This window comes from Prunus mume, linkage group LG3, assembly GCF_029339155.1.
Source record: "Prunus mume cultivar Tortuosa linkage group LG3, ASM2933915v1, whole genome shotgun sequence".
NCBI lineage: Eukaryota > Viridiplantae > Streptophyta > Magnoliopsida > Rosales > Rosaceae > Prunus > Prunus mume.
Genome location: NC_142700.1, coordinates 10450083 through 10521865, shown reverse-complemented (window position 1 = coordinate 10521865; position 71783 = coordinate 10450083). Strand labels below are relative to the sequence as shown.

The 71783-nt window shown below is 38.3% G+C and overlaps 5 protein-coding genes, 2 long non-coding RNA genes and 9 pseudogenes across 9 annotated transcripts; 1 reads left to right on the top strand and 15 right to left on the bottom strand.

Annotated features, from left to right (window-relative positions):
* LOC103325762 (akuammiline synthase 1-like) overlaps positions 1-1349 on the bottom strand; it is a 3519-nt pseudogene extending 2170 nt beyond the window's left edge.
* Positions 1350-8252: 6903 nt separating this feature from the next.
* Positions 8253-10968, top strand: LOC148918703 (stemmadenine O-acetyltransferase-like; annotated as a pseudogene).
* Positions 10969-11111: 143 nt separating this feature from the next.
* Positions 11112-12670, bottom strand: LOC103325663 (epi-neemfruitin B 7-O-acetyltransferse L7AT-like). Its single transcript, XM_008227842.2, has one exon. The coding sequence runs from the start codon at positions 12513-12515 to the stop codon at positions 11175-11177; it is 1341 nt and encodes a 446-aa protein (XP_008226064.1). The 5' UTR covers positions 12516-12670; the 3' UTR covers positions 11112-11174.
* Positions 12671-13899: 1229 nt separating this feature from the next.
* On the bottom strand, positions 13900-15622 carry LOC148918702 (cocaine synthase pseudogene; annotated as a pseudogene).
* Positions 15623-15740: 118 nt separating this feature from the next.
* LOC148918701 (akuammiline synthase 1 pseudogene) lies at positions 15741-17546 on the bottom strand (annotated as a pseudogene).
* Positions 17547-20085: 2539 nt separating this feature from the next.
* LOC148918700 (akuammiline synthase 1 pseudogene) lies at positions 20086-21558 on the bottom strand (annotated as a pseudogene).
* A 918-nt stretch (positions 21559-22476) lies between these two features.
* On the bottom strand, positions 22477-23857 carry LOC103325768 (akuammiline synthase 1 pseudogene; annotated as a pseudogene).
* A 5617-nt stretch (positions 23858-29474) lies between these two features.
* On the bottom strand, positions 29475-31265 carry LOC103325664 (akuammiline synthase 1-like). Its single transcript, XM_008227843.2, has one exon. The coding sequence runs from the start codon at positions 31166-31168 to the stop codon at positions 29846-29848; it is 1323 nt and encodes a 440-aa protein (XP_008226065.2). The 5' UTR covers positions 31169-31265; the 3' UTR covers positions 29475-29845.
* A 723-nt stretch (positions 31266-31988) lies between these two features.
* LOC103325769 (akuammiline synthase 1-like) lies at positions 31989-33454 on the bottom strand. The gene has a single exon (XM_016792636.2). The coding sequence runs from the start codon at positions 33431-33433 to the stop codon at positions 32069-32071; it is 1365 nt and encodes a 454-aa protein (XP_016648122.2). The 5' UTR covers positions 33434-33454; the 3' UTR covers positions 31989-32068.
* Positions 33455-38806: 5352 nt separating this feature from the next.
* LOC148918699 (uncharacterized) lies at positions 38807-40368 on the bottom strand. 2 transcript variants are annotated; one of them, XR_016125372.1, is made up of 3 exons: positions 40239-40368; positions 39991-40148; positions 38807-39726 (listed from the first exon to the last, which is right to left on the bottom strand). It is a non-coding gene; the product is annotated as an uncharacterized LOC148918699 (long non-coding RNA). The 2 variants fall into 2 exon arrangements; XR_016125373.1 differs by having other exon boundaries at positions 38807-39230; positions 39537-39726; positions 39991-40361.
* Positions 40369-41066: 698 nt separating this feature from the next.
* On the bottom strand, positions 41067-44816 carry LOC148918698 (elongation factor 2-like; annotated as a pseudogene). Its single transcript, XR_016125620.1, has 5 exons — positions 44759-44816; positions 44328-44517; positions 42755-44060; positions 42573-42660; positions 41067-42322 (listed from the first exon to the last, which is right to left on the bottom strand). The product of XR_016125620.1 is annotated as an elongation factor 2-like (transcript).
* A 971-nt stretch (positions 44817-45787) lies between these two features.
* Positions 45788-46282, bottom strand: LOC148918697 (uncharacterized). Its single transcript, XR_016125621.1, has 3 exons — positions 46154-46282; positions 45986-46066; positions 45788-45842 (listed from the first exon to the last, which is right to left on the bottom strand). It is a non-coding gene; the product is annotated as an uncharacterized LOC148918697 (long non-coding RNA).
* A 367-nt stretch (positions 46283-46649) lies between these two features.
* Positions 46650-47781, bottom strand: LOC107880662 (elongation factor 2 pseudogene; annotated as a pseudogene).
* A 2044-nt stretch (positions 47782-49825) lies between these two features.
* On the bottom strand, positions 49826-51566 carry LOC103325749 (BAHD acyltransferase BIA1 pseudogene; annotated as a pseudogene).
* A 1056-nt stretch (positions 51567-52622) lies between these two features.
* LOC103325692 (akuammiline synthase 1-like) lies at positions 52623-54125 on the bottom strand. Its single transcript, XM_008227872.2, has one exon. The coding sequence runs from the start codon at positions 54043-54045 to the stop codon at positions 52738-52740; it is 1308 nt and encodes a 435-aa protein (XP_008226094.2). The 5' UTR covers positions 54046-54125; the 3' UTR covers positions 52623-52737.
* A 4304-nt stretch (positions 54126-58429) lies between these two features.
* On the bottom strand, positions 58430-60008 carry LOC148918696 (cocaine synthase-like). The gene has a single exon (XM_089048548.1). The coding sequence runs from the start codon at positions 59902-59904 to the stop codon at positions 58591-58593; it is 1314 nt and encodes a 437-aa protein (XP_088904674.1). The 5' UTR covers positions 59905-60008; the 3' UTR covers positions 58430-58590.
* Positions 60009-71783: the final 11775 nt, after the last annotated feature.

Below are 71783 nucleotides of genomic sequence, written 5' to 3'. Positions count from 1 at the left end.
TTTAATTTTCTATATTAAAAAAAAAGGTGAGAAGGTAAATTAATAATTAGGTACAAGTTCATGGGGCATTTCGGCAGTTTACCTTAAACAATTGGCATTGAACACTATTTTCAAATTGTGTTTATATATATTTTTATTTTAAGAAATATATACCCTATTGAGCACGATTTTGAAACTGTGCTCACATCTGTCAAATCACTCTATCTAACAATTTAGTCACTTGTCAAAATAAGAGCACAAATGCTTGGCATTCGTGCTCTAAATGTCTACTTGTCACACCTTGGATCGGCTCCGCTGTAGCACGATATTATCGGCTTTAGGCCCCCCATGCCCTCACGGTTTTGTTTATAGAAGCTCATAAGCAAGTTCCTAGTGGGTCACCCATCTTGGGATTGCTCTAACCCAAACTCATTTAACTTCAGAGTTCCCATGACTCCGAAGCTAGTGAGCTCCCAAAAGGACTTGTGCTAGATTGAGGCGGGTATGTACATATAAGGCACATCACTGCCTCTCCGTTGGTCGATGTGGGATGTTACACTGCCATAAAGTAACACATTCATGCTCTATAATCAATGGAAACTGCTATATAGTACACTGACTACTTTAAAGTGGCTGCACCGTGGCCTTCTTCATAAGGCACAATTATCCGTCCTATTTGACATAAAAGAGCACAAATGGATTTTGTTCTTTTAGCCCTGTTTTTTTAGTAGTGCTCCTTGTTATGCACTTTTGTGTGTTGACAAATTTCTTACTTGGTGTCGGCTGTGATGAGGTAGAGAAATCTAGTGGTGGAAAAAGAGATACAGTGCCAAATTCGAAGCGCTAGTACTGATTCTGTCAGCGAGACTAAGGGGTTGTTTGGCCAAACATTTGATGAATGTGCATACTGTGGAGCCATCAGCAATCTTATGTGAAATTCAGAACCCAATTTCCATTCCACCACACTCAAACATGTTGACTTGCACAGGCAACAATGGGCATGCTCCTGCAGCAACAGCTAACTTGGATTCAATTTCAGTTAGAAGGAATTGTTTTAACATCTCGACATCTTGGGGTTGCAAAACCTCTGATAAGGAACAATTGACTTAGGCTTTGACGAATTCAGCTCAGTCATCGTTGCATTCGATTGTGGCATTGCCTTCAGTTAATCTCCTTACTAAACGGTAGAAGTGAGTGAGAGCTTTGGCTACTGTATGAATGAGATGCTGACATCTTTCATTCATGGCCACGGCTTGGTCATGACGGCTAGTATTGACCTTACTAATAGTAGCAGTGGTAATATAGGGATAGAAGAGAAGGAATAGGATGGGAACTACAGAAGCTATCTGATCCAAAACAAAGAGCTTAAAATTTCAGAGCTCCAGATAGTGGTCCTACAAAATTGAGATTGAAAAAACAAGTAGAAAACTTTTCAAATTGCGAATAATGTTAGAGATATCAATCGATCTGAAACACCCTGACCCTAATTTAATTATCCATCTAAATTAATTAATTTTGTTTACACCATAATCAACCGAGCATATCCAGCCTCAAAACAACTAGCATCAAGGAAGACACGCCTTCTCCCTTGCCGAAGGAAGACACTCTTCCGAGGTGCCAAGCACCTGCCGAAACTCCCGACTACTAAACCTAATTTCCATGACACGTGTCACCATCGCAGCGACTTGCACAAAGTCCCACATCGAAAATCTACACCAACCTCCCACTTTCACTTTCCTATAAAAAGGGCACAATACCCTAGTAAAAAGGGTAACTACTTTTCTACCTTTTACTATTACTCTGCAAAAGTTACCATTCTTAGCTGACTTAAGCATCGGAGAGTCTTCGGCCAGCACCACACCGATGTCCGAAGCTTAACGATGCTTCCCTATTTTTGTCTTCTGCAGGCTAGCCTTTATTGAAGGTCCAGACCTTTTCCCTACAAGGCAAATCTCCTTTTTCTCTAAGTTGACCCTCTCCGAAAAAGAGCATCAACAAATTTAATTAATTGTGAAATTCCACTTTTTGTCTTCGGGTGAGGGGTAATTTGGTCACCTTTTAATCCGAAAAGATTTTAGGGAAATGACTGGTACTTTTACGTAGATCGTACCGAGATGAGTCTATAGACACGTAGGGGGCTCGAATTGGAGTTGTAATGAAGAAATTACGATCAAAACAAGCTTCGTGGCAAAATCGTAATCAGAAAACCTCTCATCTCTCTCTCTCTCTCTCTCTCTCTCTCTCTCTCTCTCTCTCGCCCCTCGTCGATTCCCCCTCCGATTGTACAAAGAATGACGGTTTTTCCACCTCCACACGCCACCGCTTGAGGTGGCACCATCCCAAAAGAACCGCTCTCCTCCCTCTTCCAGCCCCACCCCACCCACCGCAACCGCCGATTTTTGCCGAAACGGTTTTGTGAGAAATTTCACCAAACTCGTTCAGACGTTTTCGGCAGCCAGATCTTGTGATCCAAGTATGCTTTTCCATCCTTTCATTGTGATCTAGTTGTTGGCTGTGTTATTTAGGATCAATTTCTGTGTTTTGGTTGTCAAATAAGCGATTGAAGTTTGGCCGACTTTCGGCCCTTGATTCCGACCACTTTTGGCCACTTTTTGAGGTAGGTCCAAGAACAAAAGTTGCTCCAATCAATGTCCTGATCATGTAGGCATAAGTCTTGACTGGCGGTTTGGAGATTTTCCGATCGCTGGAATCGCTTTGGACATCAACGAGCTGCCGGCACGTGGGGCATCGCGTGGGCACTATTTTGGTGTCCCTGTTGGTCCTAAAATAATCTTCATGTTGTCCCAAGCAAGACGGTATGCTCGGATTTGAATTTAGTTATCGTTTGACCATTGATCGGTTATTGCATATTAAGGGTTATTCGGGTTCGACATGTTCAGACTGTTGGATCGACTTCAATTTAATATATGTTGATCTAGGCATTCCTAGAATCGTGTAGGATTTCACGGATCATGAATCGGAGCCCCGGATGTTCCGATTCAATAACTTAAAGTTTGCAATTAAACGATAATCGTCCGATCGTACGATCGCGAGCAATCCGACCATTTGATCCGGACCGAACTTGCAGGATGTGTATTCTAAACCTTGTGGAACCCATAGGAACTTCTGGATTAGAAATCGGAGGTCCTGGGCCCTGTGGGCCTGATCGACCCAATTTGGGAAGTTTGATAACCCGGTTGACCGAGTATCTTCCGAGGTTATCCCATGATCGAAACACGTAGTTGGACTTTAGGAACGTCTCATTCCTCGTACACTTGAAACCTGGTAAACTAGGATTTTAATTGAAAGTTTCCGTTCGAAGCGTTTTATATTAATCTCGTACTTGTATTCTGAATTAGGTACTCTGACCACGCGTACGCAGCAAGTGGGACCCTGTAAGGGTAAATCAACATGGGACTACTTGTGAGTGGACATTGTTTTCAAATAATAAGCATTGATTTTATGATGGAAACTTATGCAGGTTGATTTAATGAGTTTATTATTTTTATTCATTATTGAACTTGATATTTCTATATATTTTTGAAATATATTTGGGTTTTGGCATATTGCAAGTATCTTGAGTTAATATATAATATTTTCGAGAATTGCTATATATGTTTGGTTATGTGTGGGGTACATGGGGTGTTGATGTGAGATGATGGAAAGAAAGTGGGTTTTAGTATGTCAGTTGAAGTGCTCTACGCACTACCCTATGTACCTCCCCGCTTACGGAAATTATGGAATGGAATTGGATTATTGAGATACTTGGATATGTTGGAACCTGGGCACCCTTGACAGGGTGTTTTGTAGACCCTTAGCGAAGTAGTCTGTTCGTGTAGAACTTGTCACAGGCGTACGAGTCTTGAGGATTCGGTTGTGCGTGTTGGTAGACTCAATCCCTCGGTTGGACGACTTGTTCCCTAGCCACATGGTCAATTGAGGATTCTTCCATGTGGACTAGTCAAACAATCCCCGGTTGAATTGTTTCCCTGGTACAAACTATGTGATGTCATATTTATATATATTATACATCTCTTATATTATATATACATATATATATATCTATTCATTCGTTCTTGTTTCTCAGTAAGGATACTTCCTCGCTTGTTGTGCCAGTGGGCACGCGTTTCGAGAGTTTAGTTTGGGATTGTAAGGAAAAGTTTGGATGGGTTGATTTATAAAGTTTAATTATGGGTTTTCGGATTTAGTTATGGTTTTGACCAAACTATATATCTATATATATATGGTTATGACGGTTTTGAATGCATATGATTTTCGGCATCATTTTTCTAAACGGTGGGGTTATATTATGTTGATTTCAACTGAACTAAACTTTGTTTTTGTCCACTCACACTTTTTTGTTTTGCACCCCCTAGCCAGTAGTTGATTGAACTGAGCAGCAGAGCAGTTGAGCTTCCCAATCCCGAGCCGTAGGACTTTTTTATTCTTTTCTCTCTGTTGAACTTCCTTTTCATTTGTAAACTAAATTCTTAGATTTGTTATCGCCCATACTAGGGTTTGATTTGTGAGGCTAGAGGCCTTTGTTGTAAACTATTTAATCGTTTTCTGAAGCATGCTGCCTGTTGGGATATTAAACTTTGTTTTTAACAGGTTGATGGATTTAGGAAATGTCTGTTTTTCAGGGGAGACTCTGCCGAATTTTCAGCAGAAAGTCTCGTGCCCCTTTTTCTTATTTGGGAAAATAGGCTATAGTTTTATTAGTAAGTGGACCCCGACATTGGTGTGATGTCGGAATTTCCACAGAATTTGTCTTGAGGTCCGAGGAATCTAAGACGGATCCTGTCACGATCCATTAGTTTTTTGGAATTCATTAGTTAATTAAAAATTACATCTTTCAAGGTCAGGTTCAATGAAAACATACAAAAGTACTACAACTAGCACATAATATATATATTTTTATAAATAAAATTTTAAAATTGGCAAAAAGTGAAGTTTATTAAGGAAATTATCCCCACGCAACGCATGGGCTCTATTTAAAATTCTCAAAGTTGTATTCTATTATTAGGCATGCAACCCCATTGTGCGCACTTTTTTTATAAATAAAATTTTAAAATTGGCAAAAAGTGAAGTTTATTGATGAAATTATCCCCACGCAATGCATTGGCTCTATTTAAAATTTTCAAAGTTGTATTCTATTATTAGGCATGCAACCCCATTGTGCGCACATATATGGATTGAGTATGTCCCATGTGGGCTAAATTTATCTTATGTACAAAGATGAGAAAATTTGAATCACAATGTGTATATAAGGATTATTTAAAATCCTCACGCAACATATGTGTAGATATTTAATTCTTAATTACTGCCCAATAATTTGAACTGTCTACACACTTATCTATTAGCCTATTGTTTGTGTGAATATATTATAGGGCTTGTCCAATATAGGTCCCTACAATTTCTATTTCCTAGATATATACCCATCATTCTATAAATCTATGTGTAAAACCCAATTTCAAACTTAAATGACAAGTAGGATATAAGAGGTCGTAGTATTCCTTTGTTTTAACATCCTTACCATCAGATTTCATATTTTATTTATAATTTATTCTATGCATTTCATTAACGGCCATAATTGTTATAAAACTCCCTATTAATAGCATATCAATCACTCCATTTCTTTTGGTTGCCATTCCCTCTAACATATGGCCCCTTAAAATTGCAATATATATATATATATGTAAATTACATATCCAGTAATGTACATATGAAAAATATAAACATAAATATATACTTATAAAAATATAGGTATATTATTTACCAAAAAAATTAACAAAAATAGGTCAGTTACTTTGTAATTGAAATCTTTGTACATTTTTCATAAATTAAAAATAGGTACATAATAATTTATAGAAAAATAGGCACGTTGTATAATGAAATTTATGCACATTTTTATAAATTAAAAATAGGTACATTATTTTGAGAGAAAAAACTAGGTAAATTATTTTGAGAGAAAAAACTAGGTAAATTAAAACTAGGTACATTATTTTGAAAGAAAAAACTAGGTAAATTTTTTTTAAAAAAAATTGTTTTCATAAAACAAACAATAAAAAGATGATCAAATTATTTTTCATAAAACAAGAAATTAAGAAAAGAAAAAAATAGGTACAATATTTGGAGAAAAAATAGGTTCATTAAAAAAAAAGTTTTAAAAACAAAAAAAATGAATAGATTATCGAATTATTTTTCAACGTAATTAGAATGTACACTATTATTCATAAAACTATAATAAAAAAGAATATTGGTCATATAATTCATAAAAAGAAAACAACATTAATTCCTAAATTTAATATTGAATTTAAATTACTAATACTTTAAATAGATTACTAGTCATAATTCATAAAAGGAAAACACCATTAATTCAAAAATAGATTACTAGTCATAAAATAGATTACTAATACTTTAATGTGGAATTTAATATTTAATTTCAAATAAGTTTCTAAGTTAGTTCCTACATCCATTATAATTATTCGGAGATCTTTCCAAATTCAACGGGTATCATTAGTTACACCCCCCATAACACATTAACTTATAAATAGGGGTAGTTTTGGAATCCGAAAAATACAATAAATCAGATTTTAAGTTATATTAGGTAACTTGTTTAGTTGAATCCTAGTCATCGGGTATTATTTGAAAAAATGGAGTTTCACTAAAACACCCAAAATGGGGGTTGAAATTATAAAAGAACCCAAGCACTATTTAAACATATAAACACACTCAAAACCCATCATTACACACACTCAAAACCCATTTATAAACACACCCAAAAAGTTGACTTTGGGGTTGATTTTGGGTGTGTTTCTATGTTTAAATAGTACTTGGGTTTTTTTATAAATACATGTCTAGGATTGGGTTTATTTATAAATTTGTATTGAAAAAATTGGGTATTTTAAATAGAAAACTAAAAGAAAGGGTTGTAGGTGATTTAAAATGAATTTTATGGGTCTAAGCTCAATTTACTATATATTTATTATATATATACCCACCACCACACAGAAGTGAGAACCAAACTATCAACAAATATTTAGAGAAAATAGTAAATTTGGCTTACACCCTTTAAATTCAATTTGCCATACCTAAAACCCTTCACTTTTTGTTCCTATAAATAATACCCAATTTGTATAAGTAAAAACCCATGACTAGGATCCAACTCAGCAAGTTACCTAATTAAGCATAAAATCTGATTTATTGTACTTTTCAGATTCCAAAAATACCCCCAACTAAGCCATTATTGCATTTTGTATATTAATGTAGGAATCAATATGGAAACAGTTTTTAATTGGATCGTATATAATGACAGATGTTGAATTTGGAAATATCTCCAAATGGTTGTAATAGATGTAGGAATTAATTTTGGAACATTTTAAAAAAAATTAACAATAAATTCAAATTTGGGTAATTGGTTTGTTTAATAAAATGTTTATGTTATTTTCTTTTTATGAATTATACATGACTAATAATCCACTTTATAATTGTTTATGAATAAAACTGTACATACTAATTATGTTGAAAAAATAATGTACCTATTTGTTTTATGAAAAATATAATTTACCTAGTATGAAAAGTGTACATAATTATCTATTCCAATATACCTACATTAATTTTAATGTACTTACAATTAGGATTTAGGTATTATATGTCATCCAATGTACCTACCATTTGAATAATATACCTACTACGAATAAAGTACCTATTATTTATCTAAATAATGTACCTATTTTCTACTATAAATAATATAGCCTTTTTTCTCTGAATAAAGTACCTATTATTTGTTTTATCAAACGTAATTTTTTTAAATGAACCTATTTTCTCTCTCCAAATAACTTACCAATTTTTTTCCTCTAATAATGTACCTATCTTTCCTCTTCAAATAATGTACCTATATTTTATATAAATTATTGTGTACCTATTTTTAATTATGAAAAATATACGCAATTACAAAGTAACTGACTTTTTTTTTGGGTAAATAATATACCTATATTTTATATGTATATATTTATATTATATTTTTCATAGGTACATTATTGGATATGTAATTTACAGATTTTTTTGTTTGTTTGCAATTTTAGGGGGCGAGATGTGAGAGGGAATGACAACTAAAAGAAATGGGGTGATTGATATGCTATTAATAGGGAGTATATTAATTACAATTATGGCAGTTAATGAAATGCTTGAAATAAATTATAAATAAAATATGAAGTTTAGTGGCAAAGATGTAAAAACATAGAAATACTACGACCTCTTATATCCTACTGGTCATTTAAATTTGAATTTGGGTTTTCAACGTAGTTATATAGATAGATGGGTTTGTGTCTAGGGAATATCAGTTGTATGGGCTTATATTGGAGTCTCTCTAAAAAAATGAATGTTCGAGTTGAAGTTATCTCCAAGCAGATCATCAAACCCTCTTCTCCAACCCCAAACCATCTTCGCCATTACAAATTGTCTTTTCTTGATCAAATATCTCCCCCATTATATACGTCTGTTCTTTTCTATGAATTCAACAGAGAGACCCAACCGGTCATTACTGAAACATCAAAACACCTTAAGAAGTCCTTAGCCGAGGTCTTAACGCTTTTCTACCCACTAGCCGGGCGGGTAAAAATCCACAACCATTTTGTAGAATGCAACGATGAGGGCATCCCCTACCTTGAAGCTCAAGTAACCAACTACCGACTTCATGATGTTCTCAACAATCTGGTCCCTGATGAACTCAATAAATTTATCCCATTTTCACTGGACGAGCATATTGCAAATGAATTTTCCCTCGGTCTCCAGCTCAATATGTTTGATTGTGGAGGCTTTGCCATTGGTCTATGCATTTCTCACAAGCTTGCAGATGGACTGTCCATGCTCCTGTTCACCAAAACTTGGGCTGCTATTGCCCGTGGAGAGACCAACGAGGCCAAAATAGGGCGTCCCCAATTTGTTTCGGCCACACTCTTCCCACCGAAGGAGACCGGTATCACAAAGAATAAAGTAACAAAGAGGTTTGTTTTCGATGCCTCTACGATAGAGGACCTCAGAGCAAAATATACAGACTTGCAAAAGAATGAGAAACACCCATCACGTGTTGAGACCTTGTTAGCTTTCGTGTGGAGGCGAATTGTGGGAGCTACCAGGGCTGATCATGATGATGATAATAAGATGCACAGAGTGATCTATACTGTGAACTTACGTCCACGGATTGAACCACCGTTGCCTCTATACTCTTTTGGAAATATTTGTCGTATTTCCTTGACTGCTCCCTTATCACGTAAACGTTCTAGTGGGGATGATGAGGATCAAGAATCTTGTTGTTAGTTCTAGGGAGAAGAGAGGCTTAGGATAATAGCTTGATGATGAATAGAAAGCTTTTGAAAAAGTAACAAGATAATTTTATTTTATTGATTGGAATAAGAAGGGTACAAGAGCTTTAGAGATAGTTGGATACAAGAGGTGGCTGATGGGGGTTTAGACAGCTGGTAGTTTTTCAGCTTTCTTAACTTGAATACATAATTGGGCTGCTATAGCTATATATAGAGTAGCTAAACCGACTCAAAGGATGGTAAATATCTAGTGAAGTCGGTTATTGCATAGTAACCGACTTCCAAAGTGTTTTCCAGCCATTAGTTATAATATAAGTCTAGAATTTTCTAGTTACAATACATTATATAATTAATTGGATGTTTCTAGTGTAGAGCTCAAATTTGACTTGTCATCTTTTCTCAATTTTTCTAGATTTTTCTATATTATTCTAGTACAAGTGTGCATTATTTTTTAACACTTGTTATGGCATGGTAAGGCGCGGGTACGAGAAGCACTAAGCAAGGTTGACAAGGACGTGAAAACACTAGAACACGGTGGTGAGCACTTGAGGGTCATGGACCGGTTTGCTCAAAGTTCTAGCACAGGGGAGGTGGTTACTTCTTCCTACACTAGTTTGTGCCAATTTCCTGTCTATGATATTGATTTTGGTTGGGGAAGACCTACATGGGTGGGCTTACCACCACTGCCCATAAATGACCTAATACTTTTCCTGGACACCAAAGAGGCTGGTGGAATAGAGGCGTACGTTACCCTGTCGGAGGAAGTCATGACTAAATTCGAAAGTGACCCCTTCCTTCAAGGACGGGTGAGCACGGGCGGGTTTGGTTCTGCTACTGATTCAAGCTTGCTTCGTCAACCGGCCCTGCTCAATCATGCTACAAAATTCATACCCAAAATCAGCCGTTTGTAATTAAGAAACGAAACCAAAAGAAACTAATGAAGCTTTTCAAAAAATAGTTGGCATTAAAAGGCTTCGCAATACAGGCCCAATTCTTGATGAAAATGTTGGGTATAACCCAAGTATTTGAATTGATGAATCGCGACCCATTGACTCGGATTATGATCAGTTTTCATTCTCCCAGAGATAGTTAAGAAAATTACAACCACTGCCATCGGGAGAAACGCACATTCAATTCGTCGACGTTGCTGCTGAAATCAAGCTGCGTTGGTTACGTATTCAATTGAATGGCAGCATACAAACGCTACATAATAATAATTATTCCCTACAGATTACGCAAAACATATGAGAGCAGGTTGCCGTCGGCCGGAGTCGGGGCAGATTCTGGTTTTGTTGTTGTTGCCGATTTCTTGTCATTCAGGCAACTTCCTTTTGTACCTGGATAGGATTCGATTTCTTTTGTGTTGTACCTGTACAACTTAATAACCACACAAGAATGTTTTGGCTTGTACATCAGCATGATGGAGCCCTTATAAATACCCAGCCATTACAAACAGTAGGGTAAATCCCTATTTACACGTAAGAGTTATCAACAATTTAAAACCCGCCTAAACAATCTTAGCTAGAATCCGAAAAACACAATCAGATAATATCAAGAGTTGGAATTTGAATGTAGAGATTTGTTCTGTCTAACATGCCCCCGCAAGTGAACAGGTTGAGAAAGAACCAAAAGCTTGGAAAATTGAAGGTGAAATGTGTCGCATTGGAAAGTTGAGAAACCTATCAAAGGCTTATAAAGAGTTTAGGGTGGAATCTTGTGCGGTGAAAGTCAAATTCCACTCAAATTCGATCCCGAATTATTGATCTTAAGCTTACAGAACAAAAAATTCAACCCCAGATCAGCAGAGAGACCCAAATACTAAGCTCTAATATTGGATAATTCAACAAGCAAACAACAGCACGTGAAAATTTACAGAGCAGACTTCCTTGTAATGGGTTCTACTTCTAAGACACTAGGATTCATGAAAGCAAAAGCAAGAAGTTCCTGATCCTGTTCAAAAGCAGCCATGTCTTCCTCACTCAAAGTCACCCAAGCCTCTATGCCACCATCCTCTCTTGTGCTCACCAAAGAGGCAACATTATTGTTTGAAGCAGCAGGGACATTACTAAGCCAGATTGGATTTCCCCACCCAAAACTTACCCCGTACAATAACTTATAATTACATAAATCTGTGCCCACATAAAAGTTAATAATGTCATCTCTTTTGATAAACTCATCTGCCTCTTTGAAAGACTTACAAACCACCTGCAATGCCTGATCTTTTTGAAGTCTTTTGGTATAACTGTTGCTCAATTCTTTTATTCCTTTCCTCAGTTTTACAACCAAGCCTTGCAGCTCCAACTTAGTCTCATCTGTATGTGCAGCAAAGTATCCCACAAGGTTCCCAATTGAGTCATCTGACAACGGCGGCACGACCCTTTTGCGGATGTCCACAGATTGGGACAAGACAGATAGCTTAGGAGACTGCAGTGAGCTTGATGATCTTGATGCAGCAGCCACTACACATCTCCAGATGAGGGCTGTCACAGCTTCGGCACGCGTAGGCTGATCCACGATTGCACTGGCCGCTTTAGTCCTAAGACCTGCAATCTTGGATGCATAAAAAACAAACCTCTTTGTCACACAATTCACTCTCTTCACATCCACTGAAGACTGCTGGAATGAGGAGGCGTGATCAGTTGGTGGAAATCGGAACGATGCAGAGAAATCTGGAAGTAGAGCTTGACTAAATCCAAGGGCAGTGGCTGACCAGGCCAGAATGAATGTGCTCAATGAGGCTGCATCGGCCAACTTATGTGACATACAAACCCCAATTGCCAATCCACCACAATCAAAGACATTGGCCTGAACAAGAAGCAGAGGTCCCCTGCCTGCTTCAGGGGACTCTGCGTCTACAGGAAGGAGCTTTCTCAGTGTCTGAGCATCAGGTTTTGAGAGAAAGGTAGACAGAAGGCCATTGACTCTAGCTTCCACATAGTCAACCCCATGGTCATTGCAATCAATGGAGATGTTACCTTTGATTCTTCCGGCAAGCGGGTAGAAGCGAGTTAAGGTTTCGGACAGTGATTTCTTGATGATCCAGATGGATTTTTGGGGGGTTGCAATGCCATTTTTGGGGTAGAAGAGGACCAGGGGTTCATAAGCAACAGGACCAAGTTGATCCAAAAGTGAAAGCTTGAAGTTTCTAAGATAATGGGGAGTTGGAGAGGATGGTTTTATGGTTTCTCTCTTGATTATTTCAAACTCCATGATCCGCTTCAACTTCTCTTTGGTGAATCACAATTCACAAGACTGACAACACACAGAACAATTGAACAATTGGGTTGCATGAATGTTGCTTGCTCATAAGAACAATCTGGCCTGACAGATGTGTGAATGTTATGTAATATGATCTAGCAACTGGGTTGAAAAGCTTCAAAAGTTAACAAAAGATGCCGGCCAGATGTAATGCAGGTTGAAAAGAATCAAAATGCTTTTCCAAAGTGAACAAAAAGTGTCCGTAAAAAAAGCCCTTCACAGAATTGAGATAAACACAAAATAGAAAGAAATTTAGTTTGAGATTACATCTTTCTAAATTCTATAACAATTTTAAAAAAATCATATCTCACGAACGACAATTATTAAAATAAAAAAAGAAAAATTCGACGAATAGTCGGCTAAGGCCAGCAGCATCTAAGAGCTATTGAATTTGAAGCATATAATTTGTATGTATCTTTTGGAGTTATGAATACTATTCATCATATAAATAAAATATGTGAAGCTTAGGCGAAGTCGTGCTTCCAATAATGATATATGTACAAGGTCCTATTAGCTTTATGAATAAAAAAGATTATCCCTTAAGCATTCTATTTAGAAAAATTTAATAAGCATTGTATCCTTAAGCAACTACCTTGACTTTTAATACGAAGACAAATAGAGTGGGTGGGAACTTGGGACGATGAAGCAAGCAATGGCGTCAAAAATTAAAAATGTATAAACTAACTAGAGGACATTAGTTTGTAAATAAAAAAATAAAATAAAAAACCTTGTAAATTATAAAATTTAACCGAAGCACAATTCCAAAGGATAATTGGATTCTCGGTACAAGAACTTACATACTGTCATGTCGTGTTACCAACTAACAATTTATAAGTGTACATGTATTTATTTATTTATTAATTAATATACTCTCGGTCTTTGAAATATCAATTATGTCACTCGTTCATATTTATTTAACTCACACACCTAGCCTAGTATCAACGATTTTCAAATGGGACTGTGGGATGTTTTTTAAATTTTTTGGATCAATAGGAATGGGAGATTCGAATTTGAAAATCTTCCAGCATTGAGGGAAGGTTAAAATCATTATCCAAGATTACGGCAACCAAATGGGCAGGAGTTGATTGGTTATTTGAATGTTTCCCATTTCTTGGGAGTGTCGTTAAGCTATTGTCTTTAGCTATAAATCATATTATATATCATGAGTTAACCATAGTATAAGTTCTATATAAATGTAAATATTAAAACATATGCATTTGTAGTTTAAATGGTTAAGAGCATTTATCTGTGTATTTGAGGTCCTAGATTCGATTCCCCATTTCTCAATATCAATTGTATAAATAAATAATATATCAACAAAACTTGACCTTTAATATGAAGACAAATGGAATGGTTGGGTACATGATAAGGAAAGAAATGGTGTCAATTTATTTATAAATGAAAAATTGGAAACTTGTTCATAAACTATGTCATTCAACTGATGAACAGGGTGGGAAAGCATCGTGCCAATGATTGAGTATATAGAACATGATTCAAATGGGGACTGGATGTATTTGGCCAATTGTACTTCCACAGTACATAGACAAGATCATATGCTTGAAGACAGTAGATAAGCTATCAATGTTGTTCCTTCCCTTTTTTTTTTTCAATTTATTTAAGGACACAATTAAGTGGTGATCAAACTTGGATTTACAGAAGCATATCGGAGCAGTTCCACATTACTTTCAAATAAGGCCATGCTTTCTTGGCTCATAGTCAACCAAGCTTCAATTCCATTGCAATCTCCTTTATCCATCAAAACAATTATATTCTTAATTGCAATGCTAATTACACTCACCCATGATGGCTTTCCCCATCCGAAATCGGCTTCATAGAAAGGAAACCTACACCAACTTGTGCAGCTATAAATCTCCATTTCATCATCATTTTTCAGCTTACTGTGCTTATCTTTGATCCCTTGCCATGCCTCATTTGAATCAAAGACAAGTTTTTTAGCATACTTTTCTTTCAGTTCTTCAATCCCTTCCCTCAATTTAGCAACCAAGCCTTTTAGATCTATGGTACCCTCTTCAGCCGTTGATGTAAAAGAGCCCACAACATTCCCAACCAAGTTTTCTGGCAAGGGTGGCACAACCCTTTTGCGCAAGTTCACATCTTGACAGAACCCAGATCGTCTTTGAGTCCCCAACTTTGATCTTGATGACGCTTCCATTGCACATTTCCAAATGAGTGCTGAAACCGCTTCTACACGTGTAGGTTTGGGCACGACTGAACTGGTTGATTCAGATTGGAGAGCAGCGATCTTTGATGCATCAAACACAAACCTCTTTGTTATGCAGTTTTCTACTTTTATAACTTCCCTGGCTGGTGGTTGTGTGCAGTTAGAGAAATCTATTGGTGGAAACACAGGTGCAGCACCAAATTTTGGAAGCACTAGTAGTACCTGATCACTGTCTCTGGACCCAAAGGCTATTGTGGCCCAACACTTGATGAAAGTGGATAGTGTGGATGCATCAGCAATCCTATGTGAAATGCTCAACCCAATTGCCATTCCACCACACTCAAAACAGTTGATTTGTACAAGAAGCAACCGGCCTGTGCTTGCCTCTTTGGATTCATATTCAATTGGAAGGAATTCTTTCAACATCTGAGCATCTGGGTGTTCCAAAATCTCCAATAAGGAACAGTTGATTCGTGCTTTGACAAATTCAGCTCCTGCATCATTGCATTCGACCATGGCTTTACCTTCAATAATCCTTCCTGCTAAAGGGTAGAAGTGAGTGAGAGTTTTGCTTAATGATTCAATTAGATGCTGACATCTTTCATTGATGGCCACGACATGGTCATGGTGACCAGTTCTGACCTTACTAGTAGAGCCAGTATTGGGATAGTAGAGTAGGATTGGGATGTAAATTACAATTGCTGTCTGATCGAAAAAAGAGAGCTTAAAACTTCTCAAGTGAGGAGGAGTTGCGGAGGATGGTTTAATTGTTTGCCTCTCGATAATTTGTACCTTGGTTTCTGTGGCCATCTTACTTTGCTCCAGCTGATGCCTTCCTGGTTCATGTAAACACATGTGGGTTAATCATATATAGACCCTCCCTGGTATACATATTTTTTTAACAGCAACTCTATGCGAAGTACCAAAGTCTAGTATTGTTAGCTTGACCCCATATCGTCCAAAAATAATATTCTGTGCTAAATAGTTCTAAGGTATGCATAATATACATAGAATAATGAGCTAGTAATTGAAAATTAAATCTGTTTAGTTGAAAGCAATACATTGTCCATCGTTTCCACATCGAGAACAACATCAGACCAACAATTCAAAGTGAAAAGAGAGATCATCAATTTTCTAACATAGCATAGGTGTGAATTCTAAAAGCAAGAGGAGGACTTTTTGGTACAAATTAATAACAGATGGCACTCTGACTCAGATACAGAGAAGCATGTGCAAGCTTCGAGGATCATGACGATATTTCCTTTATTAAACAAGTTCGTCACTTTAGAAATGGTACTTGAGATGCAGAAGACGCAGATTAATTTTTGTGTACTAATTAATTACACGACACTCGGATTCAGAGAAGCATATGCAAGCATCTCCTGGTTGCTTTTGATTATGGCCATATCTTCGTCTTTCAAAGTCAAGCGCACTTCTATGCCAATCCCATCACTTACATCCACCAATGAAATCATGTTCTTGATTTCTACAGTACTAGGGATACTCATCCATGATGGCTTTCCCCATCCAAAATCGGCTTCATAGAAGGGAAACCTGCACCAACTGGTGGAACAATAGGTGTCTATATCAACCTTTCCAACGAGCTTCGATAACTCAATGCACCGTTGGAACACATCCTCTCTACTAATACCATTACCATATTTTACCTTAAATTCTTCCAAGCCCTTCCTCAATTTAGAAACCAAGCTTTTAACATCATGTTCTACTTCCCTCTCCTCTGTCTTTGCTACAGAGTAGCCCAGAAGATTTCCCAATAAGTTTTCTGCCGGGGCCTGCGGCAATATCTTCCTCATGTTCACAAATTGACACCACACAGATGGCCTTACAAAATCTGAGTTTGATCTTGATGCTTCCATTACGCATTTCCAAATGAGCGCTGACACTACTTCAACACGAGTTGGGTTTGGCACAGCAGCACTGACAGCTTTTGACTTAAGAGCAGCTATCTTGGAGGCATCAAACACATATCTCCTTGTTATGCAATTTTCCTTGACAAAGTCAATGGAAGGTTGTGGTGAATTGAGGAAATCCAGAGGTGGGAAAAGAGATGCTGCAGCACCAAATTCTACAGGAGGCACAACATGGTCAGTATTGGCTGAGCCAAGGGCAATTGCAGCCCAGCTATTAATGAATTTGCAGAGTGTATAAGCATCAATGATCTTATGTGAAATGTTGAGTCCAATTGCCACCCCACCACATTCAAAGAAGTTGGCTTGGACTAGTAGAAGATGGCATGTGCCTGATTGTGCCATGAATTCTAATTCATTTGGATGCAACTGTTTTTGTATCCCAAGATCTGGCTTCTCCAATATCTTTGACATCAGACAGTTGACTCTGGCTTCAACAAATGTAGCCCCATGGTCATTGCAACAGATTGAAACATCATTAGATTGAATTGTTCCTGCGAAGGGATAGAAGTGACTGAGGGTTTCGGATAATGACCTTTTTAGAAGCTTGGATCTTTCAGCAGCCGAAGCCGGAGAATGGTGATCACTATTATTGCTGGGATAAAAGAGAACTAGTGGGACATAAACTTGAGGAGTAAGCTGATCAAAAACAGAAAGGTTAGAACTTCTGAGGTGGTGAGGAGTTGGAGAGGATGGTCTAATTGTTTCCTCCCGACTGACATCAACCTTGATTTCTGAAGTCATACTTTTCTCCGCACTTTCAAAGTTTCATAACACAGACCGTCCATATAAAGACATCACAGCTGCAGCTCGGCTGGGATGAAATTCAACTTCTTTGTTTTATTCAGCTTATTGGACCATCTCCAACCATGTTGAGATTAGACTCAAATTTTCACCCACTAAAATACAACTATTCATGTATTTTTAGGACTCAAATTGTTTTTTCCTCCAACCTTGCAGACTCATAATTTGAGTATGCAATTTATTAAATTGTTTAAGAATGGTTAATCACTATTTTTTTTATTGTTAATTTTTCTTGACATTATTTTTGTTTCAACATTCATGATTTAATTTTCTGAATGTTTTGATCTAAAAAAATCCAAAAATAATTTCACTTAAAGAATAAAAGCAAGTACAATGAAAAGATGGGTATTTATAGAGTTTGGGATGAGTTTTGAGATTAGATCTAATTTAGATTAATTATAAAAATTATTTGACCATTGAATTTAAATTTCAGCAGTTAGATGTGAATTTTTCCCGTCGAGATTGCCTAAAAATAATTGTGTCCATTGATTATATATAGATGTTGGAATTAAAAATAAAATAAAATGGGAAACATCAACTTCTTTGGAATAGCTGTTGGTATTTAAACAAACAAAAATGGATCAAGAGCTTTCAAAATGGAGCTGTTGGATTTCAATGCCTCCTTCATGTGCCATGATGTCACATGGAAAGGAGGGAAGTGGTCGACATCAGTCTGCAGCACAGGGTCCTCTTTTTTTTTTTTTTTGGCCTTTTACATGGGCTGCACTTTTTTTTGCCTTTTACATGGGCTGCACAGCTGGTTATTGGGCTCCACAAAAATTACCGATCCATGCAATATCTAGACTGGTATTCAGCCAATATTCCGCTTGGACTCAAATTCCACCTGCCCAAATACATGGGTTGGAGATGAATTTTGGGCTCAAAACCCAAATTTTGTCATTTCACCCCTTGAGTTGGAGATGGTCTTATATTATCCAAATAGTATACACATCATAACAATTTAACAACTAGAAGGGGATTAAAGAAATATAATGGCCGTCTGATTGAAAAAAGAGAGCTTTTAACTTCTCAATTCATCAAGTTGGGGGGATGGTAAATTTTTTTGCCACCTCTCAACAATTTCTTCCTCTGTTTTAGTAGCCATCTAACTTTGCTCCTGCTGAGGCCCTCTAGATCATTTGTTTGGTTGCAGATCATGCAAAAATTTGTGAATTCTTCATATTTGTATAAACAAAAATTCTGGTAGCAGGTATGTTCTGATAATCACAATTATAATCTTCCTAATCAACGGCTATCAGAAGACTTAGGCTAAGACTGTTAGTTAGGCTAAGACTGTCAGCTGGCAGCTCTTAGATGGTGAAGGGCACTCGTATTAATATTAAGAGCACTAATTAAATTATTAATAATAATGAGAAAATTAGTCCTTTATTCTTCTACTCTCTTTAAATTCAATGCAAAGTTCCAAAGTCTACGATGGTTTGGTTGGATTTTATCCTGTCAGATACAAGTCATCATCAAATGGAAGGTTTACTTGACTCCATATCGTCCAAGAATATATTCTACAACTAATTTTTGTCAAGCAAAGTAGGGCAAATATTCAATTATGCTTCTATTTTTTAGATATATATTCTTCTCCAATATGGAGGTATTTATAAAGAAGTACAAAGATGTGTTAACCTTAAACACAATAGGAAATAAATCTCAATTACAATAGGACTAAATAAATGGGTAAGTAACCAAAATCCTAACTAAGTAAGTATTCGCCAACACTCCCCCTCAAGTTGGGGCAAAGATGTTTTGCATGCCCAACTTGACAGTCATAGAACACCATACTTGACATTGACCAATCGAAGAACTGTAGAGAAGGTCTTTTCGTAAACAATGAGTGAAACAATTGACAAACCAAAGTAAAGATCGCAGCAGAAACATAAGAGCAAACCCTAAAAAATAAGACACATAGTAGAACACAGAAACCCTGTGAACATGGCAAAGGCAAAGCAAAGAACACAAAAACCCTAATAACACGACAAAGAACACAGAAACCTTGAACATGGCAAAGACAAAGCAAAAAACACAGAAACCATGCGAACAAAACAAAGGACATAGAAACCTTGTGAACATGGCAAAGGCAAGGTAAAACCAAACCCTAAAAATAAGGTAAAGCAAAGGCAAGACAAGGCAAAGCAAGGTAAGGCAATGCAAATAAAGGCAAAGGTCATGGCCACAACAATGGTAATGGCAATGACCACAACAATATGAAGCAAACAAAGGCAACATCAACGATGGCAGTAGAGGCAACAACAACAACAATGGAAACGGCAACGACAAATTCTTCTATATCAACTTTAGCTAATTCATGCAGAAATAATTGCTCTTTACTCCCCCTCTCCCCCCCTGAAGAGAAGGGGTTGTCAGAGTCAAGGAATAGACAATATCTTCATGGCAAAGAGAAACAACTCCTTTTTATAATAGGACTAAATAAATGGGTAAGTAACCAAAATTCTAACATAGTAAGGAACTAAAATCCTAACTAGGTAAGGACTAGCCAACAATTTTAAGACCAATAATCAAAGCAATGAGTGATATCATCAAAGGTAACAACATAACATTCATATTAATTTTGTTACTAATTAGTTACACATGGTCGACTAGCTCTTCGTCTAGTGAGATTTCTCTTTTATTGGAAGAGGTTCCAATAAGTTTGAATCTCTCTTTTGCTCGAGTACAAAGAAAAAAAGGAGGAGAAAAATTACAGGTCGAGACTCGGATTCAGAGAAGCGTATGCAAGCAGCTCCTGGTTACTTTCAACTAAGGCCATGTTTGCCTCTTTCAAACTCAATCTTACTTCTATACCATTCCCATCTCTTTCATCCATCAATGAAATTATGTTCTTGATTTCTACAGCACCGGCTGGGATACTCATCCAGGATGGCTTTCCCCATCCGAAATTGGCTTTGTAGAAGGGAAACCTGCACCAACTGGTGGAACAATAGTTGTTGTCCGTATCCACCTTTCCAATGAGCTCCCCTAACTCTTTGCACAGCTGCAACACATCCTCCCCACTAATTCCATTAGCAAAAATTGCCTTAAATTCCTCAAAGCCCTTCCTCATTTCAGCAACCAAGCTTTGAACGTCATGATCTACTTCACTTTCTTCTGTCCTTGCTACAAAGTACCCGAAGAAATTTCCCAATAAGTCGACTGTCAAGGGCAGAACCATTATTTTCCGCATGTTCACAACTTGACACCATGCGGATGGCCTCGCCGAACCCAAGTTTGATCTTGATGCTTCCATTACGCATTTCCAAATGAGCGCTGACACTACTTCAACGTGTGTTGGGTTTGGCACGGTGGTGCTGGCAGCTTTGGACTTTAGAGCAGCAATCTTTGAGGCATCAAACACTAATCTCCTTGTTACACAATTTTCGTGGACAAATTCCAAGGGAGGTTGTGGCGAGTTGAGGAACTCCAGAGGTGGTAAAAGAGAAGCTGCAGCACCAAATTGTGCAGGAGGCACTACATCAGTAGTCGTAGTGGAGCCAAGGGCAATTGCAGCCCAGCTATTAATGAACTTACTGAGTGTATAAGCATCACCGGCCTTATGCGAAATGGCGAATCCAATTGCCACTCCACCACATTCAAAGAAGTTGGCTTGGACTAGTAGAAGATAGCATTTGCCTGATTGTGTCCTGCATTCTATATGATTTGGAACCAATTGTTTCTGCATCCCGAGATCTGGTTGGCCCAAAATCTGTGATATGGGACAGTTGACTCTGGCTTCAACAAATGCAGCCCCATGGTCATTGCAGCTTATTGAAGAATTATATTTGAATTCTCCTGCCAAGGGGTAAAAGTAAGTGAGGGTTTCAGATAATGATGTTTTTAGAAGGATGGATCTATCAGCAAACAAAGAATGGCGGTGATCAATATTATTGACCTCATCACTACTGCTGGGATAGAAGAGAAGTAATTGGACATAAACTTCAGATGTGACCTGATCAAAAACAGAGAGATTGGAAATTCGCAGGTGGTGAGGAGTTGGAGAGGATGGTTTAATTGTTTCCTTGCAAATGACTTCAACCTTCATCTCTGTAACCATCTTTTGCTTCTAACTTGACTTTCATAACAAAGATCCTCCATATATAAAGACACATATTTAATCAACAATAATTCTAGGCTCACCTAATTTTTCTCCAAATGGTTTATTAGATAGGATTTTTTTGTAAGTATTTTGTGCTTATCTTATAAATGAATGGATATTTATATAGTCCCATAAAAAAATGTAAATTGAACCATAGTTATTAATTTGCTTAAATTTTGTCATATGCCGAAAGGAATCTATTTGCTTTTATTCCTCAAGTGTGTATAATTAATTCATGTTAATTCGATATCGGACAGTTGACTTTTGCTTCAAGATGAAGCTTCATGGTCATTGCATGTCATTGAAACATTATATTTGAATTTTCATGCGAAGGGTTACAAGTGAGTGAGGGCTTCAGATAATAATTGTTTGCCTCTCGATAATTTGTACCTTGGTTTCTGTGGCCATCTTACTTTGCTCCAGCTGATGACTTCCTGGTTCATGTAAGCACCTGTGGGTTAATCATATATAGACCCTCCCCAGTGTACATATTTGTTTAACAGCAACTCTATGCAAAGTACCAAAGTCTACTATTGTTAGCTTGACCACATATCGTCCAAAAATAATATTCCATGCTAACTAGTTCTAAGGTGTGCATAATATACATAGAATAATGAGCTAGTAATTGAAAATTAAATCTGTTCAGTTGAAAGCAATACATTGTCCATCCTTCTGCATCGAGAACGACATCAGACCAACAATTCAAAGTAACAAGAGAGATCAAGAGGAGGACTTTTTGGTACTAATTAATAACAGATGACACTCTGACTCAGATACGGAGAAGCATGTGCAAGCTTTAAGGATCATGACGATATTTCCTTTATTAAACAAGTTTGTCACTTTAGAAATGGTACTTGAGATGCAGAAGACGCAGATTGATTTTTGTATACTAGTTAATTACACGACACTCGGATTCAGAGAAGCATATGCAAGCATCTACTGGTTGCTTTCGATTATGGCCATATCTTCATCTTTCAAAGTCAAGCGCACTTCTATGCCAATCCCATCACTTACATCCACCAATGAAATCATGTTCTTGATTTCTACAGTACTAGGGTTACTCATCCATGATGGCTTTCCCCATCCAAAATCGGCTTCATAGAAGGGAAACCTACACCAACTGGTAGAACAATAGGTGTCTATATCAACCTTTCCAACGAGCTTCAATAACTCAATGCACTGTTGGAACACATCCTCCCTACTAATTCCATTACCATATTTTACCTTCAATTCTTCCAAGCCCTTCCTTAATTTAGAAACCAAGCTTTTAACATCATGTACTACTTCCCTCTCCTCTGTCTTTGCTACAGAGTACCCTACAAGATTTCCCAATAAGTTTTTCGCCGGGGCCTGCGGCAATATCTTCCTCATGTTCACAAATTGACACCACACAGATGGCCTTGCAAAATCTGAGTTTGATCTTGATGCTTCCATTACGCATTTCCAAATGAGCGCTGACACTACTTCAACACGAGTTGGGTTTGGCACAGCAGCACTGGCAGCTTTTGACTTAAGAGCAGCTATCTTGGAGGCATCAAACACATATCTCCTTGTTATGCAATTTTCCTTGACAAAGTCAATGGAAGGTTGTGGTGAATTGAGGAAATCCAGAGGTGGGAAAAGAGATGCTGCAGCACCAAATTCTACAGGAGGCACAACATGGTCAGTATTGGCTGAGCCAAGGGCAATTGCAGCCCAGCTATTAATGAATTTGCAGAGCGTATAAGCATCAATGATCTTATGTGAAATGTTGAGTCCAATTGCCACCCCACCACATTCAAAGAAGTTGGCTTGGACTAGTAGAAGATGGCCTGTGCCTTATTGTGCCATGAATTCTAATTCATTTGGATGCAACTGTTTTTGTATCCCAAGATCTGGCTTCTCCAATATCTTTGACGTCGGACAGTTGACTCTGGCTTCAACAAATGTAGCCCCATGGTCATTGCAACAGATTGAAACATCATTAGATTGGATTGTTCCTGCAAAGGGATAGAAGTGAGTGAGGGTTTCAGATAATGACCTTTTTAGAAACTTGGATCTTTCAGCAGCCGAAGCCGAAGAATGGTGATCACTATTATTGCTGGGATAAAAGAGAAGTAGTGGGACATAAACTTGAGGAGTAAGCTGATCAAAAACAGAAAGGTTAGAACTTCTGAGGTGGTGAGGAGTTGGAGAGGATGGTCTAATTGTTTCCTCCCGACTGACTTCAACCTTGATTTCTGAAGTCATATTTTTCTCCGCACTTTCAAATTTTCATAACATAGACTGTCCTTATAAAGACATCACAGCTACATCTCCTCCGGGACGAAATTCATCTTCTTTGTTTTATTCAGCTTATTCTATTATCCAAATAGTATACACATCACAACAATTTAATTACTAGAAGGGGATTAAAGAAATATAATGGCCGTCTGATTGAAAAAGAGAGCTTTTAACTTCTCAACACTTCAAGTTGTGGGGATGGTCTCAACATTTCTTCCTCTGTTTTGGTAGCCATCTAACTTTGCTCCTGCTGAGGCCCTCTAGATCATTTGTTTGGTTGTCCTACCCTAAGGGCAGGGTACGCAGCAGCCTACTCCATATTTTGCCAAACCAAAACTTACCCAATACCCAATACAATCAAATTTCTTCTGCCTACTCAAACCCAACCCAGCCGCCTACTCCACTTTTTGCCAAACCAAAAATTACCCAATACCCAATACAATTAAATTTCTTCTGCCTACTCAAACCTAACCCACTCAAAATTTTCCCTTTAACAAAAATAATAGCTCAGCCCACTCAAACTTTCTCATTTAACAAAAACAATAAAAAGCAATGAAAGATGGGAAAGTTGTATGGAGAATTTTTTCAACGTTGATTAACATTGTGAATTTTGTTAGTGTTTCTGTTAAGCGCCGTAAAGAATTAAATTTAATTCGAAAAGCTGAACTCAAAGAGTTATTGGATTCTAGGGAACTTGAGACAGGTAGAGGACTTAATTAAGGTCGTAGTTTGAAACGAGCTGAAGCCACTCGTTGGGGATCTCACTTTGCCTCTATTACAAGTTTGATGAGTTTATTTAAAGAGACTAAAATACTTCACCAGGAAATCAGTGATTATGGACCTAACCAACAATTTCGTGGCGATGCAGAGAGTAACTATATTGCTATGATGTCTTTTGAGTTTGTGTTTTCATTGCTTTTGATGGATAAAATTATGGGATTAACCAATTTTCTTTGTCAAGTGTTTCAAACAAAAACTCAAGATATTGTAAGTGCTTTAAACTTTGTTGAAAACACAAAATCACAGTTCCGAGATATGAGGGCACATGGTCGGGATGATTTATTCATGAGTGTGGTATTATTTTGTGAACAACATGGTATTAATGTTCCTGATATGAGTTCTTGTTATATGATGGGCACACGTCATTTTTGTCAACAAAAAGATTTCATTATAGTTGAACATTACTATTGCATTAATGTATTTAATGATGTGATAGATTGCATGTTGAAGGAGTTAAATGACAGATTTCCAAAGCAAACAGTTGAACTTCTTATTCTTAGCTCAGCATTGGATCATCGTAATTCCTTCAAATCATTCAATATTGGGCATCTATGTAAACTTGCTGAGTGTAACGACCCGGTCCTAAATAACTTGGTAAATATTAATTTATTCAGATAAAAGACCATTTTGCCCCTAGAATATTTTATGGGTTTTAAAGTTGACCTTTTGACCAGGAAGAAATTTGGGAATTTCGACTGTACCATTATGTAGAGCATGGCGAGATGAGTTAATAGACACGTGGTGGGCTTGAATTGGAGTTGTATCGAGAGAGATACGATCAAAATACCCTTAGTGGCATAATCATACATATTGCGAAAAGGGTTTGATAAAAGTCAGAAAAGCCCTCATCTCTCTCTCTTCTCTCGCGACGGCTGTAATAGTTTGCCACGCTTTGGCCTACCGTGCTCTCGTCCGCCACCAAAGCTGACGGGCCGGTACCAAAATGACTTGGCCGCCGTCCTCTTCCAACCCCAGCCAAGCCCCACCGTGTTCCGCCGTGATTTCGCCGGAAAATCGAAGAGAAACGGCCGGATTTCTCCGACTTCGTTCTCCGTCATCCGCCACCAATTTCCGGCAAATGAGGTATGGTTTCTCACCTATTTTCCGAGCTTTAGCTGATGGTTGGGTAGGATTGCATCAATTTTTAGCTTAGATTGTTTGATTTTCGAATTGGATTTCAGCCGAATTTCGGGATGAGATTCAGGCCACTTCCGGTCAGTTTTTGGAGTATGTCCAAGAACAAAAGTGGTTCCAAATAGGGTGTTATACCTAGGATAGGAGTCTTGAGTCGTGATTTTGAGTTTTTCAGGCAAAAGATTATCGTTTTGGATGCCCAAGAGTTGCCGACACGTGTGGCAGTGCATGGGCACTGTAGAAAAGGAGCACTATGTCCCGAGGTGATCTCCTGGTCCTCACGAGTGCATAGGTGTGCTCGGATGTCAATTTGGATACCGTTTGAGTCTCGAATGGATATCGCATATTGCGCGTTATCTAGGTTCGATAGGTTTGAACCGTTGGATGGTCTTGAATTATTATATTTAATCTGGACATCCTTAGGATCGTGTAGGATTCGACGGATCAAACGAAGTCCCTGATACTCCGGAAAATGCCAACCCTAGGCTAGGATTACAGAACCTTCGATCGTGCGATCGTGAGCGATCCGACCGTCCGATCTGGACAAAACTTGCAGGAAGTGTGTCCTAAGCTTTATAAAACACATAGGAACTTTCAAATCGGAATTTGGAAGTCTTGAGCCCCGTGGGCCCCTTTGACCAAGTTTGGGTAGTTTGACCCTTAGTTGACCGTGAGTCTTCCGAGGTAGTTTTACCTTCCTAGGAGGATTACAATGACCCTAGTGATAGGCCTTGAGCATTGTTGAGTTATGATGATTATGTGGATTAGGATATTAATTTATTGTTTTAAATTGGGGGATTATCGGATGCTATATTGTGGTTGAGGTTTATGCAATATTGGAAATTAATATATATATATACATATATTATAAAGATATAAAGATGTTTGATTACACTGTGTAAGTACTAGGGGTGGTTGCGGTTCGGTAACCGCAATTTTTGCCCAAACCGCAAACCGACCGACTATTTGCGGTATGGTGATTTTTGAAACCGCAAAAAGCAGTCGGTTACCATGAATTAGCGGTTTAAAACCGCAAGTTCTTTTTGTGTCATAAAAATCCAATCTTCCACATTTTAGGCCTAATTTTGATGCTTCTTTTGAAACCTTTTGATTTCAAGCATACTTTAACCCAAAAGTATAAATTCAAAACCTAAATAAATAAATTCACAACCTCAACTTCTCAAGCATATATAAATTCACAACCTCCTCAACTTCTCAAGCATTCAGAACCTCAACTTCTCAAGTATTCCAATTCTAAATCCTTTAAATTTACAAACCAAAAGGAAAATGCAATGCAAAATGAATTAAAGTTACAACCCAAAGGAAAAATCCAATTCAAAGTTAATTAAAGTTACAAACTAAAAGGAAAATGCAATGCACCAATGTTACAAATTAAAGTTACAAACTCAAGTGTTGGTGGTGGTGAGTGGATTTGAAGGACCCCGTTGTGTTGTTTGAGCACTAATGCTATCTACAAAATGCAATTTTCTTTTTCTTTTTAAAAATATAATCGCGGTTTGCGGTAACTGCAAGTTTTGAAAATCAAATACCGCAACCGCAACCGCAAATGCAGTTCGGTTCTTCATACCGGAAATGAGGTTCGGTTTCCCGCGATTGCGTTCTATTGCGGTAAATTGTCGATTGGTTTTTGCAGTTTTTCGGTCTAAAATGCCACCCCTAGTACAACCCTGTCATTGTTAGGTCTCACGTGGCGTAAGATTTTCCGGCGTTAAGATAGACCCCATATGTGGCGTTGGATGTTTCGGCGTATGGGGAGATTATGTGACATAAGATGAGAGGTCGCACGTGGCGTTGGATTTTCTGGTGTGTTGACAGACCCCATACGTGACGTTGGATGTTCAGGCGTATGGGGAGATTATGTGACATGAGATGAGAGGTCACACGTGGGGTTAGATTTTCGGGCGTATGGGGAGATTATGTGATTATGTTGAGGTCTCACGTGGCGTAGGATTTTTCGGCGTGAGGACAGACTCCATACGTGGCATTGGATTTTCCGGCGTATGGGGAGGTTATGTGATTATGTTAAGGTTCCACGTGGCGTAGGATTTTCCAGAGTGAGGACAGACCCCATACGTGGGGTTGAATTTTCCGGCGTATAGAGAGATTATGTGATATTATGTTGAGGTCGCACGTGGTGTAGGATTTTCCGGCTTGTTGACAGGCCCCATACGTGGCGTTGGATGTTCCGGCGTATGAGGAGATTATGTGATTATTATAGGGAGATAAATTAAAGATTATATTTGGTGAGTTGTGACTTAAAGTAAAGGGTTTTAGGAAAGAACTACGTATGGTTTGATCCCTCAGTAAAGGTATGTAGCTGTGGGCTAAACTTTACTTAGGTTGTTTTATTGAGGAAACTCGGCTGAAAACAAGGCTTCTCATTTGGACTAAGTGAATATGGTTGTTGTGCGATTTGGGCTGAGGCCTTAAGTTACTTGCGATTGTGTTAGGAGGTTAAAACCTCTCTTGTGAGGAGTATTTGAGGAGTTGTTGTATATTGATATATTGGGTGTTCATAAAGTGTCCGAAGTCATTTGGTATTGCTTTGAATTATCGGAAGGCCGAAGGTCATTTATGTGAATTGCATATTATTACATTGTGCGTGCTGCCTATTAGGATATTAAATTGTGTTTTATGCCGGTTGAAATTTTGGGAAATATTCCATTTACAGGGGAGACTTTGCCGAATTTTCAGCAGAAAGTCTCGTGCTCTTATCCCTTTTTGGAAAAGGAGGTTACAGTTTTAGTAAGTGGGCCCGACATAGGTATGATGTCGGGAATTCCATAGGATTCGTTCCGGGTTTCGAGGAAATTCGGGGCGGGTCCTGTCATGTATTTTCAAAATGATATGCATCGTCTTTCCTGCTTTAAGGACTTCACCACTCTTCCTCAGTTATGTCAACAATTGATGGAAACAACTTTGGTAGAAAACTACCATTTGCTTTTCAGGTTGATTCAGTTGGTGTTGACTCTTCTTGTTTCTACAGCAACAATAGAACGAGCTTTTTCATGTATGAGAATTATTAAGAATAGACTTCGGAGCACCATAGCTGATGAATTCCTTGCTGGTTGCATGATTCTCCACATTGAAAGATAGTCTGCTAATAATATCGATAATGAAGAGATAATTGAGGAATTATGTCCCCCCTGACCAGGTGTATCTTTTTATTTTTATGAATAAAATTCACTCGTACCGTCGAGTTTTTAATGTAAGTTTCACCTACTTGTCTTTTGAATCCTGGATCCGCCACTTGCAGATCATGTAAACATTTGTGAATTGTTCATATTTGTATAAATAAAAATTCTGTAAGCAGGTTATGTTCTGATCATCACAATTATAATCTTCCTAATCAACGGCTATCACAAGACTCAGGCTAACTGTTAGTTGGTCATGATCATAGTTATTATTGCTAGATTTCTCACAACAGTTTAGCTTCAGCTGGCAGCTCTGGCTGTCGTATTAATATTAAGAGCACTGATTAAATTATTAATAATAATGAGAAAATTAGTCCTTTATTCTTCCACTCTCTTTAAATTCTATGCAAAGTTCCAAAGTCTACGATGGTCAGGTTGGATTTTATCCTGTCGGATACAAGTCATCATCAAGTGGAAGGTTTACTTGACCCCATATCGTCCAAGAATAATATTCTACAACTAATTTTAAGACCAATAATCAAAGAAATGAGTGAGATCATCAAAGGTACCAACATAAAATTCATATTAATTTTGGTACTAATTAGTTACACATGGCCGACTAGCTCTTCATCTAGTGATATTTCTCTTTTATTGGAAGAGGTTCCATGCTGGGATAGAAGAGAAGTAGTTGGACATAAACTTCAGATGTGACTTGATCAAAAACAGAGAGGTTGGAAATTCGAAGGTGGTGAGGAGTTGGAGAGGATGGTTTAATTGTTTCCTTGCAACTCCAACATAGCAAGGAAACAATAACTGAAAGATCCTCCATATATAAAGACACATATTTAATCAACAATAATTCCAGGCTTACCTAATTTTTATTGGAAGAGGTTCCATGCTGGGATAGAAGAGGTAGATCTTTCTGTACTAATTAATTACACGACACACGGATTCAGAGAAGCATATGCAAGCAGCTCCTCGTTGCTTTCAATCACCGCCATGTCTTCTTCTTTCAAAGTCAATCGAGCTTCTATGCCAATGCCATCACTTACATCCACCAATGAAATCATGTTCTTGAGTTCGGCTGTGCTAGGGATATTACTCAACCATGATGGCTTTCCCCATCCGAAATCAGCTTCATAAAAGGGAAACCTGCACCAACTGGTTAAACAATAGTTGTCTATATCAACCTTTCCAATGAGCTTCCCTAACTCATTGAACTGTTGGAACACATCCTCACTACTCATTCCGTTACCATATTTTACCTTAAGTTCTTCAAAGCCCCTCCTCAATTTAAAAACCAAGCTTCCAAGATCATGTTCTACTTCGCTTTCCTCTGTCTTTGCTACAGAGTACCCCACAAGATTTCCCAATAAGTTTTCTGCTGGCAACTGCGGCAATATCTTCCTCATGTTCACAAATTGACACCATACGGATGGCCTTATGACACCCGAGTTTGATCTTGATGCTTCCATGGCACATTTCCAGATGAGCGCTGACACTACTTCAATACGTGTTGGATTTGGCACCGTGGCACTGGCAGCTTTAAGCTTGAGAGTAGCAATCTTGGAGGCATCAAACACAAATCTTTTTGTTATGCAATTGTACTTGACAAAGCCAACGGAAGCTCGGGTTGAACTGAGGAAATCAAGAGGTGGGAAAAGAGCTGCTGCAGCACCAAATTCTACAAGAGGCACTACATGATCGGTACTGGCCAAGGAAAGGGAAATTGCAGACCATCTATTAATGAATTTGCAGAGTGTATAAGCATCAATGAGCTTATGTGAAATGTTGACTACAACTGCCATCCCTCCACATTCAAAGAAGTTAGCTTGGACTAGAAGAAGATGGCCTGCGCCTGCCATGGATTCTATTGCATTTGGATGCAATTGTTTTAGCATCCCAAGATCTGGCTTATCGAAAACCTGTGACATGGGACAGTTGACTCTGGCTTCAAAAAATTTAGCCCCATGGTCATTGCAACAGATTGAAACATCCTTAGATTGGATTGTTCCTGCAAAGGGATAGAAGTGAGTGAGGACTTCGGATAATGACCTTTTCAGAATCTTGGACCTTTCAGCAGCCAAAGAATGGCTATCGCCGTTATTGCTGGGGTAGAAGAGAAGTACGGAGACATAAACTTGAGGAGTAAGCTGATCAAAAACAGAAAGGTTAGAACTTCTGAGGTGGTGAGGAGTTGGAGAGGATGGTCTGATTATTTCCTCCTGAGTGACTTCAACCTTGATCTCTGAAGTCATATTTTTCTCCACACTTGAAAATTTCACAACACAGACCGTCCATATAAAGACATCACAACTGCAGCTCCTCCAGGACGAAATTCAACTTCTTTGTTTATTCAGCTTATTATATTATCCAAATAGTATATACACCATAACAATTTAATTACTAATGGCCTTCTGATTGTAAGAAGTTCTTAATCTATTTTGGTGGGCCTCTTAGATAGTGAAAGGCTCTTGTGTTTACATTAAGAGCACTGATGACATTATTAATAAGAAAGAGAAAAAGTATTCATTTATTCTTCCACACACTATAAATTCTATGCAAAGTGCCAAAGTCTACTATGGTTAGGTTCGATTTTGTCCAATTGATGCAAGTCATCATACCCCATATTGTCCAAAAATAATATTATACAACTAATTTTGAGACCAATAATTAAAAGTAAAGAGTGAGATCATCAAAGGTAAAAACATCGCATCCATTTTAATTCTAGAAGCACAAGAGTTGTTTACACGATGACAATGCCCACTAGCTCTTGGTCTAGTGAAATTTATTTATGTTGGAAAAGGTTCGAAGTTCGAATCTTCCTTCCTCCATAGTAAAAAGAAAAAAAGAAGAAAGAAAAATTATCCAGGATTTGAAAGCCAACTAGGCGAAACTTACCTACTAAACTCAACGATACAAAGCGAATTCAAATTTGATTAATAAACATTAAAAATACACATAGGGGAAACCATAGATAGATCTGAGAATCAGACTATGAAAAGTGAAAAATTAAAAAGAAAATTCATAAATTGTGGATAAAAAAAAGGGGACGCACATTTGCCACATCAGAATTTAACAGACCAACTAATGGTCTGGTTAATGGAGGGTCTTATTTGTAGGATTTCCATAAGTTTGGGTACCAGATTGTTGGGTCTTCAAAGCTTAGGTATGAGTTTGTGACGAACCTCATAGTTCAAAGAAGCATACGTTAGCAGCTCCCGGTTACTTTCAACTATGGCCATGTCTTCCGCTTTCAAACTCAAGCGTGCTTGTATACCATTCCCATCTCTTACATCCATCAATGAGATTATGTTCTTGATTTCTACAGCACCAGCTGGCATACTCATCCATGATGGCTTTCCCCATCCGAAATTGGCTTTGTAGAAGGGAAACCTGCACAAACTGGTGGAACAATAGTTGTTTACATCCACCTTTCCAATGAGCTCCCCTAACTCTTTGCAGAGCTGCAACACATCCTCCCCACTAATTCCATTAGCAAAATTTACCTTCAATTCCTCAAAGCTCTTCCTCATTTTAGCAACCAAGCTTTGAACATCATGATCTACTTCACTTTCCTCTGTCTTTGCTACAAAGTGCCCGAAGAAATTTCCCAATAAGTCGTCTGCCGAGTGCTGAACCAAAACTTTCCTCATGTTCACAAATTGACACCACGAGGATGGCCTTACAAAACCCAAGTTTGATCGTGATGCTTCCATTACGCATTTCCAAATGAGTGCTGACACTACTTCAACGCGCGTTGGGTTTGGCACGGCCGCACTGGCAGCTTTGGACTTGAGAGCAGCAATATTTGAGGCATCAAACACTAATGTCCTTGTTACACAATTTTCGTGGACAAATTCCACAGGAGGTTGAGGTGAATTGAGGAAATCCAGAGGTGGTAAAAGAGATGCTGCAGCACCAAATTGTGCAGGAGGCAGTACATCAGTAGTAGCAGTGGAGTCAAGGGCAATTGCAGCCCAACTATTAATGAATTTGCTTAGTGAATAAGCATCACCGATCTTATGTGAAATGCTGACTCCAATTGCCACTCCACCACATTCAAAGAAGTTGGCTTGAACTAGTAGAAGATAGCCTTTGCCTGATTTTGTCCTGCATTCTATATCATTTGGAACCAATTGTTTCTGTATCCCAAGATCTGGTTGGCCCAAAATCTGTGATATGGTACAATTGACTCTGGCTTCAACAAATGCAGCTCCCTGGTCATTGCAGCTGATGGAAGAATTATATACGAATTCTCCGGCCCAGGGGTAGAAGTGAGTTAGGATTTCAGATAATGATATTTTTAGAAGGTTGAGTTTTTCAGCAAACAAAGAATGGTGATCAATATTATTGACCTCATCACTACTGATGATGGGATAGAAGAGAAGTACTGGGACATAAACTTCAGATGTGATCTGATCAAAAACAGAGAGGCTGGTGTTTTTAAGGTGGTGAGGAGTTGGAGAGGATGGTTTAATTATTTCCTTGTGAATGACTTCAACCTTGATCTCTGAAGCCATCTTTTGCTCCAAGCCTGAGTTTCGTAACAAAGACCCTCTATATATAAAGAATACAAAAAGAGAAGGATAGGGTTGTGGAATCCATTGACATTGACTTGTTAACACAGAAGACTTAATCTAATGAACAATAATGCTAGTCTGTTATCCAATTGTTTATTAGATCAGTTTTTATGTATTGTGTGCTTATCTTATAAATGTATATTTATATTGTCCCAAGAACAAAAAGTGAATTGTATATTGGTTGAGCCGATTGCATGTACCACTATACATTATTCTTTTCATTGCATTCATCGATGTGATTTCAGTATTTAAATCTCTTTAGTTCCTGTTGGGTGAGTTGCCGGCATGGAATAATTTGTTAATTTGCTAAAACATGTGGTAAGATTCCAAACGGAATCTATACCGTTGTTATTGAGAGGACGATAGCATACTAAACTTACACACACTACATAGATGTTAGAACTTAAACCCAAAACCTTTCCCGAGAAAGCATTTGCTTCAAACTACTACATTAGCAGGTCATTGCGTTAAACAAGTTCCTTATACTAGTGTGAGTAGTTGAGAATCTTGATTTTTTTATTTTTTTATTTGGATAGGATGAGAATCTTGATATGCACAAAAGGAGAATCTAGGATTCTATAGCAGTTGTTGGCATTATTGATCAGCTAAAGTACACTTTTTATTGTACAAATTTATAAATAAACCTAATCCTAGACATGTATTTATAAAAAAAAAAAATCCAAGCACTATTTAAACATAGAAACATACCCAAAATCAACCTCAAAATCAACAATTGTATATTTTTTGGGTGTGTTTATAAATGGATTTTGAGTGTGCGTAATGATGGGTTTTGAGTGTGTTTATAAAATGTTTTGGGTGTTGGGTTTTTTTATAATTTCAGCCCCAATTTTGGGTGTTTTAGTAAAACTCCCTTTTTATTGTTATGGTTTGGCCCCTTTTTTCCTTTTAGTCCATATCATTTTAATTTTTGTAATTTTAGTCCGTCTAATTTGGTTTGAATTACAATGAAATTTTTTTTTTTGGTCAAAGATTTATGATGAAAATTAAAATTGTAAACTTTACATGAAAATACGCAAAAAAACCCACCACATGTGACAACATTTTTTTAAGGTAATATTGCACTGGTCCGGATAAATTTAGTATATCAGTTGTATTCATGTAGTTATTTGTTTCACACCTCACATAATAACTCACATCCGAGTTCCAAACAAATAGTATAAATCCCAATACTAACAATAAAAAAAATCCAGACATTAAACAAAAAAAAATTTGTCATTTTCCCCACTGAACTATATGTGTCTGAGAATTAAGCCCCCAAACTATTTGTCCAGAAAATTAAGGATATGAAATGTTTAAAAATAGTCAATTTATCCCCTTCCGTTAAATACAAAAGAATTCCATCCAATATGCCGTCAACTAGCAGCACGTGACACGCATGTGAACAAATTTCAAGGGCAAATTAGACATTTCATCGCTCATTTTCTTTTGAGTCCCAAGATTCATTCGATGTATCTCAAAAGTGTGTTTAGATTGAAAATTGGGAGTAATTATGATTTAGGGATTCTCGATTCGAATTGCTTGAATTTATTTATTTATTTATTTCTTTTTTGGGTGAGGAAAGGAGCCAAAGCCCAAACAAGAAGAAACTACAAAGAGATCATCCTCAGCCTAGCCAAACATCTAGCATGAGCATAGATTATCAATAACCCAGGCAGCGCCAGATCAAAAAATTGCTTGGTTTTGGGAACGGTGAAAGAATTGATTCGCACGAAGGGCAGTTTGTCTCTGACATTGACGAATCTTGTACCACACTAGATCGAAAAAATGTATTTCCATCTCAGAGACACTGGAGAGTCTAATTTATGGTTAGTGTTAGGTGCATTTTTTTTCTATCTCTTTGTTTGATGAATATTCTACAAATTGATTTGTGTGTATCAATTATAAAAAAAAAAAGGGGGTAATTGCATATTTGGTCACTGGGGTTAGGATCAAATTTAAATATGGTCATCAAAATGTCAATTTTCTCAATTTCATCATCATCCTTCTCGTCGTCAGTAAATCAAGTCTAATTGACTAATTTCGTCAGTTAATACGCACGTGATGCGTGTGTGCAGCCCTGCCCTGTATACCATGACCGCCTCATCCACTCCCACCAAGTAAATGTCTTTGTCCTTTTACTTTTATTTATTTTTATATTACTCCATTTACTTAAGTTTACAATGTAAATAAGGAAGTACCCCCCATTTGGATTCAAATAAAAATACTAGAAAATCAAATTCCCACCAAATCAAAATATGAAAAATCGGTTTTAGTGCAAAATACGATTTAGGCTAAAAATGATGGCTCATTAAGTGAATATATACTTCATATTAAAATCCCATAAAATCAAGTTTTCTTATTTGATGTGTAAGGAATAAAAGCCGCCAAAAATTATCTTGAGAAAATAATTATTCCGAAAAACCATTTTTCATACTTAGTCAATATTGCACCTCCGCTAAAAATCTTGAGAAAATGATTTTTCATATGTAGGAACCCAAAAATCTTATCCGAAAATATTATCCTAAATTAATTGTTTAAGTAAACAAAGTTGTGAAAAAAAAACAAAAAATGAATAATATTTGCCATGGCAAGCCTAAACTGCTGCAAACACACTTTGCTAAGTAGGGCAGCCACTATTTACATGAATAGTAGCTGCCCTAGGGCTCCCCTTGCCATGGCAAGGGGCTAACTGGTGGAAGTGCTTAGGGAAGAATGGGAGGTTTATGTTATGGCTTATGCGGGGAATTCCTTCCTGCGTTGGTATGATTTGGGCATGGGTGTCGGGTTGGGAATCTGTGGGTGGTCCGGTAATCTTTGTATGCATTGGCAGTGGGGATCAATTAGGAATCGATTGGACTTGATTTGTTGATGATGCGAATTGTGATGAGGAAATTGAGAAAATTAATATTTAGGTGGTCAAATTTAAATTCTAGCCTAACTCTAGTTACTAAAAATGTAACTACCCCTGAAAAAAAAGACATTTTATGTAGTCAGTGGTCACGTAGTATCGTTCTAGGGCTTCGATTGATTCCTTTGTTATACACACCACACAATCTCATAAAACCCACAAAAAAATAGAGAATTTGTTTCTTTTGTTTTTTTGTTGGAGCAGATGATTCTATTTATAGAAGCAACCTAAAAGACAAAAGATAACAAAACCATCAGAAACCCAAATGTGAGAGGCGGAGGCAATAGCGTAATCTTTAAAAAAGATTTGAGGTCTGAACCAAACACATGGAAACAAAAGAAGAAGAAAAAAAACAGAGGAATCTTGGACGCCTCTTCAATCGGCTCAGCTAAATAGCATTGTCAATAACCGAAATCAGCAACCTACAAGAGAAAAAGAAAATCAGAAAAAACAGGACGAAAAAAACTGCAACTAAATTAGAAAAAGAAAAAGTGGTTGAAGAAACTTAAAAGAACGATGAAAAGAAAACCTAGTGAAAACCAACTGGATATTTAAACAAGAAGGTAAAAGGTTAAAGTAAACAAACAAAAAAGGACAAAAGGACAAACCAAAGAGAACACTAGAAAACGAATCCTGAAGCACTTACCTAGGCATCTGCAAGTTAAAAACTTGCAAAATAGATGGCAAAACAAGGAAATAGGAGTTAGGTATGTGGACCAAGGGAAACAAGCAAAAAGAATAGAAACGAAGACAAAAAAACAAAAGAAGCAGGCTGAGAAAATAGCAAAAGCCTCAATAGAATTATAAAAGTTACACAAAAAAATTTAGGGGGCGTTTGATATCCTATTTAAGTAGGTAACTCACAAACTTTGATTTTTTTTAAAAACAAGGAGTTCTTAAATCATTTAGGGCCTTTTGATATCCTATTCAAATAGGGAACTCCAAAACTTTGATTTTTCTTAAAAACAAGGAGTTCTTAAATCTATTTTAAAGATTCAAAAACCTGTTTGGTATTCAACTTGAAAATTGTTTTCAAATCTTAAAAATTTGAGCTTGTGTGTTGTTAGGAAAAAACTTAAAAAATAGATATTTTTTTGTTTTTAATAATTGGGGTGTTTTTTAGTTGTTCTTGAGTTTGAGTTTTTAAACATAGGGCTACCAAACAGGTTTTCTTTGTTTTGGACTCAAATTCTATTTTTGAGTTTAAAAAGTTGAATTTAAGTTGAATTCCAAACATGCCCTTAATTATCAAAAGGTCGGGATGTACTTAGGTGGAACTGTGGATTCGGAAGACAATTGTAACATGGATTTTGTCTCTATGTTGGACTTAAAAGATTCGGCTGCTATACTTGCTTTCACATGTGGGCGCCTAGGAGCTAGGCTGGGCCTTTGTTATAATTTATAAATAGTATCGCCGCGCGGCTATACTCAAGTATTTTTTATTTATTTTTTTCAAAATTGTATAGCCGCGCGGCTATACACGGGTTTTTTTATTTTATATTTATTTCGAAATAGTATAGCCTCACGGCTATACTTTTTTGACACATGGGTCCCTTTTTTATATTTTATTAATCATTTTTTGAATTAAACCGGATTAGTTAATTATTTATTTATTTATTTGAATTATTTTTAAAATTCAAATATCATATAATGTTTTTGTCTGATTGGGTTTGCCCTTATTTGATACATGTATGCACTCTCTTTAAACACAAGCCTTGGGTCTGTATAATTACATCAAATTCGCAAAGAACATTCATATCATCATTCATATATAGCCTCAGAGATAAACACATAAATTTCGCCAGAAATCAAAACCCTACTTCCAGGACTTTGATTTAGATAGTTGTATCCTGGTGGAGCAAACACCTGCAGAACTACAAACACTGAGTAGGGGTGAACTTCAGTTTCAAGGACATTGCAATTCTGCAAGCCTCATCTGCAAGAACAGTCAATTTTTAGTTTACTGCAATATGTAATTTTATTATATTATTTTTTGTTTAATTAAATTATTAGAATAATATTGATTGTTGTTCCTCCAACAAATTTCACTCAAGAGAACAAATTAGATAAAAGGCAAACATTCCCACACACAAAAAAAAAAAAAAATTGAACTCTCACATTGATTTATTGTGAAATTTCTCTATTTTCAATATCCACTTTTGATATGTTGAAATAAGCCAATTAATATCAATAAAGTATAAACTAATGCAACTAGGAGGGTACCTTTTTTATAATAAAAAATAAAAAATAAAAGGTATAGCTGTGTGGCTATACTACCGTGTTCATTTATTTATTTTTAAATAGTATACCCGTATGGCTATACGTAGTAGAGCCGCGCGGCTATATTTAAAAAAGAGAAAAAAAGAAAGAAAGAATAGTATAGGCTATTTAGAGCTCAATTTAGCCTTTTCTATTCAAAGGCAATTTAGATTCCCCTTCTTTACACCTTTTTCTTTGAGTAATATTAGAAGCATGATAATTGTTAAAATGCTGATAAACTAATGCTGCGTGGCTAAAATGTGGTTAAAAACCTTTTGAATTGATGTTCCCGAGAGTATAGCCCAAAATGCAGAAAGCGAGCGGAATTTACTTCATGAGCAGTATGTTTGTGGGACAGTGTGATCGTGATTTGTCATGTAAAATCAAGGCAGATATTCATTTGCTTAATTCCCTTTAAGCCTTTGGTTCAGATAAACCTGGATGTTCCAAATATAACTGCACAGATAGAGGTTCGCTCCTTATCGATTTAATAGGAGTTATTAATGGAGGCTGTTGCCATTGCTGTGTGTCCGTTGGAATCCATAACTCTGCATCCTTACTTGTACTTGCCTGAGGCAGGGATCGAAAGTACGCGGTTATCTCCACCTGCAATCTGTTATAAAGGAAAGGACTACACACCTAGCAGCAACATCTAAAGGAAAGCAGACATGAAAAAAAATCCAAACCATGTTCATGCGCTCAACAACCACCCAAGCATATGGTCAATACTCAACCAAATAAACCAAAGCATTTGATAGAAAGTAGCAATTTTAAAACGAAAACCAAACGGAACTACAGCATTGAAAAAGAATTATATCAAATAGTATTCTAAGAAAAAACTACAACGCTGAAGGAAAAAAATAACATAAAACTTACCCTGGGGAAGAACCCGTGTAAGGGATTCTGCGAAAGGAAGCTTGATAAAAAAGGACCTTAGTGAGAACTCCAGGTCAGCTTCTTCCACCCTTGAGCCATAAGACTGATTCACAGTGAGCTTAAACATAAATCTTTCCACAGGGATGCTATCACTGTTAAAGAAAATAACTGCTACTCTTTCCACCAGACCCTAGTTTGTAAAATTTACGTCCGTTTTAGTGAAAATGGTACATCACCGGAATAAATACATTAAACGAATAAGAAAGACTGCATCTTTCTTTAAAAAAATCAAAAAGAAAAAAAAAAAAATAATCCAACCCGCCCAGCCGCCCAGACCCGCCTAGGCGGAATTTTCGAACACATGAGATATATGAGAAATTTTTGAAGAAACAAGAAAGAAAAAAGTAAACAAGAAAGAAAAAAGTAGAAGGAAATAAATGAGTAAAGGGTCAACCTTTTGGATGAAAGGATGAAGTCCCGAGACAGCAGAATGGATATAATCTCTGAGTTCAGGATGACGAGCGCTATGAACCACCAAATTCGTAGATTTCCTTCTTTCAAAAGCACCTTTGTTCTAAGCTCATATGCAATTTGAAAACTGGGTTTTGCTTTCTGGGTTCCCCCGATAACGAAGAAAAACAGAACTCAAAACCACAACCTTTTTTCTCAGCAACCAAAACGAGAAATGGGTTTAGAACAAACCTGGAGGGTAAATTCATTTGAGGAAAACGATTGAAGTGATTGCCACCTCTAGGAATTCAACCAGAATTCGAGCTGTCTCACCTAATAACCAAAAACTGAAGACGAAAACATACCAGAAGTAAAGAGGTTTTGAAACCTTGAGGAGAGTGATTATCTTTGAAAACTCTGTTGAATAATATTAAGGGGTATAGCCGAACGGCTATAGATTAAAAACATTTCTATTTGTACAATATAGCCGCGCGACTATACGTTTGGAATATACAGAGTATAGCCGGACGGCTATACCTTTTTACACACCCTAAATGGTATAGCCGAACGGCTGTACTCCGGATTTTTTTAAAATAAAAACCGTATAGCCTTTCGGCTTTACTGGGGTCCTTTTTTAAATTCTTTTTTATAAATAGTATAGCCGGGCGGCCATACGCAGGATTTTTTTTAATTAAAAAAAGTATCACCTCACGGCTGGAATGGGATCCTTATTTTACTGGTTTTCATGAATAGTATAGCAGCGTGACTATAGGATTTACATATACAATGATCTTTTTTTTTTTTTTTGGTAATTGTTTGTTCCCCCATTTTTGTACTCCACCGATGTGGGATTCCAACATCTATTAAATAGAATTACCACACTCTAATTGTTTGATCCCTTTTTTTTTTTTTTTTGGTGAGCATCGTTAGCTTGTACGGGACTTGGCTCTAATACCATGTTGAAAATTTGGATCTGCCCGTTGGGTCCCATTCTAACAACACCGATACTGTCCCCACTTTACCATCCGCCCAATCCGTCAGGTGTGGGGTTTTTATCACAAAAGGCCTCAATATTAGTTAGAGTGTGGTAATTCTATTTAAACCATTTGTTTTCTTTCACTCCACCGATGTGGGATTCCAACAGTTCTTAACATACAAATCCTTCTTCTCCCTAGGAACATAATTTGGACCCATGATTCTAACCTTCAAACATGTCTGGACTTTACCAGCAAAGACACGACCAAACACAAAGAATCAACCCTTGTCAGATGGGGGAATCATCCTAGATACATAAAGCATAAGGGGCCCTTCAAGATCACAGTTCTGGATAGCATTTGCATATTGATCATCAAGGGGACCCTCGTACAAGTTCTCAACACGGTATCTCTGGGCAGTTGAAGTAGAGGGAAGGTGAAAAATGATAATTTGCAATAGGGCTGGTAGCCAGGTCTGCATGACACGCTTCATCAACGCCTTCCCCATCAGCTCCTTTTCATCACTCTTCATCGTGACACCAAGCTTTGTCAACATGGGCCACAACTTGTCCTTATGATCATTCATACAGGTGTTGATAATCTGCTTGATGGGTTCATAACAGAACTGAACGAAACCACACTTGCAGGTAGCAGAACCAGTGTTCTTGCTGGTCCATTTCTTGGTAGCTGGGTCAAAGTAGTTCGCACCCCAGAGCCTTTCCATCATCTTTGATTCATCAACTCCAAACTTGGATGCATACATCTTGGCAAAGTTGGTCAGAGTAAAAGCCCATCTGTGCAAACCAGCTGAAAAGGCGACTGTTCCTTTCTCTGGATAGACCTGGACATCACCAAGAAGGGGGTCTTCGTATGTAGCCATTATGACATTAGCATTCTCAATAACCCTTTGGAATGCTCGGTAAGCCTCCTCTCATTCGACCTGGAGCTCAAGGAAGCACCTGTCCATCTTGTTTACAGTCAAAACAGGCCTGGTCTTTTCTCCAAAGGCTTGACGAAGCAGAGTCTCTGTTTGGACACAAACACCCTCAATGCAATCAACCACCACAAGTGCACCATCAGTAATACGAAGAGCAGCTGTGACTTCAGATGAAAAGTCAACGTGTCCAGGGGAATCAATGAGATTGATGAGGTACTCATTTCGGTTTCTCTCCCCCTTGTAGCTCTTCAAAGCTTCATCAGTCATCTCACAGTAGAGAGAGATACCAGTAGATTTGATTGTGACACCACGCTCTGCCTCATCTGCCTCATCTGCACGGGTATCTGTCATGCGGACATCACCAGCAATTTCTTGTGCAATGATACCAGCAGCAGCAACAAGAGAGTTGGTAATGGTTGACTTCCCTGCATATTAAAATTCAGTACCATTATAGCTATGAACAAGCACACAGGACATTGAAACATGAACAAGAATGTAATGCAAATTTGAAAGCAAAAGGACAATTATACATTTGAGCAGGGCATAATCAACCAGATACAAGAAAGCAGCTCAAATTAACTCAAACAGAACACTATTAAGCACTCCATTATGAGCAGGTGAGTGAAAATAATGTTACAAATATAAGAATTATCAAGTGAAAAAAGTTATCGATACCATGATCAACATGTGCAATAACGGACGTATTGCGAATGTTATGCTTGTAGTCCGTAATCCTACGGAGTTCCTCTGCTGTAAACCTCACCTGCACATATCAATAATATCTCTCCATTAAGAATTACGAAATTAACAGAGTAGCCCAACAACCAGTAAGCTTAGATTTGATAGATTACACTTACACTTACCATCTTGACTAGTATTAAAGAGAAACCACCAATTTGTAATTATAAGGAGGTGAACCACCTGAAAATTAAAACCATAAAGATAATGAACCGAGGGCTCAATTGAACATTCAAGCAAGAAATTCAAGTAAATATCTATGAATACCCTCTACTTTGATAACTGTTACTGTATCAAATATAAGGAGGAGGAGGTGGAAGAGAGGTTTTTTTTTTTTTTTCTTTAGATTTTTAGTTTTTAATTTATTTAGTATTTTATTTAATTGGACTGTTTTACCCCTATGTAACGGTAGGACCAATGCGACGATTAATAAAAGTTGGCGGACCATTTGAATGAATAATTTAGTTAAGAGACCAAAATGCAACTTAGGTATAAGTTTGAGGACCATTTTGGGAGGAGAAGACGTGCTTATGGCACATAACCAAATTATTTAGAGCTCAATAATCAACACTAAAGGCGTTTGTTCTTTTCTATTCAAGGGCAAATTAGATTTCCCCTTCTTTACACTTTTTTCTTTGAGTAATATTGGAGGTATCCACTCATTGCACCAACTAATGTGATAGTGCTTTAGTTGTTGTCCAAATGGGGAAGACATTTCAACAACTAGAACGACTTAAACCCACACAAGCTGTGCAAATACATTTTGAACTCATATTCCAACATAAAGGAACATTCATTTCTTTCACAAAGCATGATAAACTAATGCTGAGTAGCTCAAATGTGGTAAAAACCCTTTTGACTTGATGTTTCCCTGGACTTGGGAGATTACAAACAACAATCCCTTCGAGTAAAAGGAAAAGAGATTTAGCTATCAGAAAAGTAATTTTGTTATCTCATAATATACTGTAAATTGTAATATGTTAATCACCCCCAGCTTTCTCCAAAGTGTTGTGCTTATGCTTTACCCTTCATCTTGAACAAAATTTCTACCTTTGTACCCTGTAATCTCATTCTAATTGGATAACAACTTTACAATACTAAGCACTGAATTATTGTGGTTTATACACCAAAATGCAGAAAGCGAGGAATTTACTTCATGAGCAGTATGTTTATGGGACAGTGTGGTCATGATTTGTCATGTAAAATCAAGGCAGATATTCATTTACTTAATTCCCTTTAAGCCTTTGGTTCAGATAAACCTGGATGTTCCAAATATAACTGCACAGATAGAGGTTCGCTACTCATCGATTTAATAGGAGTTATTAATGGAGGCTGTTGCCATTGCTGTGTGTCTGTTGGAATCCATAACTCTGCATCCTTGTACTTGCCTGACGTAGGGATCGAAAGTACGCGGTTATCTCCCACCTGCAATCAGTTATAAAGGAAAAGCTTACACACCTAGCAGCAATATCGAAAGGAAAGCGGACATGAAAATCCAAACCATGTTCATGAGCTCAACAACCACCCAAGCATATGGTCAATACTCAACCAATTAAACCAAAGCATTTGATTGAAAGTAGCAATTTTAAAGCGAAAACTAAACGGAACTACAGCATTGAAAAATAATTATATCAAATAGTATTCTAAGAAAAAACTACAACACTGAAGGACAAAAATGAACATAAAACTTACCCTGGGGAAGAACCCGTGTAAGGGATTCTGAGAAGGGAAGCTTGATAAAAAAGGACCTTAGTGAGAACTCCAGGTCAGCTTCTTCCACCCTTGAGCCATAAGACTGATTCACAGTGAGCTTAAATATAAATCTTTCCACAGGGATGCTATCACTGTTAAAGAAAATAACTGCTACTCTCTCCACCAGACCCTAGTTTGTAAAATGTACGTCTGTTTTAGTGAAAATGGGACATCACCGGAATAAATACATTGAACGAATAAGAAAGACTGCATCTTTCTTAAAAAAATAAAAATAAAAAATAAAAAAAATCCAACCCTTGCCTTGCCCAGACCCGCCTAGGCCGAATTTTCGAACACATGAGATATATGAGAAATTTTTGAAGAAACAAGAAAGAAAAAAGTAGAAGGAAATAAATGAGTAAAGGATCAACCTTTTGGATGAAAGGATGAAGTCCCGAGATAGCAGAATGGATATAATCAGGGGCGGCCCTGGGGTGGTGCAAGTGGCGCCACCGCACAGGGCCCCCGATTCTTAAGGGCCCCCGGAAAAAAAATTCTTTATATTATATATATTAATATTGCAGGAATTGTATATATACTATAGCGTGCTAGATATTTGCAAAAAGGCGTCTCTGCCAGAGTTCAAATCTTGTTGAAGGCGGTCTATTTCCTGTTTTTATATTATTTTTGCATTATAACTAAAAGCTTTACATAATTATTAAATAAATTATAAAAACAATTATAAAAAAAAAACAGAAAGCCTTGAAATAAAAGGAAACATCGAAGCTAACCACATGAGGCCTGAAAAAAATAATAATTAAAAAAAAAAGCTAACCACAGGAGGAGTGCATATATCTCCCAAACACTTTCTACTCCTTACGTATCAATCGTTCTTAAAATATAAAAAAAATATAAAAAAAAACTTTGTGGCTTCTTCTTTCTCTTAAACTCTAATTTTCTGGTAAGTAATCATCATCATTCATCAATCTCTCTTTTGTTCTTTTTCCAATCCTTTGACAATTTTTGTTATTATTTCAATTTCAGGAATTTCAACACCAAAAAGAGAAAACCCTAATTCCTAAATTCATAAAGACCACTCAAAATCAAATAGTCAGATTCAAATTTCAGGAATTTGTGTGCAACTACTCTTTAATTTGTGATTGCCAATTGTTTCTCCTATTAAACACAGATTGCTTATTGGAAGCAGCAAGGGACCTTGTAGGGGCACAATGAGCTTATTTTTGTACCAAACATTTAATTTTGTCAAATAGAAACATTTAAATTTTTATGAATTTGATTTCTAATTGTCATTACATATTTATTCATGGTGACTTTTAGTTATAAAAAAATTGTTTATGACATTAAGTTATGGCAAATTTTTATTTATTTTATTTTCATACTAGATGTGAGGCCCCAATTTAAGTTTCACACAGGGCCCTGAAAATCTCAAGGACAGCCCTGGATGACGAGCGCTATGAACCACCAAATTCATATATTTCCTTCTTTCAAAAGCACCTTTGCCCAAAACCAACCATCAGTGAAAGCAGTTGAGAACTGGGTTTTGCTTTCTGGGTTCCCCAGATAATGAAGAAAAACAGAACTCAAAACCACAACTTTTTTTCTCAGCAACCAAAACGAGAAGTGGGTTTAGAACAAACCTGGAGGGTAAATTCCTTTGAGGAGAACGATTGAAGTGATTGCCACCTCCAGGAATTCAACCAGAATCCGAGCCGTTTCACCTGCACCATTTTCAATTTTAATTATACTCATCTAATAGCCCAAAAATGAAGACGAAAACATATCGGAAGTAAGGAGGTCATTGAAACCTTGGGGAGATTGATTATCTTTGCGGTCCATCTCTACAGTATGGAAGTGCGGTAACTTGGAGTTTTGGTTTGGGAATTTGAATGGTTTCGTACCTTGGAACTTGCAAACTGTGTTGAATAATATTTGGCGGGCCTGACAGAGAGCCCATGGAGACCCGCCTCCTCTTTATTTATTTATTTATTTTAAATTTAAATTTAAATTAATTAATTAATTTAAATTAATTAATTATTTATTTATTTAAAACAAATATTAATGGGAGGAGGGAGGCAGTCCAAATTGCTCTCTCTTGGGATACTTGGAAGAGAAATGGAAGTACAACTAGATCAATAGTTTGTTAAATTGATGACTTCAGTATTTTCTTTTAATATAAGCGATACTCTAAATTATACACGATAGTTAATTGTTAGTCTAGCATAGTATAGTAGAGTCTGAATTATAAATCCTTCAGAAAATGGATAAAAGAAATCTATAAGAGGATAATTGTAATTTATAGGCTTAAATTTTTGAGTCTTTATGGTGAGGAGTAAAATGAGAGGTAAAAAGCTGGTTTAGGAAAACCAAACATATTAAAATAGCTAAAGACCGAAAATATTGTAGCGCAATCTCCTCAAACTCGGATAGCGGGGTCATTTGCTCCTTCAAGCCCTTCCTCTTGCGGATATCTGTAACAAGCTGTGCAGCCTGGTCAGACGACATCATCTCCCAATGATCAAACACACATTGTGGGAAAGCCTGGCCTGAAGTCGCAGCCCTCAACTGACCGGAGAATCTGAAAGACTCAATGACAGGGAGGTAGGCCTTGATGTTGTAGAATGGGGTACCAGGCCTCTGCATTTCCTCAAACACATGCCCACGTTTCTGGTTAACAACACAGTAGATGCCACCAAGAGCCTGCTCCGGAGCTTGGATTTCGACGAGATATACTGGTTCAAGGAGCCTTGGCTTGGCAGTGAGCTGGGAAGCATAGATGACCCTCCTAGAAGTGGGAATGACCTGACCACCTCCTCTGTGGATTGCATCAGCATGAAGAACCACATCACAAACTTCAAAGCAAATACCCCTCATGTTTTCTTCCGCCGATGCACCTTCCTTTGAAGCCCACTGGAAACCAGCAACAACAGAGTTCTTAATTTCATTAAGGTACTGAACTCCCTCACACATATCCACTACCATGTTAGGACCGGTGGTCTCAGGGCCAAAACACCAGATTTTCTTAGCAAGATCCTTGTCCCAACCGAACTCCTCGGCCAAGATTTTGGAACGAAATTTGGGATCATCTTTGGGCCAATACGACCATCATCAATGGCCTGAGGAAGACCTTCCTCCAAGGGTTGAGCTTCCATATACAGACTGTTATGCTTGTTGGGTGACTTGCTCATCACAGTACGACTAGACTTTTCCAGGACAGTCTCACGGAAAGAACAACGGGGTCAGATTTTATAATCTAAGCTCCACCCATGAAATCATCCTGTAGATCCTTCAAACAAATCTCAAGATGGAGTTCACCAGCACCAGCAATAATGTGCTCTCCAGATTCCTCAATGGAACAGACAACCACAGGATCAGACTTGACCAGACGTTTGAGATCTTCAAAAAGTTTGGGAAGGTCAGAAGCGACCTTGCATTGAACAGAAGCGCGCACAACAGGTGAAACAAAGAACTTCATAGCACGAATGGGGTGAGCATAGCCGAGCGGCCTTACTTTAAAAAAATCGTATAGCCGATCGGCTTTACTACGGCAATTGTTTTTAAAAAAATAGTATCGCCGCAAGGCTATACTTATTTTGACACGTGGGCGCCTAGATCAGGGCGGGTTACCCCCCCCCACCCAATATTATAGCCGCATGGCTATACTCTGGAATTTTAAAAACTTTTAAATAGTATAGCCGTGCGGCTGTCAGAAGACAAAAGAAAATAGTATAGCCGATCGGCTATACTGGTTTCCACACGAAGGCGCCGGGGCTTTTAATTATCATATAGCCGTGCGGCGATACTCGGGTATTTTTCATTTATTTATTTTTCAAAATAGTATAGCCGGACGGCTATACTAGGGCATCTCTTTTATTTATTTATTTTATTTAAAAAAAGTATAGATGCAGTGTTACCGGGTTTTTTTTAAAAAATAAATTGTATAGCTAACTCTTTATATATATATATACTAGGAGTAGTTTAGATCATTATCTAGTAGTATTAGGCCATTACTGAAATCTCTATTGTCCCCTTTTAATTTTTTTTTTCTTTCCCAGAGTTATTATGCGTATAAAGAATTTAGCATTTTTTATGTTTAATACTCGTATTATACACGTACATAAGTATTTTTCAATAATACATCTGTTTTCTGTACATGTCTTAAAGACAAGGTAAAATACATGTTTTTAAAAAAGCAAATGTACAATACTCATGTTGTACACATACGTACGTAGTTTTCATGTTTAATACACATGTTTTTTAAAAAAAATTTAATAATACACACAAAATTCACGTATTATAGATAGATACCGGCTGGTTTAAGACTTGATGGGATACAAAGTGTGGAGTGTATGTATGATTAACAATGATTTGTTTATTAATCATATACGATTAAACATAGACTGTTGAGATATTCAAGTAAGAAGAGACTAACTAAATCACAGTCGAGTTCAGGGGTTGCATATGCAAGCAACTCCTTACTACTCTCAATCATGGGATGTCATCTTTCATCAAAGTAAATGACGCTTCTATGCCCACGCCGTCACTCATATCCATCAATGTGACCCTGTTCTTCATTTCGATGCTACTGATGCTCACCCATGACGGCTTTCCCCAACCAAAATTGTTTTTTTAGAAGGGAAACCGGCACCAACTGGTACACATATAGTCAATGGAAGGTTGGGGTGAATTGAGGAAATCTAGAGGTGGGAAAAGATATATCTCCTACAAATAGTATAGCCGGCTATACTCGGGATTTTTTTTATTTTTTAATTTTTAATTTTTAATTTTTTTTAAAATAGTATAGCTAGTTGGCAGTACTACGGTTTTAAAAAAAAAAATAATAATAGCATAGCCGCTCGGCTATACCTGTGTTCACGCGTATGCGCCAGCGCTTGGCTGAGGCTTTTAATTATTGTTATAAGTAGACGCGGGTATTTTTATTTATTTATTTTCTAGAATAGTATAACCGTCCGGCTATACTCAGGTATTTCTTTTATTTATTTATTTTTTAAAAAAAGTATAGACGTGGTGTTACCAGGTTTTCTTTTTAATAAACAATATAGCCAATTCTTTATATATATACTAGGATCCTTTTTTTATTTATTTATTTTTTCCTGATTTTCTTTTATCGATAAGAGTAGTTTAGATCATTATCCATCACTATTAGGCCATTACCGGAGTTTCTATTGTCCCCTTTTGATTTTTTTACTTTCCCAGAGTTATTATGCGTATAAAGAATTTAGCATTTTTTATGTTTAATACTCATATTATACACGTACATATGTATTTTTCAATAGTACATCCGTTTTCTGTACATGTCTTAAAGAGTCGGTAAAATACATGTTTTTTAAAAAGCAAATGTACAATACTCATATTGTAAACATATGTACGTATTATTCATGTTTAATACACGTGTATGATTAACAATGATTTGTTATTAATCATATACGATTAAACATACACGTTGGGATATTCAAGTAAGAAAAGACTAACTATATATCACAGTCGGGTTCAGGGTTGCATATGCAAGCAACTCCTCACTACTTTCAATCATGGCCATGTCGTCTTTCTTCAAAGTCAATGACGCTTCTATGCCCATGCCGTCACTCATATCCATCAATGTGACCATGTTCTTGATTTCGATGCTACGGATGCTCACCCATGACGGCTTTCCCCAACCAAAATTGGTTTCGTAGAAGGGAAACCGGCACCAACTGGTACACATATACGTTTCGACATCATCCCTTGCCAGGTTACCAGACTCTTCGATGGTTTGCAATACAACATCACCACTAACTCCGTTGGGATACTTTTCTCTATATTCCTCGAGGCTTTTTCTGAGTTTAGCAACCAAACTTTCGAAGTCAAATTCACTCTCTAAGGCCATTGCCGTGAAGCACCACACAAAATTCCCCAATATATTTTCTGCAAAGGCCTGCCCTGATGATCTTTTCCTCATGTCCACTGCTTGACAACACACTGATGGCTTCTTAAAACCCAAATTCGATCTTGAAGCTTCCATTGCACATTTCCAAATGAGCTCCGACACTGCTTCAACTCGTGTAGGATTTGGCACTGTGGCACTGGCCGCTTTGGCCTTGAGAGCAGCAATATTTGAGGCATCAAACACAAACCTCCGTGTTATACATTTCTCTTTAGAAAAATGCACGGTGGGTTGGGGTGAGTTGAAGAAATCTTGGGGTGGGAATAGAGAAGCCGTAACACCAAATTCTGCAGGAAGCACGACATGATCGGTAGTGCTGGTTGAGCCAAGGGTAATTTGAGCCCAGCTTTTGATGAATGTGCTGAATGTTGAGGCATCAGCGACCTTATGTGAAATGCTGACCCCAATTGCCAATCCACCACATTCAAAGAAGTTGGCCTGAACTAGTAGAAGATAGCCTACTTCTGCTTGTTTGGCTCCTATAGCAGTTGGAAGCAATTGATTTATGTTCGAAAATTCAGGTTTGTCCAAAATCTTTGATATGGGACAGTTCACTTGCGCTTCAAGAAAGGCAGCTCCATGATCATTGCAGCTGATGGAAACATTATATTCGAATTTTCCTGCAAAGGGGTAGAATCGAGCGAGGGCTTCAGATAATGATTTCTTTAGAAGCTTGGATTTTCAGCAAACAAAGAATGACGATCAAAATTATCAATCTCATCACTACTGCTGAGATAGAAGAGAATTAGTGGGATATGAATATCAGGTTGAAACTGATCAAAACCAGAGAGGCCCAAACTTCTAAGGTGGTGAGGAGTTGGAGATGATGGCTTAACTGTGTGCTTGTGAATTACTTCAACCTTGATCTCTGAAGCCATCTCTTGTTACGGGCTTGAGTTTCATAAGAACTTAAGACCCTCCATATAAAGAGGCAGAGTCAGCAGAACACCCCAATGGCAGCTCATCTGCAAAAAGTAAGCTTCATCGTTTTGTATCTGTCTCATTTGAACATAGGATCAATCTGTAAGTTATTTTTGGATTATCTAAAGGCACATTAAGTGTTTTGGCCTTCAAGGGCCGGCCTTGACATATGCATGAAGAGAACGGATAAAGATAAACTATCATTTTCCCATTTCTATTTTTATTTTTTAAATTCTTCTAGCAAGAAAAACAAGCTATCAATTGTTGAGAAAATTTAGAGTACACGACTCTAATGTAGACTTGTTGGAGACAAAACAAGTAAACAATTTACTTGTATTAGATTCACAAAATATTACAACAAACAACTCTCAAAGGAAAGACCAACTCTTACAAACACTCTAATTTCTCACTTCACTCACACTTCTCACAAGGACTATTTAACTCTATAGCTTTTTTCTCACTCTACTTATTCACTCTCTTCACTTCTTGATTCTACAATGCATGGCTTCATGCCTATTTATAGTTGTTCTAGCCGACATAGCTCACTGCCTTGGCTATATAATATTAGCTACATAATTGTTTTACCTTCTAGACTATTCTCCAAACTTCAATCTGCCAACTTGCTTAGCCACTCCACCGACTTGGGCTTTTATACTTCAGCTATTGTTTTCTCCTAGATTGATCTAAATGTATGTATATATATATATATATATATATATTATTCTAGATATTTCTAGTGGTATTATCACCTTCCTGTTTACACTTCTGGTGCTTCTAGAACATTATAGAGATTGCCTCTCAAAATGGGCTGAGCTGGGGTTGATACTTTAACATCAATTATTTTAATCAACACAAATCATCAAATAAAGTCCAAAGTGGGCCTAGAATGAAAACAAATGAAACAATGCCACATGAGTTTGGTGTCCAAAAGTTTGTGTAATCATCATAATTCATCTACTTCTCTATATCCAATGAATCGATACTATATATATACTAGCTAGAGTAGCACTTATGCATCCACACTTTGTCTATACATTGCAAACATTATATATAAACTCAAGCAGAATCTTGTAAGAATGGGAGACCATGATTTTGGACCCATGATTTTTTTCAACAAAATTGAGACTACCGGCGACACTATGAAGGAGGCAGATTCAAACTGTGTATGCCCGGATCAAAAGGTGGACTTATCCCACCAAGTCATCTGAAAGAGTGTTTTGCTCTGTGTACAAAATGGGAAATCCTGCAATACCAAACTTCTACGCATTAACACTTTGCAACTGTATCACCAAGCTCTAAAGGGGAAAGGGGAGCAGAAGATGAATCCTCTTTACAAATTACTTGTTCACGTTCATTTCAATACTCAAATTTTATATCCGAAAGCACTATGAGTAATATATGTAACTGCAGTGTTTAAGTGAGAAAGCACAAGTTTATTTTTTTAATTGATTGCGTAGAAGAAATGAAAGGCTACAACACAACTAACCAAGGAAACTAAATTGCAGGCATATTTTTAGCTACTAATAATTAAATGACAGTTGGATTTAGAGAAGCGTATGCAAGCAGCTTCTCATTGCTTTCAATTATGGTCATGTCTTCTTCTTTCAATGTCACCGACGCTTCTATGCCTTCCCCATCGCTCAAATCCATCAACATAATTGTATTCTTGACTGTACTACGAGTACTCACCCACGATGGCCTTCCCCATCCAAATTCGGTTTCGTACAAGGGAAGCCTGCACCAGCTGCTGCAACTATTGGTTTCTAAATCATCCCTTTCCGCGAGGTTGCCAGACCCTTTAATGGCTTGAAATATATCCTCACCAGTAACACCATTCGGATACTTTTCCTTGTACTGCTCAATGCCTTTCCTGAGTTTAACAACCAAGCTTTCAAATTTTACCTCACTTTCCATTGCCATTGCTGCAAACACCCACACAAAATTCCCCAATATGTTTTCTGCCAAGCCCTGCAGCGATCTCTTGCGCATATTCACAACCGGACACCACATAGATGGCTTTATAGCACCCAACTTTGATCTGGATGCTTGTATTATGCATTTCCAAATGAGCGCAGACACTACTTCAACCCGTGTGGGGTTTGGCACTGTGGTGGCAGCTTTGGACTTGAGAGCAGCAATCTTTGAGGCATCAAATACAAATCTCTTTGTTATACAGTTTTTGTTAGAAAGTATCATTGAAAACTGGGGTGAGCTGAAGAAATCCAGGGGAGGGAAAAGAGAAGATGCAACACCAAATTCTACATGATCAGTAGTATTTGCCGAGCCAAGTGCAATTGCAGCCCATCTTTTGATGAATGCGCTGAGGGTAGAGGCATCGGCGACCTTATGTAGAATGCTGACTCCAATTGCCAATCCACCACATTCAAACAAGCTGGCCTGAACTAGTAGAATATAGCCTGCTTCGGCTTGTTTGGATTCTATAGCGGTTGGAAGAAATTGATTTAGGACCTGAAAATCGGGTTTCTCCAAAATCTTCGAAATGGGACAGTTGACTTGCGCTTCCAGAAATGCAGCCCCGTTGTCATTGCAGGTGATCGAGGCATTATATACGAATTCCCCTGCAAAGGGGTAAAAATGAGTGAGGGCTTCAGATAATGATCTCTTTAGAAGCTTGGATTTTTCAGCAAACAAAGATTTGTGATCAATATTGCCCTCATCACTAGTACTGGGATAGAAGAGAAGTAGTGGGGTATAAATTTCGGGTTGAAACTGATCAAAAACAGAGAGGTTGATTTTTTTAAGGTGGTGAGGAGTTGGAGAGGATGGTTCAATTGTTTCCTTGTGAATGACTTCAACCTTGATCTCTGAAACCATCTTTTGCTCCACAGTCTAAACTTGAGTTTCCCTAGGCCTCCATTTAAAAAGACTCAGATTCATCATGCAATGGAAGTCAATACATTTCTTGTACCCATTGTTTAGTATACCATATGTCACTCGTGGAAAGGAAAAATATTAGAGGACTTTTGAAAGTTGGATCCATCTGTATTTTTTGAATTATATAAAGAGACTTTTGATCTTAAAAATATATATTCTAATTTCCTTGCGTGACAATTATTATATTGCCACCGACAATTATCATTTTAAGTTGAAATTGTAAAATTACCTAATTTCCTCTTGTAAAAAGCAACTATAGAATACTAATATAATAACAATATTTAGACAAACAAAAATTCACAAATGTAGTCTTATCTCACTCTTTTTTAGTCCCAATCCCTGCATACTAGGTCGTATTATGTTTTTGGCCCCTATAGTTTGGGCAAAGTTCCACTTTAGTCTTATAGCTTACTATTTGCAATCCAATTTGTCTTAAATTTGCCTGCTGGATTGGAGGTTTTAGGTTTTTTGGACATGCGTAATTCTCTCCAGATCAAATAAATTTGTTTTTTTATTTGGTCACTAGAGATGTTGTACTCATATTTGACTTTGCGGCTATTCTGTACTTTTTATTGTGTTATCAATAAAATTACTATCTCTTATAAAAAAATTAGAACGTTTGGGACGCATATGAGAGTAGAGACATTAATCACAATTAATTATTATAATGGATGCAATCTGAGCCATTGAATGTGCTTTAATCTAACAGCCTAAAATGTGTATGACAATGTGTATCAAAAATGTGTGTCCCCTGATCCTTACCCTATATATATTACTTCTAATTAAATGACAGTAATTCCGAGAAACATTGCAAGAAGCTTCTCATTGCTTTTAATTATTGCCATGTCTTCTTCTTTCAAAGTCATGGACGCTGCCTTCATTAAAAAAATATAAATAAAAATAAATAAAAAAAAGGTCACGGGCGATTCTACGCCATCCCCATCTCTCAAATCCATCAACAGAACTGTATTCTTCACTGCATTACGAGTCTATGAGTACTCCCCAATCCACATTCGGTTCATCACTTTCCATGAGGTTACTAGACTCTTTAGCGGTTTGAAGTACATCCTCACCAGCAACACCGTTCGGACTTTCCTCATATTCCTCAATGCCTTGCTGTTGATTTTTTTGGCCAAATTGGTACCCATAATATGGTGGGCTTTAAGTGAGTCATGTGAGCCCATGTTATGGGCTTTCACCCACAATTTGGTGGCTTATTAAACACACCACTTTACTAGCTATATATACTAGAGGTGGTGTAATTTTTGTATGTTTTGGGTACACTAGCTGTCTGGTGCACCGTCCAATACACATGAAACATGTGAAAATATACTCCAATACATATAGGATATAAAAATAAAATATTTTCAAATGAGTGTTGACACTACTTCAATGCGAGTTGGTTTGGCACCGTGGCACTAGCAGCTTTCTACTTGAGAGCAGTAATCTTTGAGGCGTCAAACACAAATCTTGGGGTGGGAAAAGAGAAGATGCACCACCAATTTCTACATGATCACTAGTACTTGCTGAGCCAAGTACAATTGCAGCCCAGCTTCTGATGAATGTACCAAGGGTAGAGGCATCGGTGACCTTATGTAGAAGTGTCTGATAGTGTGGATCCTATATCAGTTGGAAGCAATTGTTCTAGCAACCCAACATCTGGTTTGTCCAAAATCTTCGAGATGGACAGTTGACATGGGCTTCAAGAAACGCAGCCCCATGATCATTGCAGGTGATCGAAACATTATATACGAATTCCAATGCAAAGAGGTAGAAATGAGTGAGAGCTTCAGATAATGATTTATTTAGAAGCTCGGAATTTTTCAACAAACAAAAAAATTAGGGGTGAGCATTATTACCGAAAACCCGACCGAACCGCCTGAACGGACCGCCTAAGGTGGTTTGGTTGTTTTTACACTGGAAAATTGAAGAACCGGTAAAAAAGGGCCGAACCAGCCATGAATCGGGTTGGACCGATTTTAATTGGCTACAAACAGCCAAAAATCGGACCGGACCGAGTATTTTAATTATATTATTAAAAAATAAGTAATACACGTGTCAAGTGATGATTCGTCGAGATTAAGCCATTTCCTACGCTACGTTACACCAATCGAGCGAAACCCTAAAACATTGCTTCGATTTTTTTCCCATTTCGCCTCTTCTCCTCTCGACTCACTCCACGCCTCTCTCAATCACTCTTGGCTCTGCCTCTCTTAATCACTCTTGGCTCTGTCTTCTCTTCCTTCTCACCCGCTCTCTCTCTCTCTCTCTCTGATTTTTCTCACCCGATATCTCAATCACTCTCTCTCTCACCCGCTCTGACTCTCGTCTCTCTCAACCACACACACACACACACTCTCTCTCTCTCTCTCTCTCTCTCTCTCTCTCTCTCTCACACACACACACAGAGTTTGAGGGTTTGAGCTATTAATTAATATGTGTAAACCATAATTAAAATGTTAGGGATTTGCCAATTTTTGTTAATTCTATTTATCTAATTTGACTCTGTTGTGATTTTTGGTGGACAGAATTGACTTTGGGATCATAGAAAACGATTGGCTTGCTCTAGGTAATTTCTCTTATCTGACTCTGTTGTTGTTTGATTTATTTCTGGTGTTGTTGTGATTTCTAGTAATATCTAGGATCAGAGAATTGATTTTGGGATAGAAGTGATTTTTTGTTGCTGTTTGATTTATTTGTGTTTTTCAGTTGTTGTTTTATTTGTTATTTTTGGTGGTAGTTTTATTTGTTATTTGTGATTTCATTTCGGATTTTGGAAAATTGCATAATTCAATAATGTGATTTGGCTGATATTGAGTAATAATTTAAGTTCTATGATTATTGTAATGTCACACTAAATTTGGCACCAATTCACATAGGCTAAAGGCATAAATAAGAGGTTAGAAAAGTGGAATTATTAAATAATGTGATATTTGTATTTTGGTTGCTGCTTTGGCAGATATGCAATATTGATTACATGCTTATTGTTTTTGGTTATTGAAGCACCAAATATTTGTATTTTTGTAGGGGATTAATTTATACGTTTACTAACTGTTTTTTCTTTCTTTGTGCAGAGGTGCAAATTTGATTTGAATATGAAACAACTCATGGAATTGTATGTGTATATGTAATGGAAATTTATTTGTTTTTATTTGGATTTTATTTTGAACTTTGCAAATATGCAAATTGTGATTGAGATTACTCTCACAATTTGCTATGGACTGTAATAATAATTTCTATATTTGGACATGTGTGGTGGATGATGATTTGCTATGGTTTTAAGGTTTTTTGAAGTATTTGAATGATGAAAACTTTAGATATGCAGAGTTGGAGAAACTGGAAAAACTATACAGGAACTGTCAAAACTTGAATTGTTGAAATCTGACCAAAAAACAGAATGGGCCTGAAAAACTTAAAATTAAAATTAAAAAAACCCAATTGTTGCTTTTGTTGGGCCTCGGCAAATACCCGAACCGAACCAACTCGGCCCTCCTCATTCGGGTTTCGACCTAACTCGAAAATGGGCCTAAAAAAGAGGTCCACGGTTTAGCATTTGGGCCTTCCGACAAGGCCCGGTTTGGTGTGCGGTTTGGGCCCATAACCGACTCGACCCAACCCGTGTGCAGCCCTACAAAAAATGGGTGATCAATGTTGAAACATATAAAACACTATCCAAAATAATAATAAAAAAAAAAGTGGCAACATTTACCATTATTTAGTGACATTTGATGACTGTTGTGGGTTAGTCACCAAAAAATGAAAAAAATGTGACTAAATGCCTTCTTATTCACCAAAAAAGTGAAAAAAGGTGATTAATGTCTTTCGTCAAGGCCACAAATGTCACCAAGTAATGGTGACTGTTGCCACTATTTTTACTAGCAAAAAAACATAGATGTTGGCATTTCTAAGGTGGTGAGGAGTAGGAGAGGATGGTTGGATTGTTTTTTTTTGTTTGTTTTTTTTGTGAATCACTTCAACCTTGAGAAACCATCTCTTCCTGAACAGTCCAAACTTGAGTTTCATAAAAAAGACCCTCCCTATTATAAAAAGACCCAGATGTTGATTTCTGGAAGTCAACTTCATTAATTTATTGTATTGTCCATATCTAGTACTATTGTATTATTTTTCTCAAAGCTTATTGTATGCGGTTAGAGCATTAAAGAAGTATGTGATTGGGATCTGGCTAACCTCTTGCAATTCAATCAAAATGTAATGCCAACCAGAATTAAAGCGTACCTAGCTAATAATAATTTATTAGTCACAAATGAGGTTTTTAGGATTTGGTTGACGAGTTCGGTACGTTATGATTAATTCACGCTCAAGGGGTGAAACAAATCTCAACATTCATATTTTTTTGAAGTACATAATTGAAAGGGGAAAAGTGCAGTGAAAGCACAAACAATACAAGCATACAAACTATTATAAGTGATTATCGTCAGAGATCCGCCTTAGCATTCATCTAAGAAGCACAAGAGGAGAGACTAATTAAACCAGAGAAGCATAGGCAAGCAGGTCCTCATTGCTTTCAATTAGGGCCATGTCTTCTTCTTTGAAAGCCAAGTAGACTTCTATGCCTACGCCATCACTCATGTCCATTAACATAATTGTGTTCTTGAATTTGATACCATGGATACTCACCCATGACGGCTTTCCCCAACCAAAATTGGCTTCGTAGAAGGGAAACCTGCACCAACTGCTGCAACTGTAGGTTTCTACATGATCCTTCAGCAAGAGGTTCCCAGACTCTTTGATGAATTGAAATGCATCATCCCCAGTAACTCCATTAGGATACTTTTCTTTATATTCCTCAATGCCCTTCCTGAACTTAGCAACCAAGCTTTTAATGTCTAATTCACTCTCTACGGTCGTTGCAGCGAAGTACCACACAAAATTCCCCAACATGTTTTCTGTCGAGGACAGTCCTGATCTTGTCCTCATGTTCACCACTTGAGACCACACCGATGGTTTTATATAACCCAAGTTTGATCTTGATGCTTGCATTGCGCTTTTCCAAATGAGTGCCGACACTGCTTCAACTCGCGTGGGATTTGGCACGGTGTCACTGGTAGCTTTGGATTTGAGAGCAGCAATCTTTGGGGCATCCAACACAAATCTCTTTGTTACACAATTTTCTATAACGAATTCCACAGTTGGTTGGCGTGAGTTGAAAAAATCTTGTGGTGGGAAGAGAGTAGATGCAACACCGAACTCTGTAGGAAGCAGAACATGATCAGTAGTACTGGCTGAGCCAAGGGCAATTGCAGCCCAGCTTTTGATGAATGTGCTCAGTGTAGAGGCATCGGCGACCTTATGTGAAATGCTGATCCCAATTGTCATTCCGCCACATTCAAACAAGTTGACTTGGACTAGAAGAAGATGGCCAGCCTCAGCTTGTTTGGATTCTGTTGCAGTTGGAATCAACTGTTTCAGGATCCCGAAATCGGGTTTGTCCAAAACCTTCGATATGGGACAGTAGACTTGGGATTCAATAAATCCAGCCCCATGGTCATTGCAGCTGATTGAGACATTATATTCAAATTCCCCTGCAAAGACATAGAAGTGACTGAGGGCTTCAGATAATGATGTTTTTAGAAGGCGTGATCTTTCAGAAAACAAAGAATGGTGATCAGCCTCATCATCACTATTGTTGCTGGGATAGAAGAGAAGTAGTGGGACATAAATTTCAGGAGTTATCTGATCAAAAATAGAGAGCTTGGATTTTGCAAGATGGTGAGGAGTTGGAGAGGATGGCTTAATTGTTTCCTTGTGGATGATTTCAACCTTGATCTCTGAAGCCATCTTTTGCTCCACACTTAGATTTTCGCAACAAGACCTTCCATATAAAGATGCAGAGTCAACGGCAGCTCCTCTGTATGAAAGTCGGATACATCTCTATTTTTTCGAATTTTTATCTAATGCACGCTACGGATCTCTTTTATATTTTGTTTGATAATAGGCCGTTGATGTTTTAGATATATACTCTAACTGGCACAACTTCAAAGCGTGTGCTTTTCTTGCTGGACATTATTATCTAATAACAATAATATTAGAAATATCGGACCATTATCATAATTGTCTAATTGTCCTCTTTGGAAAATGACTGGCTGAAAGTGCAACATTCATCATGTCTACAGGGACGCTAGTTTTTTTTTTTTTTTTTTGGGTAGGTGGATAATTGTTGAGGCCCAAAAATTCAGGTTACGCCCAAATAAATTCTTGGCAATGAAACACCTTATTAAGAAAAGACCCCTACATAAATTGGCGACTCTGCTGGGGATTAGGCCATTTTCTTCACCGATGCCTCCAAAGAATAAGACCAGAAGCAATTCCATGGCTTCCCAAGACGGACTAGACCATGGTGACTCGAAATCAAGGCAAAATGCCTCTCCTAGACAGGAAGAACATGCAAGTGATGGAGCTTTCACCCTCACAGACCTCGTTGCAGCCATCCATGCTATGAGGGAAACCCAAAGGGAGATGGCAGACATAATCAAAGAGCTAAAAAGCTCAGTCTCCAAGCCAAGCGAAGAAAACAAAATACCTTCCCAAGAGGAGTCTGCTGCTGCCAGAAAAAGTTCTAAACAAAAGGAGCCATCTTTTGTCACTCACAAAGATGTCATTGTTATGCTGGAGAAGAAACTAAGCCGAAGCCAGGAGGATTGGAAGTATGTCCCTCAGCCACCATATCCATCAAGCCTACTCCAACACCCCAATGGCTATAAAACACCAAGCTTTGTCCTTTTCGACGGAAGGAATGGAAGCCCGAAGGAGCATGTCAACCGCTTCATTGATGCTTTGGGACCACATGTTGGTGATCATAATCTCTATCTCCGGGAGTTTTCAAAAAGCCTTACTGATCGTGCTTATACGTGATACACAACATTAGCATCAGGCTCTATTTGCTCTTGGGAGGATTTGGCAAGCAGGTTCTGTAAGAAATGCTTCCAGCGTTTGGAAAGAGTTACTACCACTCAACTCAACAACATTTGCCAAAAATATGAAGAGGATCCCGTGGACTTTGTGTGCAGGTTCTGGGACCTGGCTCTGGACTGCTATGATGAGAATGATGAAGAAGCGCTTGTGGAAATTTGTATCAGCAACATCGTGGCAGATTACAGAGTCTATCTGGAGAATATTGGCATCAGCCAATTTTCTCAGCTTGCTGGAAATAGTAAGAAAAACAAGTATGTCGGTCAAGCTAACTGGGCAGGAAGCTTGGAAGAGTGAAGAGGAAGAATCACGCCAGACATTAGATGAGATATAGCGAGGACCCATAGCTGCTGTTCGGTCTAATCCGAATCTGCCAATCAAGGATGCTTCGTCCTCTTCTCCTTCTTTCTTGCTAAATAATCAGACTCGCATTTAACGGAAACTTCGTGAAAGCAGTTGCAACGGCTCCCGCTTCTTGCTCCAACTCGTGCCCAAGCTCACCAAAAGCCCAAGCACAAGGGGACTTCAAGAAATCCTCAGCCCACCCTTGCCGAACGGCAAGTGTTATGCTGAAGCAAAGAGACAAGTCAATGGACTAACGGAAGAAAAAGCTCGGAAGACTTCCTCCAATCACCTGTGCCGGAACGGCAATCTGTATGCAGAAGGGATATGGATGCTTGCAACCTTTGTGGACTTTGCCGAACCCCCAATAGCATAGCTCCACTGCTTCAATAATGAATACCGTACGAGAGCTGGTCGTCTTCCCCATCATGAGCTACGCTCTTGACACCCGTCATCTTACCGTTCAGGAAGTCGACAACCGAGCTTGCACGAGCCCCCAAATCACCTATATCAAATCTGCGATTCACTTACCATTCCGTAGGAAAGCAAAGCCCGACATGCCCAGCGGCAAGCCACGATCAAGCTGTTAGCCTCCCACCATGGTTTCCGATTGGCAACCTCGGATAGTCATAAGCTAGAGGAGCTACTTCTCACGGGAATGTTAACCTACCGTTCGGTAGGAAATGACAGACCCGCCCAATTTCCCGGAACCCGAGGCGAACCTGCGGAGACCCCGCATCACACCCACGCCGGGTTCACTCCTTAAAACTATGTCTTCATTTACCAGAGAGGATTAAGGGCACGAGACTTTCTGCACGAAATTTCAGCAGAGTCTCCCCAGTAAATTTAACATTTCCCCAAAATTTCCACCTGCATAAAACACATTTTATAACCCAACCGGCAGCACGCACATTATAATCTCATACAATTTACATAAATGGTCTCCGGCCTTCAAACAATTCTAGCAGAACTGCCCACAATGTTTTTAAAATAACTTAATGCATCAAACATGCATATAACAAATTCGAAATCTAGTTATGCACCCCTTCACTCACTCAGTCCACAGGACAAGTCTCAATTCAACCAAGTTTCGGGACCAACAACAAAGTCCGAACCAATCTCAATAAGACCACTTAAGTAGGGTCTAATCTGTGGCTGCACCTAGTAACTTCAGTGCCTCACGTGCCCTACTAAGGGATCAAGCCACTCGTAGCTCTTTCGTATCTATCCTGGCTCCTAATATCAAATAAACCATTATCGCCACACAAATACATACATTCTAGGATCTATCCATCACAACTCACCAAACACAATCACAATATCTCCCCATAAGCCGGAACATCCAAAGTTACGTATGGGACCTATCCGCACGCCGGATAAACCTACGACACATGAGAACTCATCAACATATCACATAATCCTCTCATACGACGGGACGCACCCGGCCTCGTATAGGGTCTGCATCAACACGCCGGCTAATCCAAAGATGCGTGCGACCTCTCACCGGGCCTGGCTACATTCTCACCAGCCCTCATACAATCATATCTCCTCATACATCGGGACGCACCCGCCACGTATGGGTCTGCCAACACGCCGCTAATCCAAAGACGCGTGCGACCTCACACCGGGCTGGCTACATTCTCACCAGCCTCACACAATCATATCTCCTCATACGCCGAGACACACCCGCCACGATAGGTCCGCCAACACGCGCTAATCCAAAGACTCGTGCGACCTCACACCGGGCCTGGCTGCATTCTCACCACTCACACAATCATATCTCCTCATACGCTGGGACGCACCCGCCACGTATGGGGTCCGCCAACACGCCGACTAATCCAAAGATGCGTGCGACTCTACACCGGGCCCGCTACATTCTCATCAACCCTCACATCGCTATTCACTTTGGTTTGGCTACATTCTCACCACCATCACACAATCATATCTCCTCATACGCCGGGATGCACCCGCCACGTATGGGGTCCGCAACACGCCGTTAATCCAAAGACGCGTGCGACTCTACACCGGGCCCGCTACATTCTCACCACCTTACACTGCTCACTTTGGCTCGACTACATTCTCACCAGCCATCACACAATCATATCTCCCTCATACGCCGGGACGCACCCGCCACGTATGGGGTCCGCTAACACGCCGCTAATCCAAAGACGCGTGCGACACACCGGGCTCGCTACATTCTCACCACCACATCTGCTCACTTTGGCCTGACTACATTCTCACCAGCCATCACACAATCATATCTCCTCATACGCCGAACGCACTCGCCACGATGAGGTCCGCCAACACGCCGGCTAATCCAAAGACGCGCGGCGACCTCACACCGGGCTCGCTACATTCTCACCACCACATCGCTCACTTTAGCCTCGCTACATTCTCACCACCATCACACAATCATATCTCCTCATACGTCGGGACGCACCCGCCACATATAGGGTCTGTCACAACACGTCGGCTAATCCAAAGACGCGTGCGACCTCACACCGGGCCTGGCTACATTCTCACCAGCCCGCATATCGCTCACTTTGGCCTGGCTACATTCTCACCAGCCATCATACTATTCACTTTGGCTCGACTACATTCTCATCACCGCACGGGTTTAAGGGCCTCAACATAATCACAATATTGAAGTATTGGGGTAGTGTATAGCACTGTAAACTACATTCTATACTCTTTAATTCCTTTGTATACCTACATAATTACATTCCGCAATTTAAATCACATAATAATATCCTAAAGTCGCATGTAAACCATTTAACTCCACAACGCTCAAGACCTGTCACTAAGGTCATTCTAACCGTCCTGGGATGGTAGAACTACAACGAAAGTCTAGCAGTCAACCCAGGGTCAAACTACCCAAACTTGGTCAAACAGGCCCGCGGGACCCACGAACTCCAAATTATGATCCGAAAGTTCCTATAGGTTCTACAAGGTCTAGGACACACGTCCTGCAAGTTTGGTCTAGATCGGACGGTCGGATCGCTCACGATCGCACGATCACTAAAACCCTAACCCTAGGGTTGGCATTTCCGGAGTATCCTGGACTCCATTTTACGATCCGTCGAATCCTACCCGATCCTGGTAATACCTAGATCAACATATTATAACTTCAGGACCATCCAACGGTCCAAACCTAGTGAACCCAGAAAATACGCGATATGCGATATCCGTTGGGAACTCTAACGGTATCCAAAATGAGATCCGAGCACACCTACGCGCTCGTGACATCGAGAGGATCGTAGTGGGACAAAAATGCCCTCACAAAGGCCCACGCACGCCACACGCCGCCGACGGCGTGGGTGTCCAAGCGATATCGCATCGCCGGAAAACTTCCAAATCGAGAGCCAAGACTCTACCCTAGGTAATACACCTAATTTGGAGCCACTTTTGTTCTTGGCATACCTGAAAAACTGACCGAAAGTGGTCGGAATCGGAGGCCGAAACCTGGCCAAACTTCCCTCTCTTAATCGATCTCCAAAACACATAAATCTCATGAATCTAACCCAACAGGCAGCAAGAACAGCTTGAGAGGTTCAAGATCCATACTTGGATCGTCGGAAATGGTGGCCGGATGACGACGAACGGAGCCGGGCGGTTTCTGTCAAAATCGGCGCGATTCGAGCTTTTTCGGCGGATTCGGCAGCTTGCCGTCGGGGATGGTCGGGAAAGGTTCTTTGGGGTGACGGCGTTCGAACCGACCGGTCGGTGGCGGTGGTGCACCGTGGCGGCGGTGACCAAAACAAGCCGTCGGTGAACGACGGGGGTGTCATGCAAGGAGAAGACCGAGAGAGAGAGAGAGAGGGGCAACTGTCTTTTATCAAAAATCCATTACAAAATATTTACGATTATGCCACTGAGCTTCATTTGATCGTATCTCTCTCGTTACAACTCCGATTCAAGCCCACTACGCGTCTACGAACTCATCTCGCCACGCTCTACGCAATGGTACAACCTGAATTCCCAAATTCCTTCCGGATAAGAAAATGACTAAAATACCCCTATCCCACGGGTAAAATCTCAATTCCACTTAAATAAATTAAAATATGCAATAAATTTAGAGTCGGGGTGTTATAGGAAATAACTTCCTTTTGCAGAAGCATCACAAAGCCCATACTCTTGTGCAGAATCAAAGCCCCTGGCTATGCACACCATGCCAATAAATTACTCAGGACACCCAAGGAGAATGGGTTCGTCATCGGAAAGCCCAACTGCCGCTCGGCACCTCCCATTCTCAAACAACCACATCCTAATAGCCAATGGCCAAACGGCACGTGGTAGCTCCTGTGTGATCTCCTCTCCAACTCACCCTTTACCGTTCGACAAGTCCAGAACAATGGGCCAAAAGCCACGGAAAGACCACTATCACAACAAGGAATATGCTAGGGACCCACGGCTGCTGTTTGGCAGCTCTTTTCTCCCAAACGCAGGGGACTGTTTCCACTATCTGTCAAAGCCACAAATGCTGATATGGTACCAAGTGCATCGCCCTTGCATCCTTCAGCAGGACATCATGAATTCAATACAACAGTGTTACTATGCGGCACCTCCTCTGAAAAGTAAAGAGATGAGGAATCACAAGGTACAAAATATGGGAGAAGCAAACCAAGGTTCAAGGTTCACACACACCCAAGGCCACCCTCTGTGGCCGAACAAAGACAACCTCATGGTTCACTTCTCAAATCGCATCACGTGCAACATGCCCTTCGGCACCACTCAATCCCTCCTTTCGGCAGCTAGTACTGACATGCTCATGTGGCATTTAGCATATGTTCGCCGGCGTGATATTGCGTTACTCACAAAGTGACCAAGCGGTACAACTCATAGCATCATTGCCTTCGGCACCCTGTCATCATCAACGAGAACGATGCCTTCGGCACCCCGTCATCATTCGACAAGAGAGATGCCTTCGCACCGCCATTATTTGATAAAAGCGATGCCTTCGCACCCTATCATCATCTAACGAGCGGACGCCTTCGCACCCGTCATCATTTGACAAGAAAGATGCCTTCGGCACCTGTCATCATCCGACGAGAATGATGCCTTCAAAGACTCCGTTATCATTTGACAAGAGAGATGCCTTCGCACTCTCATTATTTGATAAAAGTGATTCTTTCGCACCTGTCATCATCCGACGAGAGCGACGCCTTCGACACTTCTGCTATCATTTGACAAGAGATATGTCTTCGCACTCGTCATCATCCAACGAGAACGATGCCTTCGCACTGGCGTCATCATTTGACAAGAGAGATGCCTTCGGCACCTGTCATTATTTGATGAAAGCGATGCCTTCAACACCTGTCATCATCCGACGAGCGCGCGCTTTGGCACCGTCATTCGACAAGAGAGATGCCTTCGGCACTGTCATTATTTGATAAAAGCGATGCCTTCGGCACCCTATCATCATCCAACGAGAGCGACGCCTTCGGCACCCCGTCATCATTTGACAAGAGAGATGCCTTCGGCACCCTATCATCATCCGACGAGAACGATGCCTTCGGCACTCTGTCATCATTTGACAAGAGAGATGCCTTCGGCATCCTGTCATTATTTGATAAGAACGATGCCTTCGGCACCCGGTCATCATCCGACGAGTGATGCCTTCGGCACCCGTCATCATTTGACACGAGATGCCTTCGACACCTGTCATCATCCGACGAGCGACGCCTTCGGCACCCGTCATCATTTGATAAAGCGATGCCTTCGCACCTCGTCATCATCCGACGAGCGCTGCCTTCGCACCCGTCATTTGACACGAGAGATGCCTTCGGCACTCGTCATCATTCGACGAGAGCGATGCCTTCGGCACCCCGTCATCATTCGGCACCATCGACACTACACTACTTGGAAGAAGACTAAGATGTTGCTCGGTCAATGCACTGAAAATTGCAAGTCCACAACCAAGGAGTACCTCCTTGTTTGAGAACTTGGGGGACTTCTGTTTATACCATATTTGACCAAGCAACTAGAAGCAACTCTAGGCAAAGCAAAGAGTCCCACATTGGAATATTACAAGAAGTGAAGGCTCCCCCTCACCTATAAAAGGAGACCACTCTCCCCTTAGAAAAGGATCCTTTGGGCTGGGCTTGATCTTTAGTCATGACCTTCCCCTTTCTTACATTTAAGTTTGGGCCCAACCTCCATGTACAAATGTAAATACACAATATTATAATAATGAGAATATACTTCTCCGTGGACGTAGCCCACTCATTACGGGTGAACCACGTATATCTTGTCTTTTGTATGTTTATCACTTGCTCAAATCCTCACACGCTTGGTGAAGGTCCTCACCTTCACTCATCATCAATTACACCTCATCACCAAGTTGGCCTCAAAAGTGCCGAACCATTTTTGAGCGTCAACACCCATGAAGGCTTTCCCCATCCGAAATCGGCCTCGTAGAAAGGGAACCCGCACCAACTGCTATAACTAGAAGTTTCTATGTCATCCTTCATTAAAAGCTTCCCAAAATCTTTTTTAAAAATCACATGCTTAGCGTATTTTATTTTAAACCCTTCAATGCCTTTCCTCAATTTAGCAACCATTGTTTAGTATACCACACTACTACATTTTACACTTTGCGCAACGAAGAGAATTTCGTCGCGCAAAATACATTGTAGTCACACAAATTTCAGCGCGACAGAACTTTGTTGAGAATCCGTCGCACAAAGATCGTGAAGAAAGACTTTGCGCAACAAAGTTTTTTCATTGGTCGCACAAAGTGACTTTGCGCGACAAAAAATATTGGTCGCGCAAAGTTTTGCGCGATGAAAAACTTTAAAAAATTCCTCGTCCCATTTTTGGTACCCGCCCAAATTTTTAGAGTTTTGCGCGATGAATATTAATGTCGCACAAATATTTGCGTGACGAAATATTTTGGTTTTTGACTTTTTGTTTTATTATTTCTTTAATATTAATTATATTAATTATTTCAAATTTTTACTTGTTAAATATAATTTAATTGTATGACTTTTTTCGTTACTTTAATTTAAATTGATATTAATTTAATTATATTAATTTATTCAAATTTTTACTTTTTAAATTTAATTTAATTGTATGATATTTTTTAATTACTTTAATTTAAATTGACATATTCAAAATAAAATTACATATGAAAAATAGTGATCAAATTCCCTACAAAAAAAAAAAGGTCAAATAACAAGAAAAAAGAAAAAAAGAAGGGATAATCTCCCCTAAAATTGTTATACCACAAATCCAACCCAAACTCCAATCCCTCCCCTTTACTCAAACCCAAACCCCACACAAACTCAAAACTAACTCCTAAAACACATATTAATGAAAAAAGTTTAAAATTTGGAGAGAATATACCTTTTGGCAAGATTGAGAGTGAGTGAGAATGAGAGAGAGAAGTGAGTATGAGAGAATTAGAGAAGATAGTGATAGAGATATGAGAGAGTGAGTGAGAGTGAGAGATAGTGAAGAGAGAGATTATGAGAGATTAAATGAGAGGAGTGAGTGTGAGAGAAATGGTGGGATTTGGGGAGAGGGAAAGAGAGAGGAGAGGTAAGAGTAGAGAAAGACATTGAGAAAATGGTGGAGGAGTTATTTTCATTTTAAAAACCGTATCACTTTGAGCGACGAAAAATATTGGAGTATTGGTCGCGCAAAGTTTTATGCAACGAAATATATTGGTAACGCATAAAGTCAAAAAAAAAAATCCGGGTCCCATTTTTGTACCCGCCCAAATTTTAAAAATTTTGCGCGACGGAAAAATACATATTGGTCGCAAGAAAGTCTAAAAAATTATATAAAAATTCGCGTCTCATTTTTGGTACTGCCCAAATTTTTTGCTGATTTAAAAATATATATTGGTCACAAGAAAGTTTTGAACGACACAAAATATTGGTCGTGCAAAGTCTAAATTTTTTTAAAAAAATTCCAAGCGTCCCATTTTTGGTACCCCAAATTTTGTGCGACGAAAAATATATATTGGTCACAAGAAAGTTTTGAACGACACAAAATATTGGTCGCAAAGTCTAAAATATATATTTTTTTTTAAATCCCGCGTCCCATTTTTGGCACCCGCCTAAATTTTTAGAGTTTTGCGCGATGAACTGTTGGTCGCGCAAACTTTTGAGAGATGAAAAATTGGTTCGTAGCACGATATTTATAAAAATAATTGCTATGAATAATAAAAAATAAAATTATTTTATTTTACGATTTAAACTATGAATAAGGTTCAAGCTACTTAATAAATGTATATACTATTCAATTTCTTAATTGTTATACGTACAAAATAAATAAATTTAAAGCTACTTAATAAGTAAATAAATATATATATACACACACCATTCAACGATCCAACCGTCAGACTTGTTTGTATATACTTCAAGATCGTATACCCCAAAAATCGTAAAAAACAAACATTCAGAGATCTAGTAACGGGACAAAAAATTTCAACGGTTATAAATGAAAAATCACGATTTAACGGTTATTTTAACTCTGATTTTGATGATTTTTTACAACTACACTCCTCGACCCTATATGAATACAATGAACTAATTCGATCGTCAATTTAAAATATTTACACTAGTGGATACCACAAAATCTTATGTTATATTTAACAAAAGTATAAATAAACTCTTAATTGTTAGTGAATATATTGTTTTGATGACATACGCATTCTACGAAACTAGTTTCAACGATCCAACCATCAAACTTGTTTTTTTATACTTTGAGATCATATACGCCAAAAATCGAAAAAATAAACGTTCAGAGATCAAGTAACGGGACAAAACTTTTCGACAGTTATAAATGAAAAATCATGATTTGATGGTTATTTTAACTCCGATTTTGGATGATTTTTTACCGCTACACTCCTTTACCTTATATGAATACAATGACTATATTTGATCTTCAATTTAAAATATTTACACTAGTGGATACCACAAAATCTTATGTTATATTTAACAAAAGTATAAATAAGCTCTTAATTGTTAGTGAATATATTGTTTTGATGGCATACGCATTCTATGAAACTAGTTTCAATGATCCAACCATCAAACTTGTTTGTTTATACTTCGAGATCATATACGCCAAAAATCGGAAAAAATAAACATTCAGAGATCAAGTAATGGGACAAAACTTTTCCACGGTTATAAATAAAAAATCATGATTTAACGGTTATTTTAACTCCGATCTTGATGATTTATTACAGCTACACTCTTTGACCCTATATGAATACAATGAACTAATTCGATCGTCAATTTAAAAAATATATTTTCTAACAAAAACCCAATCCGAACAACAATAATATATTTTTCTAACAAAAATCCGATCCGATCTAAAATAATAAATTTAAAGTTCCTTGATAAAAATATATATATTGTTTAATTTCTTAAGTGTTATGCATACAAAATAAAAAACAAAAATAAATTGGTTTAGGCGACAAAATGTTTGGATTACGCCATGCAAAGATTTTTAAAAATAAATTTTTTATTTTATTTATTTTTATAAGGACTTTGCGCGACGAAGTTTATTGTTTCTTTGCGCGATAAACTTTTGCGTGACGACAATACATCGTTGCGCAAAGTCTTACGCGACCAATTTTGCGCGACGAAAAACTATTCGTCGAGCAAAATTTTGTCGCGCAAGGTTATGAGCGACGAAGTTTTGAGTTTCGTTGCGCAAATTGACTTTGAGCGATGAATAATTTTTCGTCGCGCAAGGGTGATTTTTTACTAGTGCCATATGTCACTCGTGGAAAGGAAAAATATTAGAGGACTTTTGAAAGTTGGATCCATCTGTATTTTTTGAAACTTTCGACGGCACAGGTCTATGCCGCAAAGTTTGCGTAAGAGATCTCTCCGACAAAAATTCGCCGGCGGAGGTACATTTCATCGGGAGAGGTCTAATCCGGCAAATATTTGACGGTATAGACATGTGCGGACGAAATTTCATCGGAGGATGTTGTTTTCCTTTTTTTACTATTTTGAAAATATAAAATTAGTGTAGCCGCACGGCTATGCACTTTTTACCACCTGTATAGCCGCATGGCTTTACTGTTTTGACACGTGGCCTAAGCGGTGGGTGGGTCCTTTTATATATTTTTAAATATTTTTTAAAGAAATAGTATCGCCAAGACGCCATATTCGTTTTTACCAATTTTTTATTTAAAAAAATAGTGTAGCCGCATGGCTTCACACGTGGCGCCTAGGTGCTGGGTGGGTCCTTTTATTAAAAAAAATGTGTGTGTGTGTGTATATATTGTACAGCCGCCCGGCTATACTAAATTTTTTAAATTTTGTTTAAGAAATAATATAGCCGCCCGGCTATACCCTGCTAATATGGCAAGTATAGACCTATGCCGACGCAATTTTCTTTAGGAGAGTGTGTTTTTCCTTTAATTTTGAAAATATAAAATTAGTTTC

Excerpts from the sequence above, each read along its gene's own strand:
- LOC103325663 (XM_008227842.2), bottom strand. The coding sequence starts at position 12,515 with ATGGAGTTTGAAATAATCAAGAGAGAAACCATAAAACCATCCTCTCCA.
- LOC103325664 (XM_008227843.2), bottom strand. The coding sequence starts at position 31,168 with ATGACTTCAGAGATCAAGGTTGAAGTCACTCAGGAGGAAATAATCAGA.
- LOC103325769 (XM_016792636.2), bottom strand. The coding sequence starts at position 33,433 with ATGGCTTCAGAGATCAAGGTTGAAGTCATTCACAAGGAAATAATTAAA.
- LOC103325692 (XM_008227872.2), bottom strand. The coding sequence starts at position 54,045 with ATGGTTTCAGAGATCAAGGTTGAAGTCATTCACAAGGAAACAATTGAA.
- LOC148918696 (XM_089048548.1), bottom strand. The coding sequence starts at position 59,904 with ATGGCTTCAGAGATCAAGGTTGAAATCATCCACAAGGAAACAATTAAG.